General features: G+C 48.3%; 26 protein-coding genes across 26 annotated transcripts in view; 14 read left to right on the forward strand and 12 right to left on the reverse strand.

Annotated features, from left to right (window-relative positions):
- Nucleotides 1–2961: 2961 nt before the first annotated feature.
- On the forward strand, nucleotides 2962–4723 carry EJ05DRAFT_485199 (uncharacterized protein; the record flags this gene model as incomplete). The annotated part of the gene is made up of 3 exons (XM_033745422.1): nucleotides 2962–3069; nucleotides 3125–3471; nucleotides 3520–4723. 3 exons carry the CDS (start codon nucleotides 2962–2964, stop codon nucleotides 4721–4723), a joined length of 1659 nt encoding a protein of 552 aa, XP_033601582.1.
- Nucleotides 4724–7149: 2426 nt separating this feature from the next.
- EJ05DRAFT_485200 (uncharacterized protein) lies at nucleotides 7150–8224 on the reverse strand (the record flags this gene model as incomplete). The annotated part of the gene is made up of 3 exons (XM_033745423.1): nucleotides 7150–7208; nucleotides 7259–7965; nucleotides 8019–8224. The coding sequence occupies 3 exons, from the start codon at nucleotides 8222–8224 to the stop codon at nucleotides 7150–7152; spliced, it is 972 nt and encodes a 323-aa protein (XP_033601583.1).
- A 1416-nt stretch (nucleotides 8225–9640) lies between these two features.
- On the forward strand, nucleotides 9641–10294 carry EJ05DRAFT_499561 (uncharacterized protein; the record flags this gene model as incomplete). Its single annotated transcript, XM_033746861.1, has 4 exons — nucleotides 9641–9783; nucleotides 9883–9988; nucleotides 10086–10211; nucleotides 10259–10294. 4 exons carry the CDS (start codon nucleotides 9641–9643, stop codon nucleotides 10292–10294), a joined length of 411 nt encoding a protein of 136 aa, XP_033601584.1.
- Nucleotides 10295–10331: 37 nt separating this feature from the next.
- On the reverse strand, nucleotides 10332–12656 carry EJ05DRAFT_475364 (uncharacterized protein). The gene is made up of 2 exons (XM_033743783.1): nucleotides 11485–12656; nucleotides 10332–11428 (listed from the first exon to the last, which is right to left on the reverse strand). The coding sequence occupies exons 1-2, from the start codon at nucleotides 12326–12328 to the stop codon at nucleotides 10485–10487; spliced, it is 1788 nt and encodes a 595-aa protein (XP_033601585.1). The 5' UTR covers nucleotides 12329–12656; the 3' UTR covers nucleotides 10332–10484.
- A 169-nt stretch (nucleotides 12657–12825) lies between these two features.
- EJ05DRAFT_509995 (uncharacterized protein) lies at nucleotides 12826–14359 on the forward strand. The gene is made up of 2 exons (XM_033748144.1): nucleotides 12826–13795; nucleotides 13852–14359. The coding sequence occupies exons 1-2, from the start codon at nucleotides 13194–13196 to the stop codon at nucleotides 14291–14293; spliced, it is 1044 nt and encodes a 347-aa protein (XP_033601586.1). The 5' UTR covers nucleotides 12826–13193; the 3' UTR covers nucleotides 14294–14359.
- Nucleotides 14096–16128, reverse strand: EJ05DRAFT_333933 (uncharacterized protein). Its single transcript, XM_033740866.1, has 3 exons — nucleotides 16045–16128; nucleotides 14695–15991; nucleotides 14096–14475 (listed from the first exon to the last, which is right to left on the reverse strand). Exons 2-3 carry the CDS (start codon nucleotides 15706–15708, stop codon nucleotides 14392–14394), a joined length of 1098 nt encoding a protein of 365 aa, XP_033601587.1. The 5' UTR covers nucleotides 15709–15991; nucleotides 16045–16128; the 3' UTR covers nucleotides 14096–14391.
- Nucleotides 16129–16137: 9 nt separating this feature from the next.
- On the reverse strand, nucleotides 16138–17542 carry EJ05DRAFT_475366 (uncharacterized protein). The gene is made up of 2 exons (XM_033743784.1): nucleotides 17215–17542; nucleotides 16138–17165 (listed from the first exon to the last, which is right to left on the reverse strand). Exons 1-2 carry the CDS (start codon nucleotides 17369–17371, stop codon nucleotides 16384–16386), a joined length of 939 nt encoding a protein of 312 aa, XP_033601588.1. The 5' UTR covers nucleotides 17372–17542; the 3' UTR covers nucleotides 16138–16383.
- A 3923-nt stretch (nucleotides 17543–21465) lies between these two features.
- EJ05DRAFT_334021 (uncharacterized protein) lies at nucleotides 21466–21784 on the forward strand. Its single transcript, XM_033740868.1, has one exon. The coding sequence runs from the start codon at nucleotides 21506–21508 to the stop codon at nucleotides 21719–21721; it is 216 nt and encodes a 71-aa protein (XP_033601589.1). The 5' UTR covers nucleotides 21466–21505; the 3' UTR covers nucleotides 21722–21784.
- Nucleotides 21785–22288: 504 nt separating this feature from the next.
- Nucleotides 22289–23728, reverse strand: EJ05DRAFT_492596 (NAD kinase; the record flags this gene model as incomplete). Its single annotated transcript, XM_033746043.1, has 1 exon — nucleotides 22289–23728. The coding sequence occupies one exon, from the start codon at nucleotides 23726–23728 to the stop codon at nucleotides 22289–22291; it is 1440 nt and encodes a 479-aa protein (XP_033601590.1).
- Nucleotides 23729–25752: 2024 nt separating this feature from the next.
- On the forward strand, nucleotides 25753–26368 carry EJ05DRAFT_334573 (uncharacterized protein). Its single transcript, XM_033740871.1, has 2 exons — nucleotides 25753–25807; nucleotides 25903–26368. The coding sequence occupies exon 2, from the start codon at nucleotides 26021–26023 to the stop codon at nucleotides 26285–26287; it is 267 nt and encodes an 88-aa protein (XP_033601591.1). The 5' UTR covers nucleotides 25753–25807; nucleotides 25903–26020; the 3' UTR covers nucleotides 26288–26368.
- EJ05DRAFT_531433 (NAD dependent epimerase/dehydratase) lies at nucleotides 26192–27228 on the forward strand (the record flags this gene model as incomplete). The annotated part of the gene is made up of 1 exon (XM_033749027.1): nucleotides 26192–27228. The coding sequence occupies exon 1, from the start codon at nucleotides 26449–26451 to the stop codon at nucleotides 27226–27228; it is 780 nt and encodes a 259-aa protein (XP_033601592.1). The 5' UTR covers nucleotides 26192–26448.
- Nucleotides 27229–27328: 100 nt separating this feature from the next.
- On the reverse strand, nucleotides 27329–28267 carry EJ05DRAFT_334350 (uncharacterized protein). Its single transcript, XM_033740870.1, has 2 exons — nucleotides 27914–28267; nucleotides 27329–27864 (listed from the first exon to the last, which is right to left on the reverse strand). Exons 1-2 carry the CDS (start codon nucleotides 28013–28015, stop codon nucleotides 27430–27432), a joined length of 537 nt encoding a protein of 178 aa, XP_033601593.1. The 5' UTR covers nucleotides 28016–28267; the 3' UTR covers nucleotides 27329–27429.
- EJ05DRAFT_334334 (uncharacterized protein) lies at nucleotides 28209–29857 on the reverse strand. The gene is made up of 2 exons (XM_033740869.1): nucleotides 29517–29857; nucleotides 28209–29460 (listed from the first exon to the last, which is right to left on the reverse strand). Exons 1-2 carry the CDS (start codon nucleotides 29722–29724, stop codon nucleotides 28520–28522), a joined length of 1149 nt encoding a protein of 382 aa, XP_033601594.1. The 5' UTR covers nucleotides 29725–29857; the 3' UTR covers nucleotides 28209–28519.
- Nucleotides 29858–30372: 515 nt separating this feature from the next.
- On the reverse strand, nucleotides 30373–30655 carry EJ05DRAFT_499570 (UPF0057-domain-containing protein; the record flags this gene model as incomplete). The annotated part of the gene is made up of 3 exons (XM_033746862.1): nucleotides 30373–30394; nucleotides 30443–30577; nucleotides 30639–30655. 3 exons carry the CDS (start codon nucleotides 30653–30655, stop codon nucleotides 30373–30375), a joined length of 174 nt encoding a protein of 57 aa, XP_033601595.1.
- Nucleotides 30656–32520: 1865 nt separating this feature from the next.
- On the forward strand, nucleotides 32521–33529 carry EJ05DRAFT_499571 (succinate/fumarate mitochondrial transporter-like protein; the record flags this gene model as incomplete). Its single annotated transcript, XM_033746863.1, has 3 exons — nucleotides 32521–32557; nucleotides 32605–32702; nucleotides 32753–33529. The coding sequence occupies 3 exons, from the start codon at nucleotides 32521–32523 to the stop codon at nucleotides 33527–33529; spliced, it is 912 nt and encodes a 303-aa protein (XP_033601596.1).
- Nucleotides 33530–33926: 397 nt separating this feature from the next.
- On the reverse strand, nucleotides 33927–35534 carry EJ05DRAFT_334010 (uncharacterized protein). Its single transcript, XM_033740867.1, has one exon. The coding sequence runs from the start codon at nucleotides 35425–35427 to the stop codon at nucleotides 34324–34326; it is 1104 nt and encodes a 367-aa protein (XP_033601597.1). The 5' UTR covers nucleotides 35428–35534; the 3' UTR covers nucleotides 33927–34323.
- A 671-nt stretch (nucleotides 35535–36205) lies between these two features.
- Nucleotides 36206–38386, forward strand: EJ05DRAFT_334641 (uncharacterized protein). Its single transcript, XM_033740872.1, has 2 exons — nucleotides 36206–36536; nucleotides 36585–38386. The coding sequence occupies exons 1-2, from the start codon at nucleotides 36359–36361 to the stop codon at nucleotides 38228–38230; spliced, it is 1824 nt and encodes a 607-aa protein (XP_033601598.1). The 5' UTR covers nucleotides 36206–36358; the 3' UTR covers nucleotides 38231–38386.
- Nucleotides 38387–39279: 893 nt separating this feature from the next.
- Nucleotides 39280–40486, forward strand: EJ05DRAFT_463769 (glycoside hydrolase family 6 protein; the record flags this gene model as incomplete). Its single annotated transcript, XM_033742726.1, has 2 exons — nucleotides 39280–39931; nucleotides 40023–40486. The coding sequence occupies 2 exons, from the start codon at nucleotides 39280–39282 to the stop codon at nucleotides 40484–40486; spliced, it is 1116 nt and encodes a 371-aa protein (XP_033601599.1).
- A 1282-nt stretch (nucleotides 40487–41768) lies between these two features.
- Nucleotides 41769–42551, forward strand: EJ05DRAFT_334649 (uncharacterized protein). The gene has a single exon (XM_033740873.1). It carries the CDS (start codon nucleotides 41806–41808, stop codon nucleotides 42349–42351), a length of 546 nt encoding a protein of 181 aa, XP_033601600.1. The 5' UTR covers nucleotides 41769–41805; the 3' UTR covers nucleotides 42352–42551.
- Nucleotides 42552–42614: 63 nt separating this feature from the next.
- Nucleotides 42615–45129, reverse strand: EJ05DRAFT_451428 (anthranilate synthase-like protein component 2). The gene is made up of 2 exons (XM_033742390.1): nucleotides 44716–45129; nucleotides 42615–44664 (listed from the first exon to the last, which is right to left on the reverse strand). Exons 1-2 carry the CDS (start codon nucleotides 45033–45035, stop codon nucleotides 42669–42671), a joined length of 2316 nt encoding a protein of 771 aa, XP_033601601.1. The 5' UTR covers nucleotides 45036–45129; the 3' UTR covers nucleotides 42615–42668.
- Nucleotides 45130–45252: 123 nt separating this feature from the next.
- EJ05DRAFT_463776 (uncharacterized protein) lies at nucleotides 45253–51125 on the forward strand. Its single transcript, XM_033742727.1, has 3 exons — nucleotides 45253–45462; nucleotides 45510–46470; nucleotides 46523–51125. Exons 1-3 carry the CDS (start codon nucleotides 45389–45391, stop codon nucleotides 50999–51001), a joined length of 5514 nt encoding a protein of 1837 aa, XP_033601602.1. The 5' UTR covers nucleotides 45253–45388; the 3' UTR covers nucleotides 51002–51125.
- Nucleotides 51126–51349: 224 nt separating this feature from the next.
- On the forward strand, nucleotides 51350–53235 carry EJ05DRAFT_463779 (t-SNARE). Its single transcript, XM_033742728.1, has 3 exons — nucleotides 51350–51851; nucleotides 51904–52473; nucleotides 52527–53235. The coding sequence occupies exons 1-3, from the start codon at nucleotides 51702–51704 to the stop codon at nucleotides 52911–52913; spliced, it is 1107 nt and encodes a 368-aa protein (XP_033601603.1). The 5' UTR covers nucleotides 51350–51701; the 3' UTR covers nucleotides 52914–53235.
- Nucleotides 53236–54613: 1378 nt separating this feature from the next.
- Nucleotides 54614–54940, forward strand: EJ05DRAFT_475377 (uncharacterized protein). Its single transcript, XM_033743785.1, has one exon. The coding sequence runs from the start codon at nucleotides 54648–54650 to the stop codon at nucleotides 54837–54839; it is 192 nt and encodes a 63-aa protein (XP_033601604.1). The 5' UTR covers nucleotides 54614–54647; the 3' UTR covers nucleotides 54840–54940.
- A 1174-nt stretch (nucleotides 54941–56114) lies between these two features.
- Nucleotides 56115–57309, reverse strand: EJ05DRAFT_485216 (uncharacterized protein; the record flags this gene model as incomplete). Its single annotated transcript, XM_033745424.1, has 3 exons — nucleotides 56115–56993; nucleotides 57045–57179; nucleotides 57229–57309. 3 exons carry the CDS (start codon nucleotides 57307–57309, stop codon nucleotides 56115–56117), a joined length of 1095 nt encoding a protein of 364 aa, XP_033601605.1.
- Nucleotides 57310–58638: 1329 nt separating this feature from the next.
- EJ05DRAFT_437644 (uncharacterized protein) lies at nucleotides 58639–60324 on the forward strand (the record flags this gene model as incomplete). The annotated part of the gene is made up of 5 exons (XM_033741797.1): nucleotides 58639–59013; nucleotides 59059–59169; nucleotides 59221–59868; nucleotides 59921–60062; nucleotides 60119–60324. The coding sequence occupies 5 exons, from the start codon at nucleotides 58639–58641 to the stop codon at nucleotides 60322–60324; spliced, it is 1482 nt and encodes a 493-aa protein (XP_033601606.1).
- Nucleotides 60325–61954: 1630 nt separating this feature from the next.
- Nucleotides 61955–64011, reverse strand: part of EJ05DRAFT_334782 (uncharacterized protein) — a 2467-nt gene continuing 410 nt past the window's right edge. The window contains exons 2-10 of the mRNA XM_033740874.1: nucleotides 63979–64011; nucleotides 63833–63909; nucleotides 63458–63773; nucleotides 63322–63398; nucleotides 62988–63276; nucleotides 62832–62896; nucleotides 62404–62779; nucleotides 62238–62308; nucleotides 61955–62187 (exon numbers count right to left, since the gene is read on the reverse strand). The exon at nucleotides 63979–64011 is cut by the window's right edge and continues 212 nt beyond it. Of these exons, the coding sequence (XP_033601607.1) occupies nucleotides 62018–62187; nucleotides 62238–62308; nucleotides 62404–62779; nucleotides 62832–62896; nucleotides 62988–63276; nucleotides 63322–63398; nucleotides 63458–63773; nucleotides 63833–63909; nucleotides 63979–64011 (1474 nt within the window). The 3' untranslated portion in view covers nucleotides 61955–62017. The remainder of the gene's footprint in view (nucleotides 62188–62237; nucleotides 62309–62403; nucleotides 62780–62831; nucleotides 62897–62987; nucleotides 63277–63321; nucleotides 63399–63457; nucleotides 63774–63832; nucleotides 63910–63978) is intronic.

Here is a 64011-nt window from a genome sequence, read left to right on the forward strand (position 1 = left end):
GGTCTTTACTCGCCGGAAGGCGCTACGGCTTCTCCTAAGTATATATAATTTAGCTAAGAACACGGTTAGATCTCGTGTACTAGCCTATTCTTTTTTTAGATTCTTATAGTTAGGCGAAATATATCCTATTTCTCTATACTTATAGTAACGAAGTGCGCTATAATCCTACTATTTTACGATAGGCGTTATATTTAAGCCTATACCTTATTCTTTTCCGTGTTAAGAAGCACCGCCTCGATTATTTTAGTATCCTCTTAACGCGTTTCTACCCCGATTTATACTCTTCTAGCGCTAATCGCGGTAAGGTTACTCTTAATCGAACGTATTCGATCGACCTCGTTTCTAACCCGTATAGGGTTCGTCGGTTTTACCTAGAGAGCCGCGTTCCTTAAGGATATAGTAGTATTTATTAGCTTTCTCCTCTAATTCGTATAGATAGTTAAAACTTAATAATACTATTCCTAGTCTTTCGTGGATTAACAGAAGTAGTACTTCGCGAAACTAGAATATACAAATATTTTCCTATAGCATAGGGATATTATCCTATAGGTTTTAGAGGTATTATAGTAGTTAAGTAGGTGTCTAGTTCGGTCGTTATACCACGCTTCTTAACTTAGATAGTGCCTTTCTTTCACGTTCTCTATCCGTTCCGAGGGTGTTTAGTATAAATATAGCTAAATATTCCTAGGTTATCGTAGATAGTGGCTACACTTCCTTCTATCTATTCTATTAATCGCGGGATTATAAGCCTAGGTATCGTTCTCCGAACGAAATGTGTTATACTTTAGTAGAAAAGAGTAGAGGGTTATTAAGGAAGTACTTTTCGTAGTCTCTCTTCTAGTCTTTCTACTCCTTTTAGTTCTTCCCTATAAATATAGTTGGGTCTTTAGATTTTAGTATACCTAGGGAAGAAGTAGAGTAAATCGGTAACGAAGCGGCTGGGTATACGGTAGATTATCGTAACTCTAATAGTAGGTGAACTAATTCCGCCTGAATTAGTATAGGAAGTCGTTCACCTACTATCGTTTGGCGTAGTTCTTTAAGAGACTTCTTAAGTTCTCGTCTCTTTACGAGGAGTTTCGCGCGTTCTATCTATTCTTTAAGGGTTTAAATCTCTCGAGTCTAATTCGCGACGTATTCCTAAAGTTTAGCGATAGTTTATTATAATACCTCGCGTGGCTCCGCCACGACTCGTTATCCGGCTTTATATTATTAGAAGTTACTTAGTATATCTACTATTTCTTCGTCTAAAAGCTCCGTGATTTAGTCTAATATTTCTACTTCTTAGTTAGAAACGGCTAGGATTAATACTAATTATAGAGGATCCCTATTATTTAATATAGTATTACTTATCCCTATAGTAGATCGTGTTAACCTTCTCGGTTCTAGTTAGACTATCTTAACTATAGTACTATATAGGGAGTAATTCGAATATAAGAATAGGGTTATTAGATAGTAGTATAGTTAGATAGAATAATAGGGTATATTCTATTATAGAACGAATTACTACCGAACCCTTTTGGTAGGAATCCGAGAGTATATATATAAAGAGACGCCGATCTATCTAGCACGTGACTATTTACCGCCCTTTACGTTACCTCCTAACCCTGTTAGCTAAGGTACGTGTAGGTCGGGTCCTACCTAAGGCTAAGTCCTAATAGAGAAAGCTAGAGTCTACTTGGCTTCCTTAAGATAAGGGACGGAGTACGCTATTAAAAAGGGGCTTACTTAGCTTTATTAAGTAAGGAGAGAGTAGTAGTATAGACATAGTACGCTAGCGTTAAGTATATCTAGGGTCTACCCTTAATAAGTAGATATTCTTCTATAACTCTATTATAGCTAATAAGCTATTAGAGATCTTTATCTTTAGTATTTATACTAGCTATTCTAACTATAGATCTTTAATACTAACTTTAGTATAGAATCTAATTATTATATAAGCTACTAATTAGCCTATTTAAATATAGAAGAATCGCGCTATATATAATAGTACTCTTACTCTAGTTATTATACGCCGTAGTACCCTTAAGGCTAAGACTCTCTTATTATAGCGGGCTTTATATTTAAAGGCCTTTATTATCTACTCTTATAGTTAGTAATATCTTCTTTAGAATTAGTTATTATATATATACTAATATTAAATCTAGGGTTTAAGAATACTATACTATATAATAGGTATATTTATATCTATAATAGTATAAATAAATTTAAGATATATATAGGCTATATTAGTCTATATAGCTACTTTAATAATATCTACTCTAACTATATATATACTAAAGTAATTACCCGCTATAATAAGAATTATAAGATTAAGAATATAAAGAATCTCTTATATAATAAGTTTATATACTATTTCTCTAATAGTCTACTATAGCTCTATCTATCTTTAGTTAGTAAGTATATAGTAGATAGCCTTAGTAGCTCTCCTAGTATAAAATATATTATATAATCTTAGAAAAAAACTAGTTAATATAGATTTCTAGGGAGATAGGTATTATATAATATATAAAGGTTATATTATAAATATATAGTAGTAGAAATTAAAGAAATCTATACTTAAATCCTATAGAAATCTTAAGCTAATAACTTTATCTAATTAATACTATTAGGTCTAGAAGGGACTTCTATAGAAAATAGCTATAGAGACTTCTAACTTCTAACTTTAACTTCTGACTTTTAAGTTTTAGAAGTGTGGCCCGCTAACACATACCGTCCACAATATGATACTCGCGTATCGACCCGTACTGCAAGATCAGCCGAAGAGGGCTCGTGCTTTTGCGGATTTCGACCGTTCCGGTATTGTCGGAGCGATTGCCATTGTGTCCGCCCGACAAATCGTCACTCTCACAGCTTCACCTTTAGGCTGCAAAACTGCGCCAGGGTCTGGTGCCATGCGCCAGCCAGCATTTATACCTCGTCTTCGAATCTCATAACTGCCAGCGCTTCGGTAAACGTCTTATGGCCAACAACTTAATGATACCGCCAAATCTGGCGGTCGCGACTCCGCAACCATCTTTGACGCCGCGAGACCTCCCGTTGAATTTGATTGCGCTCATCATACAACATGTGCGTCTGCAGCATAATTGTATAGATCTGATATGTACTTACGATGTTGCACTAGATGGACGACCTAGGCGATATAGCACGGCTTACCTGTACATGTCGCCTTCTATATTACATGGCTCTTCCGAAGCTTTGGGAACGCGTTACGCTTCGGTCATATACAGAGGTTAGATATATGGATGGGGTACCAGAAGGCTTCGGAAGTGGCTCGCCGTTTGCTATGGGTATCAACTCGCTGGTCACAGGCAATGTAGCTGCGTACGTCAAGAGCTTTGCTTTGACCGGAGAATGGACAGAGCTGAACATGGACGAATATACGAAAGGCAGAGTTCCAGACAACGCTATGATGTTGAACATCTCGCTTCGAGCAGCATTGGACAAGATGCCGGAATTAGAGACTTTCAAGTAGGCACTAGCACAAATCGTTACTCGGCATTACTGATATAGACGCAGGTGGGAGTTGAATCCTAAACTTTCGCTCAACGTGTATCAAGGCCTAGCCCAAAGACCGAAGCTGAGCTCCCTTACACTGCGTTTCCCTTCTACTCGAATGGCGAGACCAACTACTACGATCCCACCGATGCCTCAGCTCCGTAAATTCGTCGCCTACGAATTAGACCCTCTCTCCTACCCCGATGATATATCTATCCTCATAGCCCAATCGAAGAAGTTACAGGACTTGACATTGCATTGGAATCCAAGAATTCGAAGAGATGCCGAACAGAGCGTGAATGTTGGCTCATATTTTGGACCTCTTGTAGCTTCACAACGAAAGCTTCCTCTAAAACGTCTTGGGTTCCACAATTTCTTTGCAGCTGCTACAGGCCCTGAATTTCACGAAATTGTGGATTTCCTTTTCTTAGAATGCATCAATATCCTTAACGTGAAGAGCACTAGAGACCACAGCACAGTTTTTACCGACGATACTTGGCGCAAGAAATCAATGAAAGGCACTCCATCGAATCTGAAATCATACCGGGGAGATGTACTAGACAAGCCGCATGCCCTTATGCTTGCAAAATGCTATAAGATGGAAGAGCTGATTTTCGTCAACACATCCAGATACTACGGGACGGACGGTACATCATCGTCCAATGGCACTCCTTCGACACCTAATTCGGCGGACCCTGAAACTCCTAGATTACTCCGTCCCTCACCTTTCGAGCTCGTGCATGTAGCGTCGGACTATTTAGCCGCTATCCATACGGCTCATACACATTCCCTGAAGCGGCTGTTACTCTCAGATCAGTGGCTTCTAGAACCGACTGTCGTTCGAAAGCTTGTCAAGGCGTGCCCGAACCTTGAGCAGCTAGGTGTAGCTTTGGCGGATAATAGCCCTGAATCGGCCCGTATTTTCATTCCTGATGCTCCTAAAGTCTGGGCCTATCGAGCGCTAATAAAACCGAATTCAGAGCTGCAAGAGAAGATGCACGGCATGGATCCTCAAGACCTGGAGATTCTGGTAAGCTACGAATTCTGGAGACCGGAGTACCGCAACCTGAAATTCCTCGGTATGGGATGCACGCCGTATAAGTTAGGATCTGTGGGCAAACATCCGAACGGATCTGGAAAATTTCTTCGACATTGCGAGTCACTGACTTGGGCTCAAGTGTCACATATTGAAATATGGGGAATGGACAACACCGGCTTCTTATGAGAGAATGATCGCGCTTTGTGTACCAACCTACTACTCTGGTCTGAAATCTCCAGCTCGAGCTTGAAATGAGAAATCGACGGCCAATATGAGATATAACGACAAGCAGTGGGTGTCCTACGCCTTGGAGTGCTTACTCTCTCCGGTCTTGGTCGTCGAGAGGATCTTGAACCGCGGGAATCGCGCTACGCCAACCACCGTCTCGTCAATTAAGAACTCAATACCGCACTACTGGAGCATGCCAGACATCCTAGTAGGTCCAGTACACAAGACGTGTTACTGTGATTTATTTGATTGATACCACGGGCAGCCGATGAAGGTCATAATAGGCACATGTCGATGGATATAGATCTCGGAAAAATACATAATATCACCATTGACACTCACGAACCTTGACGTCACGAGTGAACTAACGTCAGGTATTGAAACCCAACATCGCCTTCCAACGCGTCTACTATATGCCGAGCATGGCGCTATGGCAATCGCCAACTCAAGATATAGCCCAAGTGTATCTGCTGCCAATTGTCAAATTGATATGCAGCCAAATATATGTCCGGCCCGCTGGCCTTACATACTAGTGACGCGATGATCTTCTATCAATATCGATCGTGCACATCATCCCAGCCAAAACATATTTGTGCCGGAATCCACGACTGTCCATGACCGACTTCGATCACGGAACCTGCCGATCTTACAGACGACATTCGGCTCCGTTACATAGTGCATCGTAAACGCCGAGATCTTGCGAGCTTTCGCGAGGTGACGCAGGCCGCGATCGAAATTCTCTTAAGGCCTCTATTCATTTTCGTAATTGCGAACAACATAGCGTATCCCTAGGAATCTCAACCGACCAGTATGCGTCCTAGAGTTAGGAGAGGTGCACATTAGAAACCTGCATAACATCACAAACGAAAAATACGAACACGCGAGTAAGACTAGCTAGTAAGGACTTCTTAAGCGAGTGTGAAGACCGTGGAAAGGCTGCACCTGGCGCCGGAGTTGGCTGGTGGCGCCCCGCCAGGATAGCCAGGTCACAGCCCTGTGGGATGAGGAGTCGTGCGGGTCATTCCGTCCGGTGTCTGATGGAAATCTCAGGACACGAAAATTCCCTTCTTGGGAGGTAGGCGGCCAATGAGCACGCCACAGTCTTTGTGGAAGAGGGCGCTGACGGTGCGGCAGGGAAAACAAGAACGACGATGGATGGGCGTATGATCGTAGTCGTCTTATAACGGATGGCTCTATCTCGAATTGAATGAACATCACACTACTATCAGAGGTATGTGTATGACTTTCTTTTTGTGATATCTATACGCGTACATTACTTTTACATATTTGCTTTTCAGGTTTCGTCTATTGTGGCATGTCGCACTACACGGGATTTGAGGGCGATAGACCTCACTTCGTAAGTCAGTAACCTAAGCAGTGCTAGGAAATTTTATTTTCCGTTAGAGTCTGTTTGATAGGGTTTCAGGCGTTTCAAAGACCTTTCCTTTGTGATTTCTGCTTCAACACTTCTTTCTGACCTCACATGCACGCATCTGAGGTACGATGTAATAGTCTTGATTACCAAGGCATAGTCTCGGCTTACACCTTCATCTTTCTGCTCCGAAGAGCTATTCATCACAGTACCGATTGTTGGGCGAAATCAGTATCTATAGACCGTCAGTTGTAGGCGGTAAGGAGACCACCACAACTCCAGAGCAGGGCATTTGTCCACCATCAAAAGACAAACATCATATTCAGAGCCATGAACGTCGGCGGATCGACTTGCAGATAGATAACTACTCGTCTTTTAGACAAGTCAAACTAAACACCAGAACTTCAAAATCGAGGACATCAGACGTGCCCAACGTACTTTCGCAAGAAGCCGACACGCAAAGTGAAGGCGAAAGTCAGACTGCACCCAGGTAATGGTGCATGATCCTATAACATAGTCGGAAGAGCTGAGTTCCCAAGCCGAGGGCAGACTCTGGAGGATGTAGTGTAGACATACAGTCACGGTTGTATTCAAATGCTAGATCTTCTTCGAATTTAACACCGGCCTTCTATCTACACAACGCCCGGTCCACGCAAGGCCGTGAAACCAGTCGCTGCAGATTATGAGCATAGTGAAGCAGATTATAATGCACAGAAGTAGTGCTGGCAGGCGGATTCGTGATATCAAGAGTCAATGCATCACTGCACAGTGAGTCAAGTAGCGTTCTTTTTCACCGCTTTGTATACATTGTTTTATCTCTCGACATATTCGGTAATGCCTAACACAAAGCCTGGTTGCGATATATGGCAGATCTCCGATTCGCGGCTACGATACAACGGGCTTGTTTCGAACAGAGTGCGCAGCCGTAGAAACAAAGAAAATTTATCTCGCAATTCTATCAATGGGAGACTGGTACGAGCGATCTACCTCTGAGCAGATGTGTGCTATGCGCCTAGGAACTGGCAATAACGCGATAAGTGCCAACGATATCATCACCGTTCTTGATAGGCCCTAAGAAATGTCAGAGCGGGTATCAACAACAGGTACTCCTATTAACTTACAGCAGACCTCTCCTTCAACCTCGCCATCATCGCACTGGCCCTTTCCTGTGCTACAGTTCATGGTAGCCGTCCAGCCGACCTTACCAGATTGACCTGCAGGTACTGAGAACATCACTTGTTTAGATGTGCTTTCGGACTCAGTAAACTCTGTGCTGACACCAAGACTAAGAATATCGGCAATGCCTAAACTCATCGAGGTGGACCACTGTTGCGTACGTTCTTTAGTGATCGCGACTGAAGTTCCTCCACTGCCGCCTTGGACTTCCTGGTCATAGACAATCTGCACGTTGTCTGCAGGCTTTGTGAGAACCTCGCCTCCTTGCCAGCTGTTCTTGGTGCAGTCACGCTTGGACAGGATACTACGTGTCTGATGCTTCGCTCCCTGGAGCTCTGGTGGAGGGCCAACCTCAGCAGGCTCAATAATCGTACCGTTGGCATGCTTCAGGTATACACCACCGCGAGCACCGACAGTTACAGAGCGAGCACCACCGAGTCCGCGGATCATCTTTGCTCCAGCACTGTCACAGTCGGTACCACAGCAAGTCTGAACCATAAAAGATGACTCCATCGCCAAGGCGACACATGCCGGCTGCTTGAAAGCACCAATGGCAACACCACAGCCTGCGAGATCTGTACCGGCAGGTGTCTTGATGATTGTAGCACAGCCTGGCTCATGTGCTTGCACATCGAAGAAGACTGAGTAGCCACTTTGCTACGATTAGCATTCCAATCTGAACGTTGAATATTACTTGAGACTCACCCTCCCTCCGTACCCTGGTACCCTTGATTGGCGAAAACATCTTCCGAGTTGTAGACGACGCATTCTGGGTAACCGGTTCCAGCACTGGCGACAGCAGATGGACACTGCTCACAGGTGTTTTCGGTACACATGTAGAATGGATCTTGCGCAGCCACAGATGAGGCAAGAGCGGCTATAAGCACGCTGACTGAGATTCTGGAAGGCATCATAGAGACTGGTTTGGAAGCAAAGATTGTGTGAGTTTGAAGGTTTAAACTGTGATGAGGACGAGTCTCTGGGGGAGGCAAAGTAAGTTTATATATTCTTTGAACCCTCCTTCCACAGAGATTAGATTTTTGCAATTGCTCCAAGGAGCCTAATCAAGTTGATATCCTCGTCTCAGATCTCCTGAGCAGCCCTCCTGAACAAAACAATACATGTCATCAAATTTTACGACCATCGTCATCACCGACCTGATTTCTCGTTTACATCAGTACAATGATGTAATAAGGTTACCCCAGGATTGACGCTTGCTCCCACAAAATAACGCTTCATCCTACGTGTTGAGCGATTAGGTACAAGAATCGTTCCGCGGCCTTTTAAGCACTGTAAACAGTAGTAGTTTCGCCTAACAGCGCTAATTTTACCAACGAACGTAAGTTCGCCGCTAAAGCTTCCAATCCTACTCCACGCCGTCGTGGCTATCACCACCAAATCGTGGGTCCAGATCTTGGCATTCACAGCCTTGGTGCTTTTTCATTTGGAATGTGGTGCTAGATCTACGATTCGACTCGCCTCCTGATGTTACTAACGACTTTAACTTAGATCCTTGATACAATCTCCACGAATGGCAAGTCTCAAATACGTAAAATTTGACCATGCTCCTCGTGATACTGTCAGGAACGTGCCGAATGGCCACGATGGAGCCAGGAGCTCGCTCAACGGTCAATGTGCTGCCTCTTGCCGGTCCGCGAGGCTGGATATGCGATTGTAGTATTCAAGGATCAGTCTAGCCTGTCTTGAGAGCATCCTCCGTCAACGAATGCTATCATTCGAGACGCTATCGCTAATATCTACCCATACACATGCGAGTATCCCGACCTCGTTCGTCGTCACGTGGCGTCTTTTCACTTGGCATGCATGCAAATAAACATCCCCATGGGGCTGGGAATCCTATGGTCAATATCGTAGCGTACAAGTCGACGTCAGAAACCCAAACTCAGATGTTGGCCATCGAAGAATGCCTTTGCATTTGGCTTGACCCAACAGACCATGGAGTCCATGAGACAATAAACTATCTGTGATGAAGCTAGACCTGAGGGAAGAGGTGACATCGTGGGCAAGAGAACGGATCCATGAGGATTTGGAATTGAGCAGTTCCCATCAGGAGCAATGTTACACTAAAGATTTGTACCATTAGAATATCACGAACTTGTGAGGACTGATGGCAATCCCCGTAAGACTAGCGTAACATAATCTACAATCTGAACTCCACACTCATTGAGCCTGAATTCTGGTATAAAAAGATGAGGCGTGCCTCTTCTCCACCTATTCCATCATATTCCTCTTAGACGATATACTGCGCCTACTGAATCCCCTTCTTTTCAGGTCAACGAAAAAGCTTTTTGCCTCAAGTTTTCACGATGCTCTTCCAACACTCTCTTGCCACCCTCATCTCTCTCTTCGCCCTCACCTCCGCCATACCTCTCTCAGAGTACAAAGCCCAATACACTGCCTCTGAAATTGAGGCCCTGCAAGCTCGTCAAGATCAAGAGTATAACTTCTGGTCTGTCCACACCTCCTTTTTCTTACACAAGGCATCGTCACCCCAGCAAATATTTCATCAGTCGCCCTTTGAGATATATTGATATATTAACGTCCGCAGGCGCGTTGACTTCTACACTTCCGGCTGTGATGATGAGCCCGCTAGTGGCTTCAGCGGCATGAACGACCAGATTTTCGAATGCACTGGTGGAGCTGAGGGTGGATTTGTATGTGCCTCATATTCCCTTCTCCCATTAATTATGTGTCATACCTACCTCTAGAGCCTCGTGTTGAGGAACGCCGCACTGACGTCTTCAATCACAGCACAACGCCAAGATGACTGATATGGCGAAGAACGGCCGTAAGGTCGTGCTGTACTCTGATCTTGCCTGTAGGAATGAGATTGGACAGGTTCTCAGGGATGGGACTTGTGTTGCTGCGGCTAGTGATGTAAGTTCTCATTTGACTCGTGATGTGAGAGTGCTAATCTATGGTAGTCGGTCATCGAGGGTTACGCTATCGTGCCGTTTTAGACAAGTGACACAAGAGTTTGAACGCTGTTTGTGACTTCGAGCATACTGCACCAGTTGTTTAGATTCACTCCATAGTTATGTAAAAAGATCGTAATAAGACTTGAACCCCTCTGCGCTTCACTATGAACACCGACCATACCAGAAACGCCTCACATGCAATAGCCGCTCCGAACAAAGACTCACTCCCATCTCAGTGGGTATTGACAGCATAGAAGTTCCAAAGCACACACCCCTTGTCGCCGCTTTCCAGGAACGATCCCAGATCCAGCTTGCTCGGATCACTTCCCACACATTGCCCCTTTGGCTCTACTCCCATGACTTTCCTAAGGTACCTTTTGCACCGATCTCCGTGAATCTCGTACTTCTGTCGTGCCCCACAGCCCCAGTTTTGAGGTGTGCCAAAGTCCTGATACGCTGCTTCTGCTCGCACGACAAGGTCGCCAAGGCTTCCTTTGTCAGTGACTCTCTTGCCGTCATTGGTGTAGTAGTAGGCGCATGCCGCCATACCGTCCTGAGCGCACGTGTCCTGAATAAAGGCATTGGACGCCGGGATCTTGTCAGGGTCCAGCGTGTACGACTGGCCGTCGCCGGAGCGGTCGCAGAACTGACTGATGACGTCTTCGGCCATTTCAGGACTGATAGCGATGTGCTCGCCCTGGCTGATAAAGCCCTTGTCTTTGTTGTCTGGATAGCAGGAGAAGACGTCTACACCATTGGGGTGGAACTCGAAAGCGCCGCAATTGTCTGTGTCCGTGGTGATGCCGCCGTGCTTATAGTTGACGCTGCCCGTGTCGCAATTATCGACAGTTTCGCTGAGGTACTTGACACAGAGGTCTTTCTCGATTGTGTAGGATCCACTGCCTGTACATTTGTCTGAGTAACTGGCTGTGAAGGCGGACTCCTTGATGTAGCTGCCGTCATCCTTGGCCTTCAATACATGGCCATCCTGTGCCGTGCAGAAGTTATTGATCGCGTCTATTGCCGCGTCACGGTACATGTATTTAACAAAGATGTCACTAGAAGGGTTTTTGCAGCTAGATTCAGTCCTTGGATCGGCGTTGACCATGAAGTTGTAGGTGCCGCAGCCTTGTTCGAGGGAGCCACCACCGAACATCGAGTGAGAATCATACTGGCCTATGTCTATCATCAGTATGTTGAGATGCAATGCGGTCTTGTGATTCAGAACTTACACATGGAAAGAATTCTGCCAACAGCGTCGTTACAATTCTTGGCGCATCCATCATGTGTGCTAGAATACTTAAAGTCAAATTTCACTCGTACACTCTGAAGTTTGTCGTTCTTCCATGAGCTATCGTTTGGAAGGTCAGGCTGTCCAATCTCCTTGCTCTGATCCTTAGTAAGGTCCATCTTGCAAAACACTTCTGCAAGCGCCTTGATGTATCCCGGATCAGTTCCGCGTAGCAGTTGGTTATTGCTGCCATACTTCTCACACTTAGGCGCAATCTCTTCGGCGTTATCTGGGGGTGAGCCCGCAGTCCATTGTGGCTGGTTGTCAACTTTCTTGAAGTCCACTTTTGAGCCACCCGTGGGGAATGGACATGACGGTGGGTCACTTGTCTTTGGAGGGTCTGTCGTCTTTGGGGGCTCGTTATTCTGGCTTGATGTACTATACTCAGGAGGGTTCGTTGGAGCTGGAGGCTCGCCAGGTATAGGTTTGTATAACCATGCAGCAAGGGCACCAGCGGCGACTATACCAGCACCAGCAGCAACGGCGATGGCAACAGTCTCTACAGCGCCATTTTCCTCCGTGAGTGTAGTTGTGACGGTGGTTGCGGCCGTGATAGGGGGCACTAAGCCACTAATCGCCAAGGATGTTGGTGTAAATGTTTGGACAACCGTCGACCCATCGGCACCAGTATTTGTGAGTAACACTGGAGTGACTACAGGTGTCGTTACTTCAGGTGCCTCTTGCGGAAGTGGTTTGGCAGCCACGTCTGTGGAGTATGAGTTCCATAGTAGGAGATAGGTAGCAAGTCGTCTCTTAGAGAAGGGGGTTCGTCCAAAGAAACTCATAATGGATGCAATGCTGAGTTGTGCAGTGAAGATTGTTCGGATATACATTGTGACAAGGCCATGGCATCAGAGAGATATATAGAGATGCTTCGTAGACTTGTTCGTGACTTGCTCAGTGAATGTTCATAATTAGAACATCTCTTGCATCCGCTAAGGAGGATCTTCATCGTTGATAGAAGCTGAAAGTCTGACCAACATGCTGTTTCAAGATTCATGAATCCATACCATAGCCTCATAGAGGCTATTCTCATCATAAAATGTGGATACGACCGTACGGTGGGGTCGGTGTTGTAGTCTGGAGCATAGAGAGATCTTAGAGCTAGACAACTATAGTCGATTACCTTTTGTGTGAAGATCGGCAATCGCCGCAAAATGGCCGTTAATAGAAGCTTATAGTGGGGCGAGGGGTAATCCCTGTAGTAGCGTGGTAGGCGCAGGCTTACTCCCAGATGAACCCCCCTCAGCCTCTGCCCTATGGCATCTATACGCTTAAGCATCTCACGTTATCTAATCGTCGCTATAGCTCGTACACATCCACTGTTGTGTTTCATGTGTAGTCTAAAATCCCGAAGATCTAAATTTGTGCTATGTGCGATTCATCCGCTGCCCCTTCAGCATGCTATCGTGACCTTGTTAGATCACAACATCCCACATCCAACATGGAACCGACAATGAGCCACTCAAGCTCGACGCGAAAATCTAATTTTGACCTTCGGCGGATCATAGTCACCCCAAATGTCACCGCCGCAGTCGCAAGATCCCGTAAGCAGAATGGCCGAGTCTTGATATATAGAGAGAAAGTTATGAGCCGATTAAACAAGACATTCCAGAGCATATCCTATTTCCTTCTAAGTCGACGAGTACAATGAAGTCCTTACTATTCCTCCCATTCTGCTCTCTTTGTGCGGCACTGGTTGTTTCGACTCCAGACAATGTCAAAGCTACGCATATCGCACCTCGCGTTGGCCAGTCTTTCACAAATCCAGACAACGAGCCTCAATACGAAGACCCAGTGACCAAGGCAAAAGTGGATAAGGCTAAGATTCTGAGTGGTGTAGGCCCCAAGGAAGCAGACGATAGGTGGTTCGATTGGGACGAGACCTGCACTGATGCCGACCAACGCAAGATCATCTTTCAGACCTTCGAGCATACTATTCTGATGGCAGATTATGGGGCTAGTCATCTTGATAATCTCAAGAAGGGCCTTCCAGAACCAGTAACGGATGATGCTTCAAAGCCGAACGACAATAATCGCAAAGCTATCTTCCAGACCGATCCCGCCTATGCCCAGATGTTTAATGGACACGACAATCGTATAAAATATGTCCGAGACACTTTTGGACTTGTGTCAAGCGAGGCACAAAAGGCTCCTGGTGCTAGAAATGGACAGAAACAGGGAGCTCTACGTTTCATTTGCGATAAAACTGGCGCAATCAGGAGCGGAGATGGTACGAAAGGGGCTTGCGAGTAAGTTGTTACAGCATCTGACAACGACTTACTTACTGGCTGACAACATACTATAGTGGTGGCACTCAAGCCTTTACTCTTGGTCCCTATGATCCAAAGTATGAGCCAACTATTGACATCAAGTGGAGCTTCGAGACTTCGTCCAGCATCACGTTTTGCCCACCATTTTTCGATGACAGCAAGTTCCCCAACATAGCCGATAGAGTCGGCCTCCCACAGGATCAGCAGACGTTGGACAAAGTCGATAACCGGGAGCGGATCTTGCTACATGAGTACACTCATCTACCGTGGGTCCGAAATCTTAATCCTGGGGCGAATCTTGACTTCATCGGATACCAGAATGCGGCGCAGGTAATGGCGAAGTCGGGTTGGGGACAGGCTAAGAAGACTCCAGACAACTATGCTTGGCTCACTGTATATGCCTACTTTAACAATGACGCTGGAGGCTGCCTGGACGATGCATGGCCTAAAGGTGAAGATAAACCTTGCAAGCTATGATACATAGCGGGCATACAGTGGTGGGGTTGCTAGTCTCGTGTTACATTGAAGTTGCTGGAGTTTTTTTGCCTAGTCCTGAATATATATCCTGAATTATCTCAACTTGTCTTCAAAAGCTCCTCGTACTCTTCTTGCCCAGGTACACCATAGTCATACCCAGACGGTGGCGGGTGATGATCCACGTACGACTCCTCGGTCCAATTCACATTAGACACGGGACAGTCTTGTATCAACGCATGGATCTCCTCAAGATTAGCATAAGGACTGAACATGTCATTTCCCTCTAAGATATTGAATCCTCGTACTTCTATTCGAGCGAGACGAGGAAATGACTGTATGGTGAGTACTTTCAAGACTTGCCCAAGGAAAGAGGCGGCAAGAACGAGGACATTAGGCTGCATGTATGTTGAGAACGTGAGGCGATCTGTCCCACAACCTGAAGAGTTGGGCTCCTCGTAGTGAATTGAATCGTTGCCAAAGTACAGGACGAGTGATTCGAGTGATTTCCTGGTCTTGAGCATGATTCGAACCGTGTGTTGATACATGGTCTCGTAGTTCCGAAGATCAATCTCCATGTTGATTGGCGCTAACTTCACTTCCAAATGTGTAAGTGACAGGGAGTGGGAAGATAGTAAGCGTAACGGAAACCACATGGGACCAGGAAAGACGCATGCGCTCCCTGATTCCTGCCGCTGGAATAATGCTTCATCAATAGGGCCAGATATCTCCGCTCTGTTCTTTAAATTGGGAATGTAAGGATCCGCAAGATCCTCAAGCATAGGCAGACCTCCTGGCAATGAACCCTCGTCTCCTAGATGGTCTAAGCGCAAGCTACGAAGATCGCTCGGCTCGAGGGCTGTGATGATGGCTCTCACAAGTTTCCGATTCATAGATCCTACGAGCCGGAGATCAGTGACAGCAGGAAACAAACGTGGTGGAGGTTGGCGACTGTATTCGATCTCACGTTCGCCGAGTATTTGTGCTAGGTCCAATCGAGTGACACTATTGAGCCGATCAAAGACCACCCAAGTTTCGCGGTCAATATCCGTAAGATCTGAACAATCCGAGTACACGAGTGTCCAAGTGAAGGAGTGGACATGAGTAGCGAGCTCTGGTCGGTCTGTCATGAGCTGGAGGAATGCGCGCTGGCGAGGAACCAGATTGCCAGGTTTGAATTTGTCATTGAAACTGGCGTACACAACAGGCATGACTACGTCATCCTCAAACTCAGGCAGTCTACCTCGATTGTGGCAGCTCAAGTCGACATGATAAAGAAGATATGGAAGGGAGAAAGCGTGCCATGCGGTGCAAGTGAGACCAGCTGCGATCAAAGACTCGCTGTCTCCGACCAATGTTTCGAAAATGGACACTAGAATGTCAGATGGTATTTCTGGCATCTTCAAAGATGGCGCCATCCTCTTATAAGTGATGGAATTAGTGTCGTGTTGCGTAAGATGTTAAAGCGAAAAGGCGTAGTTGCCTTCTGTATCGGTATCGACAAGCGTTTCAAGTCGCTTTGGAGGAATGAAGTGACGACCCCATCGAGGAGGTATAAGTTGAGGTTTTGGCTTCATGCGATGATGATGGAGGGTGAAGACAGGTCGGGGACAGCTTGGCCACACTGTTGGAGAAGTGAGATAGTGGTGTTTTGGTGGTATTCTAGCGCTGACAGGATCCATTCAGCCTCAGAGGACCCCACTAAGACTCCTAAATTAGGACACGATTCCCTGAACCTTGCGAAATACACATACTTGTACTTGCGATCAATAGGTGAAAGCATATTCTATCAATCGATGACGACCGGTCTCCATCGACAAGCAGTGTTGAGAGATGAGGGCGAAGCATTGCAACCGCATATACCCTTCTATTTATGCCATACGAGGCTATGGAAACATGAAGAACTATCTCATCGACCAAGCGCATGCTTCTCCTCGTAAATGCCGCATCATGTCAAGCTGACCTGTCAACAGGCTCTCACATGGTTTGCCATCCCATCGCCAGCAATATGCAAAGGACATCTACCATATTAGACATTTAAGGCATCCCACAGCATCATATTGCCACGCGCATTCCCTTCCTGGGGTCGCTATTCAGTCGCGCTCGTGATGTCCGAAGACACACGTCGGATTACGACAAACCCCGTCTCTGCTCTCCGCAGCCCTGCACTCCTTCGTGCGCGTCACCAGCCACAGTGCATTCCACTCCTTGTCGTCTAGCGGCCGGCACGAATGCTGCTTCCGACACTTCGGCCCACCGACCTCTTTACATTCCCCTCGCAGGAATAGGTATGGGCATAGATTGCCCTTACGTACCCAGTCGAGCGCCTCTTTGTTGACCGATAACAAACGATCCACGCGCTTCCCACGTTTATTGTACAGAGGAGGGCCAAGGCGCTCGGGATGGGCCTGAGAGTTTCGGTAGGTCTGCGTGCCAGTGGCAGTCTTGATCCCGATGGTAGTAATAGCGGCCAAGGCCGCGCCAGCAGCCAGAGGCACAGGCTTGGGCTCCCGTGGAGCAGCAGCGGCAGTATTTGTAAAGACTTGTGGTAAGGACAAGGCATGAGATGCTGCTTCGGCATAAGAGGTTACTTCACCGGTCTTTACGGAGTATGAAGGTTCTTGCGTCTTGCCGTTCCTGAAATGAGTCGCAGGGTCGATAAAAACTGTGTTGAACTGAGTTGTGCGGAGCGGACCCAATTGCTCGATGTCGGCTTCACTGAGAGGCGCAGAGGTATTGCGCAGCATGGTCATGCGGTGGAGACAGTGCACGTTCATGTCAAATGTCGCGAAATGCTCCGTTGTGTCAGATCCGAGGCCGAGTCCGAGGATAATATGCTTGCAAGCGTGAACTTGGAGGTGGAAGTCCAAGACGCCTTGAAACGTTAGTATGAAGTCCGTTTGGATGAGATGAGAAACACTTACCGCGTATCTTTTCCGCAGCGCGGCCCTTGCTGGGCCCGACGTCCGAGAAGTCACATAGTGGAAAGCGACCAGAGAAACCACTAAAGAAAGGACGAAGCTCACTGACTGAAGCAGCGCTTGCGCCTCTACTGAGCATGCTCTGGCAGAGTCCTTCCATGTTGGCGTATGCCTTGACTACGACGTCGATCACGTCGTTGTCAGTGATATTCAGCTCGAGATATTGTCTGATAGCACTGTTCAGCTTCTCAGCTGCGATGGCTCCACTCTTACCGCTCTTGGGAGTTAAAGCGTCGCGGAACTGTACAATTAGCGCGCTGTAGGCTTTGACAGAGAGAGAGAGAGAGTGTGTGTGTGTGTGTGTGTGAGAGTGAGAGAGAGAGAGTGAGAGAGAGAGAGAGTGAGAGTGAGAGAGAGTGAGAGAGCAATTGTAACTTACCACGAACGCATCAGAGCTTGCGTCCAAGAGGACCAGAACATATGGCTTCACGCCATCGACAGCTCCAGAGCTACCAGTGCCCACGTTAGCCGTCGCCAACGAACCAAACTCTGTTGAAGTCGTCAGTCTCGAGACAGCTTGGTCTGACCGTGGATAGAGTTGCAAGCGGTTCATGATGTGCTCCAGGGCACCGCTATTGGAGTCGACGGGAGACAAGTCTCCATTCTGTACGATGGACAGCTTCCATTCCAACAGTATCTTCGCGTCTACGGCGCGTTGGCGCTCGATAAGAGCTTCATCGCGCTCCTTTGTGGCTGTAGTCAGGAGTTCAATAACGCGCTAAACTTTTGTCAGTAGCTACGAATATCGAGGTGCTAGTCTTCCTTACAGCAATGAAGCCCTGGCGCTTGCGATCGAAGTCACTGTACTCAGCCAAGAGTTCTGGGACAGTCTGAGAGCTCGACATGACGTCGAGCCGAATATTTCTTGTTGTCAGATAAAAGATGTTTCAGACATTGAAGTGTCACCTTGGTCGAAGTAGATTGTTGAAGATATAGAAAGAGAGTTGTCAGGCAACAGTGAGCCAGCAAAAATAATGTAGAGGTCCGAGGTGCGAGAAGCATTAAGCAAATTTCATTGTTTTATACCCTGTGTGGTCATTTGCCTACCGCAGCAAGCACCGGCGCTAATTGTCTGTGGCACAGAGCGATTGAATGGTTAAAGTGAGTCTCGTGAAATGTTTGTTCACCTGCACTAAGCGTGGCGGTGCTACGCTGAGCCTTAGGTCTTAGGCAACAACAACAACAGCAGCGGCAGGACCTGCTGATCCTGGACAACGGATGACCTACATTTCTTAAGGGTATCGAAGGATCTTCAAAAAAGACTTAACGACAAAGCAGCAGATCAAAACAACTTACTTAGTAAGCAGCGAGTGAGTCAAACAATGCATCCATGGAAAAGGTCCCAATGCTTCGCTATCTCATCAGAGTTTAGTATATTGTGCCATCTTAGTAGCCAGGTAGGTGAACTCGTCCCAATAGCATTGAACATTAAACAGAATTCGCAACTGTCCGCGAGCGATGCCAGTTTGAGTGCTGTAGACAGCAAATATTCACCATACGTGTCATTTGACGAAGAGGAATTCACAATATGAGGAAGCTTGTGCTTTACAAGCATCACATCTTGCCATACTTGCTTGACCACATCTAGGAACGCCTTTAAAGTCTTTGGATGATGCCGTAAGAGGTAATGTTGAACTACATATACTCCTGAGCTCGCACATGTCAATGATTCAATGGATGAACGACGCAGACCGAGTTGCACATGATCTATACCAAAATATTATGATCAAGAATCCCGTCTCCATACCTTTCTATTCATTATCGTAGAGGCCAGATTGACCGCCAACACAAAGGTATCAAATCACCTTGTCAAATGTTACCTTCCTCTGCCTACAGATTTACCTACATCTGCGTTTCATCGTTCCTTCCTTCACTGTGATGGTATGGTGCTAGTCGTCATGAAACGATCATGCTGTTATTCATCATCATAGCATATTATCATCGTAGAATAATATAAGAGAAACTTGCGAACAAAGGCATGCGTGAGCTTTGGAAGGGTAGTGAGGAACGCGAAGCATCTTAGGAAACTCCCATCATACACTTGTGTGCTATGCTAGAACGAAGGGCAATAGCAACAAGTAGAATGGGAAGTCCTGTAATAGTGTCAGTACTCTAGAGGGCAGACACCTTTAGCATATAAGCATACAATCGGTATGAGATAAGTAAGGAAAGGTATTAATATACTCGAAACTATTGGGCAAGTGTCACGAGTTATCTTTCCCACGTGCCTTTGTAACACAGTTAATATCGGAATGAGTCACAGCCTCTTTTCACAGTGTCACAATCTTACTGGGGTTCTCCGAGTCTTTTGAATATATGATTAACACGAGACTAAGACACTAATTGAACGACGAAATGCTTCACTACTACAGTGTGTCAACTTTCTTGTATCCGGCACAGTATGACCGAGGCACAAGCAATGACGGAGTCAAGCTCGAGCATAGCCACTTTTATATAGTTCTTCTCGATTGGAGAGAGCAAATATAGGTAAATATACATAACCCCAGCTCCTTATTGAATCGCCCATCGTAGGATGATGCAGTGAGTGGCTTTCCTCAATTTATGTACGAGTGATGAACAACGTTTTCTTGGATGGAACAAAGGAAATATATTCATCAGGCACTGCCTGCATAGTATAAGCGTATTGACGGCGGACCAAATGCACGCCTGTTAGCGGGGTGGAAGGTCAGATGAGTATAACGAAATGCTGATTCCGGGTAAGGTCAATGATCTCATTTCTTTGGAGGCTGCACTACGAGCTCTGTGAGAGGGCCGTAATGACAGAATCTTCGACATTCTATGGTTTGGCCGTGATTTCACCCTCCAATCAAGGCTCTTAAACTATTTGAGATAACATCATGTGGAATGAGAGGAACCCCTAGATATACTAATCGTCACTGTCATTCTGAATACCATAGGTTATTCGCACCACCCTTACGTGAAGAGTATAGAAGACTATATTCGTGTTAAGAATCCACTTTCTCATGAAGGACCTATGCAATTCGAGGTCATCTATCCACTAATTATTTCAATGCGGAAGTAGATGCATCTTCAGTCGTACTTTTAAGATCATGATACGTAGTATATGGATGATTGCCGATGGATGTATATACTTGTAATGGTTGTTGCGTGCTTAGAAACAGGCTGTAGAACTGACAGTATACATATATATATGAGACGCTGCATTAGAAATCTTTGAGGAAATAGCATAGTGTACGAGGGAAAAAAATGTGAACGAGGCACTCCATACTTCACTAACCGTGTACTTAACCGCGTCTATCTTCAATACTTACCCCTATCAAAACAGCATAGTTTTAACAATCATCATCACAACAGAAGGGGCACATCGCAGATTTTTCCGCCATGTATAGCATCCGTCCCTAGCCATTTTCCCATTTCAAAAATATTACTCAGTCTTACTCACTAATGCGAGACACATCTCCCACTGTGTCAACCAGCACAAGAAACGAAGGATACATCGAAATGTTTCCCCGAGTGCAAGATGGCAATTTTGCCAGTGTTGTGGATACTTACGACTTGAGAGGCGATGGCAAGCATATAAATATGTGCGGTTGCAATGAAGTATTATGCCGGGTTGGTACTGTTCAATTAGATGACTTGGTCACACCACCCTATAGTGAATGAGCTAGGGGTTTCAGCCTTTAGATAAAGTGTCAGCTACACTAAACGGCCGTGAATGTCGCAACAAACATCTACCTGGAACACATACAGATAACCATCAGCGCGACCTCACACCAATACACATCACCATAGAATAGGTGCCGGGTCGGCGCATCAGCTGGACATGTGATTAGACTCAGATCTCTAGATCATGCAGAAATGACAGTAAGAGAGGACTCGATGACCTAATGTGAGGTGGGTAGGACTCTCACACGGAACTACACTAAGACACAGTGCTCGTTATCAACGTTACCAAACCTCTAATACAGAATATCACCACGGAAATCCCGTGCCAAACATAATGATTGCATTGCATCCTTTACAGATACTCATAGCATGTAATAACGTCATGAGCTAAAACAAGATCACCAACGTGTTCTTTGTTGAGGTTGTAAAGGCGCCATCTCGCTGCTTCAACGGAAAATCTCTGGTGTGGTGGATCACGGTCCAGAAGTAGAAGAAATCATAGTATATTCTGCATGATTTCTACATCAAGGTGGACGCCAGGCATATTTTCCTGGCTCTTCCTGTTATCTACATCGCAGAATAGCGAATGAGCTTGTATGTTTTAGGCTCGGTTGACGATATAGCATACCTGCTGGGAAACGTGGAAGACTATTCGTTAGCGATTGCAATACTGATCGTTACTATCACACAATACTACACATTGTTATCACACCGCACTGTCATCAACGACATTGGGCCGCGAAGTTCTCCAAGCGAGCAGAAAGATGGAATCAGTTCCGGTTCGTGTACCGGGCGCTTCTAGCAAAACCGCAGAGTGGTTTATATCGAAGCGGCTTGTGATATCAGGACATGTATCAGAAATCAGTTCTACAGATATCAGGTTTATGGATGTGCTCTCGAAATTAGTATCTGACAAACATGTGACAAGTGTCGAGTAAAGAGGTGCATTCTCTTACGGTGACTGCCTGGCATCACTACCTAAATACTTGACAACGATAGACATTTGCCTGACTAGGCACTGTTAATGAAATAACGAGATTGTGGTACACTGAGGTACAACTGAGAATATCAAACTTTATCTACTGGCCATAATGGGAGTATTGTATAATCTAAATATGCACACAAAGAAGGAAAGCTTGAGGAATCTTAAGACGAGGGCTTGCAAATCTGCATCTATCGAACAAGTGGTATATTAATGCCCGTTCCCAGACGCCTTATTAATGCTTGTGGGAATGCCTTGAAGCCTCCTAAGTCCAGATTGGTACAAAGGCCGCCTAAATTGCGAAGGGGCCAGCCCGTACAAAAGCCTATTCAGCGCCAACCAATTCTTGCTATGTTCATGACACCGTCATCACATATCATATGTCGACTAGAACATACCGAAATTACGACGCAGAGGCGTTTCTGCGCCTGCACTGCTACTGGCCGCTGAATACCCCGAATCATGGTCGACATCATCGATGTCAATGTCGAATTCGAGTTCTTTGACGCTTTCACCGCTTGATTCGGTGGCTTGGCCATCCCAGCCCTTTTGTTGTGCACCACGAGTGTTCCAGCGCAAGGTGCGGGAGATGCTGTCAAACCATTCCGTGGGTTGGCTAAGAACTGTCGGAAAGGGGTACTGTGATGCTGCGATGGTAACGTGATCGCCAGGGCGGAGCTCGACACGACCTTTCCCATCGAAGGAACAATAGGCCGTGGCGCGAGAATTGCCAGGGACGGCGACTTTGAGGAGCATGGTGTCGTTGAGAAGCATAGGACGGAAAGAGAGGGTATGGGGGCAGATTGGAGTTAGCAGAATCGCAGGAATATCGGGGTGTACGAGAGATCCACCGGCTGAGAGAGAGTATGCGGTGCTACCGGTCGGAGTACTGAAAATACAGCCATCGGCTTGTACGACTGTCAAGAGATGATCATCGCCGTACAATTCCAGCTGTGAGACGTAGGGCGATGGGCCACGGTCAATGACGAGCTCGTTGAGTACTTCGTATTGTTCGGACTCAATATGATCTTCGCTGGAGACGCTTACTCTAGAAGTGTTCAATGCTGCTCGATACACGGTGCAAGTGAAGCGCATGCGAAGATTCACTCGCATACCAGCATCGCCCATAACCGTGTTGAGTTGCTCCTTGTAGTTCTGGAATTGGAAGTTCGTGAGAAAGCCTAAGCTGCCGAGGCTGAAGGACAAGATCGGAGGAACAATTCTCTGAAACAGCCAGCTAGTAAACAGGACGGTGCCATCACCGCCTAGAGTGCAAACTAAATCGAACTTCTCTGGCGAAGACCAGCAGAGATCCGGCGTCCAGTAGCGGAGCATATTTTGAAACCGTTTATCCTTGGCGAGCAGGCCAGCTTCGTCAAATCTCTTGGATCTGCGTAGTTTCGCATCAACGTAAACATTGACACCAACGTCGGAACCGTAGCGCGGTGTCGTGAGCAGCCATTCTGCGAGCTCTCGTGTAAGGTGCACCAGCTCATTGTCTCTGGCCTTCGTGATTATCATAATGTTTTTGAAGGTCATCTTAATCGGGCGACGTTGCAGCTGTTTCGAAACCTCTCGAACACCCGTGGCTGTCTGCATGAGTCTGGAATGCGACATGCTTGCGACATCTTGAATCTCTTCCAGAACCTTATCGATATTAACAGCATTATCGAATTTTTTGTGAAAAAAACATGGTGAGGCCAGTGCTGCAGCCTTGGTGGCGGTTAGGCAGTCCGGATCTAGTCGTAACGATGCCAGTGCTTCAGAGAGCCTGTTGCCCTGCGAATACTCTTGCCGCGACCCAGGCTTCTCCCACAGACCGTTCATCGAGTCTATTGATATGTTTGAGGTGGATGGAGGTCTTGATACTAATGCTTTGATAAGGGTTTGCTTCGGAACGTCGAGAGATTGGGCAGCTTTGTGGTGACGACGGTCCTTTATAGTCGTCCGAGGGGCAGCGCTGTGAAATTCAGAGCGCTCTCTTTCAGAGCGCAGGATGCCACAAGGACCGGATTCTCGGTAGTCGATCTGAAGCAGAGAATCGTGACAGGCGGTTCGTGGAGTGGAGAGAGCAGACCCGGAGGTGCTTATGAATGTGGAGCTGTTCACTACTGCATTGTGTTGATGAGGCTTATGTTCGCGAGGTGTGTCGACATACAATGTCGAGGCAATGGAGGTGGGCTCGAGAGGGCAGGGGGAACACGTAAGATGCGACTCTAGGGCCTGTAATGTTATGATGGAGGTGGCCGAAGCAGCGGAGGAGATGTCAGATCCGGCGATAGAATCATTTTGCGAGTGTAGGTTGGTGGGTGATGGCGTACTGTTGGGTGAGATCATACCAGTAGGTTCTTCTTGGATCGGCATTTCCATTTCGGCCGGGGCGGGGGTCCTCGGGGGATCGGGGAGATCAGGTCAGCTAATTTGCGGTGGCTGCGGGGTCGGGGTGCGCGGGCTTTTGGCTTGGGATTGCGCGTATGCACTTGTGTATGCGGCACACAACACAGACGATGTTTTCTTTTTTACCGGAACAATGCCCGAGAATGTATGCAGACGACCTCGTGAGCTGCAAGAGGGCCTTGAAGAACAGAGAAGCCGACAAAAAGACTGAAATGGTGAGCCGTGGTTGGACGGACGTACTTCCACTCAAGGTTGGCTCCAACTGTGACAGTGATGGCGGCTGCAGAACGACCAAGCCTCAGAAAGCTTCTAGGCACCGCACAGCGAAAGCGGTGAGGAGTAAGAATGATATGGATATATACAAGGAATAGGATACGAAGCCACAGGCTCAGTTGAAGATGCAAAAGACACGAAGAGCGAAAGCGGGGAGCTGCAGAGATACCTCACAAATTGTAGACGCCGCAGCGTTCCTATATTGCGTTCGCGCCTCGTAACATGAGCCCTCACTGTCGGAGTATATGTCTCAATTCTCTGCGAGTGAGACCATCAAACTTGCTGATGCGAAGCGTGTATCATCACCGTGGATCCTCAAGCCCGGTAGCTAACATACTCAAGTCTCACAAGTGCTAGTTCTTAACAACATGGATCGGATGCTTACTCGTGCTATCAGCTTCCATAAGGTACCTCCTCAATTTGTTCCTTCGAATTGACCGATGGTCGTTCTTTGATGAGAGCTCATGTCAACGGCAGCTGCTGTGTGACGGAATAGAGGACACTCTTTCGCAAACACGCCCATAAAAGACCGTGCCGAACAGTCCCGTCTGATCGGATTCATCACGTTGAGATGTCAAATAAATGCAGCAAAAACTTGTTCATCCCTGCTGACACGTGTATGCGACAGATAACAAATATATCACACATTGACATCTCCACCGCTCCGCACAGGTAAGCCTGACCGTCTCAAGCCTAATCCCAAAACATGTAATTATGCTTGTCTCAAAACATCTCGCTAAATACCACCCGGAGACCCGTTGCCAATATTCGGTAAGCTCTCCCAGAATTAGTGGTCGACCTTTCTTCACCATTCCGATACAAGTGTCAGAGCCCCACTATTTTTCGACTTCGGCTAGTCTCAAGAATCTGTTCAAGGGGGAGAGGGGCTGCACGGTCTCTATCACCGTGCTGGAACGGGAACTAATGCAACGATCGGAGGGCCCTTCCCTTTGTCCTTTGTCGTGTAACGTTATGTGAGGAACTTTCTCCCAGGCGCTACAATGCATACTCTCAACATAATTATCGTACCCATCTCAAGCCGCATCATCTATCTCACTGATCCTGCACGCGGATAATCGCAAGAACACGCCGACAACTGAATCCAAATAACATTTTTATTAGACTCTAGAGCCGTATCTTGATACAATGCCATGCGACCATCTCATGCCAATACATGATTTTGCGACGTCCCCGCAATACTGCAACACCGCTAGGCGTTAGCATCTTGAATGATTCGTGGGTATATGTTCATATTCTTCAACTCTCATAGCTACTTATGCATTACTCGTCCTTTTTTCAGATTTATTTGCGTCGGTAGCTCACGGAGGAAGTCAAAGGTTCTTTCCTTCTTGCCTCCCTTCCGGATACTATGGATCACATCGTCGATAATCTAAGCACCCGCAACTTGACTCGTTTCGTCGACCTGGAACCCGGACTTAGGAGAAAAGCATGGCATTGACCTGGATACCGCGTACAACTGGGTATGGCGCGACCTTATCACTCTCTTTTGCCGCAACATGCTCTATAGACGTCGGTTTGCCGCGAATGACGATTCAACTACTACCTAGGTGTATAGATACAAGCACCGTCGCGTCCGATAATCTGCATGCACCAAACATGACGTATGCGGGGAAGCTTTCTCGCTGTCGGCCAGCACCAATCAGGACGTGGAGCTATGGTGTGATATTCAACACTTATAACAACGCCTCTGCATAACAAACATCGTCCGATCCTGAGTCTTCGATACAACGCAATCTCGCTCTGCCACCATCCTTCCTGCTTTGCTCACCAAACCTACCAACGACTACACCACCTCCTATAATCCCACGACACACGCCAATCTTTAACCTCACAACCTCTTCTTTCAAACTCCCAAAATGACCTCCCAACGCGTCCTCCTTCTCGGAGGCCACGGCGCGATCGCCCAATTGATGACCCCGCTCTTCCTCCGACGATCATGGAGCGTAACATCAGTGATCCGCAGCGCCGACCAAATCCCCACGATCCGTGCCCTCGGCAACGGCCAACCAGGCACCATCGACGTGCTGATTGAAAGCCTCGACGACGTCAAGACCCAGGCCGCGGCGCAGAGCGTCATCGACAAAGTGCAGCCGAACTACATCGTATGGGCAGCGGGTGCGGGCGGTAAAGGCGGGGCAGAGCGCACGTTTGCTGTGGATCGCGATGCTGCGACACACTATATACGGGCTGCGGCTGCATCGCCGGGGGTGTCCAAGTTTTTGATGATTAGCTATATTGGAAGTCGGCGTGGTCGTGCGGCGTGGTGGAGTGATGAGAGCTATAAGGCGGTGCAGGAGGTTAATGATGGGGCGCTGGCGAATTATCATGTCGCAAAGCTGGCTGCCGATGAGGTGCTTGTAGCTGCTGCAAAGGAAAGGGGTAGTGAGTTTGCGGGGATCTGTCTGAGACCGGGCACGTTGAAGGAGGGTAGTGCAACGGGCAAAATTTTGCTTGGTAAGACACCGGGTCGGGGTGAGGTGCGGAGGAGTGATGTTGCGGAGGTTGCGGTGCGGCTACTGGAGCAAGATGGGGTGGGGACTAGATGGTTAGATTTGGTGGCAGGTGATGAGGGGATTGATCAGGCTATTGCGAGAGTTGTGAAGGAGGGACTTGATTGCTACGATGGAGAGGGCTGAACGTTCGAGTTGGAAAGACAAAACTTCCGGATTGTGGATGTTACAACCCACGACAAAATGTAGGATAAGCAATTAACGAAGTGTTCGTTTATATAGTGTGCTATGCGCTACTTGGTACTTGGTAGCCTTTGGGATATCTTTGAAATACGACTTTGATGAAACAATTGCCTAACGCGAGGACTTGTCAAATGGGTAGGGAATTTACTTCCGCTCAGCATCTGCCTGTTTCTGCAGATCAGCCTCGACACCGCGCTGAAGGGTTTTGCCACGGTCGTGTTGCTCTTGAGCGGCAGCTTTGGCTTGCTCATCCCCAGTAAGACCCGCAACAGCTCCAGTTAACACACCTCCAGCGCGCTCTTTTAGGCCCTGACCAAGATCACTCAGTTGTCCTTGTGCCTCTTGTACCTTTCCCTCTTCATTCTGACGTTGGCCTGCTTGCTTGAGCTGCTCAGAGCCCGTAATGCCTCCAATAAATTCTTTGCCGGAGCCTATGGTTTGATTCCAAGAGCCATCTGTACGGTCTTTGTTATCTGTAGCCACGCCATCAGCGGTCGCAGTGACAGGGCCAGCCTTGACAGTAGCATGGGAGAGATCTGAACGAGCTTCGGCTTCGGCCTGTTTGCGGTCGGCAGCAGCCTGGTTATCGTGAGTAGAACGATTTGTAAGCATACATCGCCGAACATACTTTATCACCTGGATTGCCAGTAACGGCGTGAATGCCACTCTGGATGGTGCTTGAGACAGAGTCTAGAGCGGATTGAAGAGTGGATGTTTCCTTGTTCGACATGCTGGAGGTTGGTATGAGTATTTGAGGATGATGTATTGACTTTGTTTGACGAGATCGAAGTTGAATATAAGTAAAGAGCAAACAAGGAAGAAGATGTCAGTGACAGATTTAAATATCCAAGGTCTGAACGCGCCTTGCATAAGGCCGCGACGTCTTCACGGATAGGTGCATGTGAAACATGACGTCAGTCAGCCACACGTCCCCACCACTTCCACAACGTTGGGCCATTCAGACCAACCTTGACAAGTGAAGCATCCTGGTTGTGTCCAGTGTTTGAGCGAGTCTGCTGATACTTGCAGCGCCATCCCGTATTGTATCTGCTCTTGGAGCATCCACATGGAACGGGTAATGACGCAAGATGTTGCGACTCGACGGTGATGCTACCCCCGATGGAGAGTCTAGGCTGTGATCTCGCAATGCTTTAAACTTCAGCAGTGGTCTATTTGTTGTGGTTGTCATAGAGTGTTCCACTTTTCTCGGAAATGTCAAACGGTGTTGCTGGTATCAGCCCATGCCCTCCATGAACGCCCTAAAGTCTCGAACTTCCCTGATCCACATATAACGAACGCATATCTCTTGGATCTCGTAGTAGAGCTCTTCAGGGGGTATCAGGGCCTTTCGTACCAAGTTACGCATGAACAAAACCAAAAGCTTCACAGATCTTCTTTGCGCTTCCCGTCCGACTTCTCCTTGCTCTTGAATGGAATCGTTGCTTTCGTATAGTGATGTATCGGGTATGACAGTCTGTCTCTGGCCCATCTTCTCGATGTGACGCAAGCCGTGTTGTATGTAATTTCTGATAGGGTTCAGTGAGTCAACACGTAGGGACTCTAGTGTACCATTCTGTAACAAGCCCGTCAAGAGTTCGAGGGTATTTAGATCCACTGGTAGGCGCGCAATAATCTTGTCCGCAGTCTCAACTGGATGTGAGCTTTCTTTTATACGTCGAAGAATTCCTTCCTTAGTATTGTCTATCGGGATATCAATCTGCGAATTTGACTGTGATCCAGTTGATATTTTATAGGAACTCTGTGCAGTTGATCCTGTAGTAGATTGTGCTTCTGGTGATTGTGAACGCTCGTATATGTCTTCGTCCTCCAGGATCCTGACGAAATCATCCAGCACGAAGTGCATAAGCTCTAACTCAGAGAGCGTCTCGAGGAGATCTCTAGGCGATTGATGCGAGATACGCATGAGTGTATCCGCATGCAATATTTGTTGTACGAGTAATACTCGAACTCTGTGAATCAGTGGCCAGCTCATGCTTTTGCTCGTAATTTTGCTTATTTCCATACTTTCAGGTTTCCGGTCCAGTCGCTGAATCACTTCAACCCAGTGCGAGAGGAAGGGATTATATCGCATAGGGGTCTCGGCATAGATCGAGTAAAGGAGGTATTCGCAATGCAGAATACGCGCGAGAATAGGTAGGGACGGTTCGCACGAGCCTTGATCAGAAGAGTCAGCATAAATCTTGGTTGGCTTTGTAGTAGAGTTTGTGTACCAGTAACAGCACCTGCTTCGAGCAAGTCAAGTTTCTGTTTGAGCAGAAGTGCATCTTGAAAATTCTCCGTCACGTCTGGAGCGTCTGTGCTACCTCCCCGCGCTGCATTGCGAATGTCTTTGAACTTGCTGCTTGTGTCTGCGAAACTCGAGCAAACGTCGGAGAGCAAGGACTCCAGCCTTTCGGCTATTGTTTCGGATATCTCCATAGGGACCGAGAAGTATATATGATATGGAGATCGAGGAAATGAATCATGGGGAACTTGTACACGTAATTGTGGTACTGCTGCAACGTTGCTGGTAAGCTATGGTCCACGGGCTGGAGTTAGAACCTGCTTCTGCTGGAAGCTTTGGGTGGGCTTGGCAAGCTAATCTATTATTGATGTGGGCTATCCCGACATACAAGTCCCAATCCTCATCTGGGGACATTGAAAGTACAACTTTGATCACTGCATAAGTGCACAGGATGCGGCATGTTACTTTCAACACGCCCTGGTTAATTATAGGCGTAACACATTCGATAAGTCCGACCTCATGAAAAACCCGAAGGCTTTGAACCAAAAAGAAAAGTGGTATATTACTATTCAAATCCCCAGTATTAGTGCGACTACGGAGAGACCGATTTCACATATACAGAACGACGCGCAGCAGCTCAAGCACTTGCTATGTTGGGCTAATGACGGCCATTAACAGGTGATGCACCGCAGTCGTATTCGGAAGCGCCGGATATGCATAGTCACTAGAACTGACCCATGCGTCGACCATGGATGCGAAGTTGCGAGGGTTTTGTGAGACTATCCACCAGAAGAAAACCATCTGCCATCATGAAGGGTATCGCTTTCGTTATCGGTAGGTTATCAGAATTTCAATATGATATACCTACAGCCCGTCAGTGACTGTTAGAGGACCATGCGCAGGTGTACTTACAAGGCGTGAATGATGCCGGGAATGTAACCCAGGATAGTCAACAGGATGTTGATGCAGAAGTCCGCATTACAGCCGCGCTCGAGGAATACGCCCAATGGGGGAATGAAGATGGCGAAGATGATCTTGATGATATCGCTGAGGAGAGTGTAAGCGGTTTCTCTCTCTACTATACACACGATAGCACGGAAAGACTTACGAAGCGGTGAAAGGCATGGTGACGGGTTGGTGTCGTTGACTTGGGTAGCTGAGTCAAACTAAAGTAAGAGATTGGAGATGGATGTTCAAGTCTTGAATGTATGGAAGTAACAGTAAGAGTGTGGAGAGGCAGGTCCACGTCTTTATGAATGTCGGAGAAGTGTAGCGGTGGCCGGACAGCAAATAACTGTGACGTAACTTAAGAGGCCATAGCTCCTACCATTCACTCAGCAGGCTTTAACTATTATTGCTAGTCATGCCTACCTGAGACACCCCCGCCACGCACACGCTTGCCTGCCCTTTCATTTACTGCCGGTCCCCCAATTATTGACCGGCTATCCTGCACCACCTGCACAAGCAAGAATGAAAATGCCTAAGCCACAAACGCGCAAGTCCCCGCCATCGCTGTTTGGTTTGTTTGTTTCTGGCTGAGATGTATAAAAGGTAGTTAATTACAACCGTTCTGGATTGCTATAAAAGTGGTGGCACCGACTTCCCATACTCTTTGTGACACAGCAGTCATAATCTACTCGTCCAACTAACATCAGGAAAGTCCGCTTAGTAGTACCCGCAAGCTTGAACGACGGCCGTGTAAAGTACAATATTAGTATCAAGTATCGACTCTATCGAGTATCAATATTAGTATGGCATGATCGACGTCTGCAACTGGGACTGGGTCTGGGCTTTCACCCTTGTTGTGACGGCTGGCGGTGGCTGGTACCCACAACTTACGTCACCCGCGACAGCGCCACATACATCAGCCACAGATCGAACATGTCAATCGTTCGTCAGCTGGCGATCAGTGTAGCGGATGCGCGTCCATACTGCTACATAGGGCGTGCATCGTCAGGAAAAATGTGCCGAGCGGCTCGTACGTTCGAAAGTCATGTTGCGTCGCAGGCTTGCAGCATTGAAAAGGCCTCGTAAGCTTTCGTCCGCCTTTGAACCGCTATGCGCTTATGCCGAGACCCCCAGAAGCATCACGTCACACGCGCAAGACATGGCAGGGATTTAGACTGGATCGAGACCGGGTATCGGCATGAACTTGAAGATAGAAGCGCTCTGTGCCCGTGGTGACAGAACGACACCAACATCGACAATTTTCCAAGTCCAGCTCCCTCATCACCTACCGATTCCACCAAAAGCCAACTCGCTGGGTCGTCGTAGATTGACGTGGTAATAATTGGAGATGATCGGGGGATGGAACGCTAAGCTTTGCGCCTTTAAGACAGGAGTAGCCGAATTGGTATTGCGTCGATCGCACCCGACCAAACACTCATCCACATGGCCGATGTAATCAACATATCACTCCGTAATCTGATGCAGTATTTATCGGCTCAACGTTCTAGCGTTTACTGGTGATCGTTTTTGTCGCCATTTTCTCCATCTCACCTGATGGACAGGACCCTTGTAACAAGCCCTAGACGGCCAAGGTCCATTTTCAGCACTACACACACAAGCTGGAACTTACGCTTTCAAAACAAAATAAAGTAGGTACCGTCTCAAATTTCTCCTATGTAGCAGAAGTATACAAATCATAACCACGATGCAAATTGTATTCCCATGTCGTACGAGATTTCGTACATAGATATGGCGCACATTTCTCATCTCAACATCAATGTTTCGCAGAGGACGCTTAAAGGAAGCGAAGATCATCTTCACCCAGCGGAGCCCCATGCCAAGGAAACTTGGCAGAACTTCATATGAAGACATTTCACGCCAATCTGATTGGAGTTTGTTATACATTGATAGGATCTACTGTAAGCGCTCATATCTGCTATCCCCATGGACCCACTGCGGTACGGTCCTATTCGGGTGCCCCCTTGATAAATGGACGATTTCCGCAATCCTAGGTCGATGATTCACCCCCTCACATCTGTGGAATGGCTGACCGACAGCAGATAGTGATCAATTTCGCTGGTATGTACACATGTCACGGATATGAGATACTGGTTGACCTTGGGTAGCTGGCGGCGGGGCCGGGACCGTTGAGGCATTCGCATGCCATCCACTCGACACTATCAAGACACGTATGCAGTTGTGTCGCGTTGTCGCGAATGCTGGCGTACGTCTACATTGATATCATATTTACGAAATATCCTATAACATGTCTAGCCGAGCCTAAGTTTCATTGGAACGACTACCTCAATTGTCACCCACGAAGGAGTCTTCGCCTTATATAATGGTCTCTCCGCAGTCCTTCTGGGCATGGGACCAAAGATCGCAATCCGTTTCTCCAGCTTCGAATTCTATAAATCCTTGTTCCAAAAACCCGACCGCGCGCCCCAAAGCCACGTACTCTTCTTGAGTGGTCTTGCTGCTGGTGTCACGGAGGCTATAACCGTCCTCAACCCCATGGACGTGCTCAAGATTCGGCTGCAGGCACAGAAAGCTGCCTCTGCACAGATCTCACCCAATGCTACAGCCCCGGTGTCGGCACGCCCAAGCCTCAGTGTGGTCTTGAAGAACATGATCGAGAAAGAAGGTGTCTTCGCACTCTACCGCGGTGTCGGCCTCACAGCAGTCCGCCAAGGCACGACGCAAGCCGTGAACTTCACCGTTTATAACATCCTCAAGGATTTGCTTCGCAAGTACCAGCCCGACAAGGATGTCCTGCCCAGCTGGCAGACCATGGGAATTGGATTGTTTGCAGGCGCATCGGGCCCGATATGCAATGCACCGCTGGACACTGTGAAGACGCGTGTGCAGAGCACGACGGGTAAGTTCAGCGTGTCGCAGGTGCCGGGCATGATCGCGGTCGTAGCGAGAGAGGAGGGTGTTCGAGCGCTGTGGAGGGGGATCACACCGCGGCTATTGCGTGTTGCGCCAGGACAAGCAGTGTCCTTTACGGTATATGAGTTCTTAAAGGGCCTGCTGCAGAAGTCCGGATGAGGAAGGGCTGTGTATGGCGTACCCGCGGGTAAGCAACGCTTTGACAGGAGACGACTTAGTGTCTTACAACTTTGAAGAGCTGACGACTTGCAACGGGAGAGTAAGCATCCTAGACAGTAGCATGATAGACTGCTTCCTGAACGCCAGCTCAACCAGCGACACATTCGCATTTGAGATGCGACCTCTGCTTCAGCTCTCGGCATGGCTATTTACGATAGACCGAATACAGATTTATAGGATCATCTGCGCCACTACATTTTAGAACAAAGCTTGTCATATTTTTCAGCTGCATAGATACTCCGACCCTAGAATCTCCACTTCGATATAGACATCGTTAGACTGGGAGCGTAGTGGAAGTGCAATATCCTTTCATAGTGACTTCGGCGTAAGCACGCACCCATCCTGAAGAATCGACAGTATTCCGAGTAGTGTAGGATCAGCGGATAGCTGCAAACAAAATTTTTGTGATAATAATTTAGGTATGACCTTCCACGAATCTGAAAGCAGTCTCTGGCATTGACGAAGCTCGATTACCAAGATATTCAGTGTCCCACCAGACTTTCTCGCGCCAAAAAAACCGAGACTGGACAAACGTTTTCTTCTCCGAAAGACTCCGCGCCAAAATTCAAAGGATGTCAGAGAAGACACCATAGTATATAGAGATGGCAAGTCTCCATTCATGCACCCAAGAAAGGGACATCTTGGTCCAATACACTCCGCCACAGGTATGCGCCACAACTCATAAGAAAAGCCAAAAAATCGAAGTATGTAGCTTCCAATTATACCACATATACCTACCTTATTCCATATGTCCCCATAGCCATGACATCAAAAGAGTGTCTCCCTTCACAGCCTTCCTCAAGTACCCTGGGACTAGCAGGCGATCCTTGTGATGCATGACTCTCCTTCCTGTAACCCGAACTTAGCGGCGAAATAGATGAGCTACTCAAACTACACTTCCACTGTCTGACGAAACTCGGCGTGCTCAGACCGACACTAGACTGCCTCTCGCCGACTTTTGCGCTGGCCCACATAGCACTCAGCGGCAAGCACAGCAGTGCAGACGTCTGCACCAAGCTGTACAGCTGCGCAACATCACTGGTAAACTGCACGAGTGCGAACAGACTGGGGATCAGGAAGGTTTGCAGGCTCATGACGAGAAGGACCTGCAGTGGGCCGAATGCCCGGAGGCCGATGGTGCGGCGCTGGTAAATCGCACAGACGAGTTTGCCGCAGAAGATGAGGGACGTGGTGCAGATGGTGATGGTCAGCAAGATGTTGCATGCTTGTGGTAGCCATTGCCAGCCGGACGTGATTTCGTTGTCGACGATGGCCTTTGCGTTGATCGCGCAGAGGCAGAAACGGAATGTCAGAGTGACAAGCGCGAGCGCGAGGGATATGCATTGGATGACTATACGTTGCCAGCGATACGTTGCGATTGTAAGCATGACGCGGATCTGCAGATTGAGACTTGCGAGAATGCATGTGTACACGATGAAAGGGAGAATGGCGGCGGTGACAGATTGCGCGGTGATGGAGGTGGTGATCCGGGAGGTGTCGCCGGTGAAGTAGACGTAGGGATTCCAGTATTCGGTAGTAAAATATACTGCTTGGAGCAGATTGCGGATTGCGTTGGCAGTGAGGCCAATGCAGTTTGTGATGAAGATTATGGATCGTCGCCTATCAGATTTGGTGAGGGTGAGGAGGAGGATGAGCAGCGTGATGCTGGCACCGAATTGGCTGCCGTAGTTAATGCAGGCTCTGGTGGCATACAGCTGCCATCTCGAGAAGTCTTCGAGGGTGATAGACATAGTTTCGTACTCCGGGACGACGGTGATGTTGATGGTCTGGCTGAAGGGATCGAAGCTGCCATTAGTCGTGTCGTTCGTAACGTCCATCGTGAGTAATTCGCTCAGCGAATTGACTCGTATTAGACGGTTGAGTAGTGTGCATATGTCGAGTCGTGGATCTTCGATTTGAGTTTGGGGATGTCGCTGATGAACAATGACAAAGGGGCGAGCTTTATGACTTGAAAAGATAGTTGGCGATGGAAATAAAGAAAGCTAAGGTTATAGAAGATAGAAGAGCTTATACTGAGGTACCCGTAACTGTTCAATACAATATAGAGATGACAATACCTACTTTGGACGGCTCGTGTATCTTGACCAGGGGAACAATACGAAGCCCAATAAGGTAACTCAAGGATCCACGGGCGGGACAGGGATGTTTTTGGCGAGCGCCGTACACGAAATAATCTGATCCGCGCAGAGGACAATACTAACATATTCATCCCCCAGCCAGACCACTTTATCTTCTTCGTAACCTTGCATGAGAATATCTCAAATGGCTCCCTTTTAGGGTGTAAGCAAACATTGTGCCTATCGCGCCTGGGCTCGCATCTCGCTTGTTGGGGATGCCAAAGTCGTGATTGCTTCCCCCGTCAATCATTATTCGGCCCTTCGCCACGTGTGCCGATTGGATATTTGGTAGACTGATAGTTTCCCGACTCGCCAATAGGATCATAGAACATGGGCGTTTCTCCGATCCAAGAATGAGATATCTTCTTGCTCTAACGCCGAACTCTAGTCGTCAGAGCCAGTATCACGAATGGGCACGGCAGAAACACTGGAACTCCGACATAACTCTGTTGACCGGGGGTGTTTGGCCCACGCACGTGATCACGCGTCACGGCGCGTTTCCCTATCAGGTCGCTGAGACGCGTCTCGGCAGGTTGAGGTGCCTTCACAGAAGACGTTGACATCTCTGCACTCACATTAACGCTGGCCTCACCATTTTCATTCAGATGCTGGATAGTACCTTACTCCAGCTATGATATCTCCACGATTCGTGATCGAGAATCTGTCCACAAAGAACGTCACCGTGCTCGCAGCGCACTTGAATAGTAGATATGAAATTATCGGCCATTCTGACGATGTGCTCTCCGTTCGATTGGAAGAGGATCGAGACAGAAATATTGAAGATAGAGACGGTTTGCTTGGCATACTTGGTAAGTCGACTAAGGCAGCACATTTTGCAATATTGATATATCCCAAAGACTTCTGCCCCAACTTCGTGCTTTGCCACGCCAGAACCACCCTGATGTTGAAGCCTGCACCAACTGCTGGACACCCCAATGAGTATTCGGCTATCGTAGACCCCCAGAAGGGCGGTCCAGCAGCAGTCGCACTCAGAGATGGCGATACTTTCTACTTCTCAGAAAAAGAGTTCGCCATGCAACTAAGGATCATGCCAGAGCATAGTGTCGAGGAAATTCAAGTCACATCATCTCCCCATGGAGAGCAGGATTCAGCAAGACATACAAGTGGGAACGTTCGCGCAAACTCAAGCCGAGCGCAAGCACTTGACGGTTCTTCTCGCGTCACACCCCATGCATCTTTCATCAAGATTGATACCGTTGCTGAGACACCCACCATGATTGAAGGCCGGCACAGACACGCATCGAAGTCACCATTCCTGAACGGGGCTAATGACGAGCGTCCTCCTGCCACGATCTCAACTGAAGCTTCCGATGTCGGCAAAGCTACCCGAATACCTTTCAATCAGCGGGTTCGATCTGTCGCCGCATCTGATGGAGAGACAACAGACGAGGATTCCGAGTCTGAAAATATTGAAAACTTTGTGGATCAGAGCAAACCTGCCGTTGCAATAAATGGCGAACCGACACCGTCGGAAGATGTATTCTCGACTCCCATGGACCGCAATGGACCGACCCGAGCAGATCAAAATAAAGATCAAACAAAAGCAGTCATTGTTGAGATATCTCAAAATGTACAGTCGCAATCAAAACGGCGCGCAACAGGGGAAATCGAGAACGAGAGCAAGGGACCACCCAAGAAGAGGCGACAGAGTCAAACCTCAACTGATGACACGCCTCAGCGTGCTTTCAAACCAACAAAGAGAGGAGTTGGAAGGCCGAAGAAGGGCGCTGCTTCAGTATCATCTGTCACACCGACGAAGCCAGCAGGCTCGTCAAAGCAGTCGCCACCTGGAGCAGCAGGTTCACTAGAGGCTACTAGTCCACGTCCCCGGGTCGCTTTCAGCAGTAGTAGCAAGATACTTCGAACATCAGCCCATAGGAAGTTCTTGACAAGCGTAAAGTGTAAGGTGATCGACAACGCCTTAGATGAGGATTTCGACATCTTTTGTGTAGGCAACGATGGACTCAAAAAAACAGGCCAATTACTCATGAGCGTTGCTCTTGGACGGCACCTTGTGACTGATCATTGGGTCACGGAGAGCAGTAAGACTGGCTACCTCCTTGCAGCGGAACATTTCCTTCCAAGTGACCCAGAACATGAAGATGAATGGGGCATGCGTATAGCGGATATAGCTGGAGACTGTCGCACCGAGCTCTTCGCCGACATCATCGTCTATATCACACCCGCGGCGAAAAAGGCTTACGGCGCTGGCTTTAAAGAGATCGAGAAGGTTTTAAGGACAGCTGGTGCTAAGGAAGTGGTATCTGGCTCACATCGAGATCTCGATGAGGAGACTAAATATTGCGTCATTGTCAACGAGAAGTCGGACTATGATGCTTCCGCATTACAGCAGGCCGGACACAATCTCTATTCCAAGGACATCATCTCGCTCAGCATACTCCGAGGACACTTAGATCTGACCAGCGCCGAGTTCCGAATTGAAGTTGAATCAGCAAAGAAAGGTGGAAAGAAAGGTCGCTGAATATACTGCTTAACGCAGCCCTCATTCTAGCTTTATGACACCCCAAGTAACAGAGAGTATGATTGCATGACATGATATACAGCATTACAATAACATACGACCTCAGACGCGATACTGTTTCCGAAAGTGACAACGCCGAAACCCAGCCCCGCGTGCTCAGATCGAGACTAGGTGCGTCCAGTCAATTTACCAGGATTTCAATCGGGAGCGGCCACATAGAATAGACCGCCTTGGCGTGCTTCAAATCGTCGGTCTTGCATCAGTACACAGACAGTACCAACGCTGCGAACTGCAATAACCATATATTGAGACATGGAATACGAGACCGCTCTGATTACTATATTGGGAGCGAAGGATTTCACTTCCGCTGTCCCGACATCGTCACGCCTTTACTCCACCAACAGAACTTGTACATCGAATAATAAGGGTATTCATACCGCTCGACATAGATACCAAGATCAAATGCAGCTAAGTAACATGTGGAGAGTGAGGTCAAAGAGCGTTTGCTGTCTCCCTCTTGAACGGGTGAAGTCAAATTTGCCAATGGTACCAGCAATGGTGTAGCTGTTCACCCGTCAATCAGGGCCAATCACTTGTAAGATCACACCTTAAATCTAAGTATGTACTATTCCAATGAAAACAAGATGTCATGCGTTATAGAAGTGTCAGTCCAGGGGCCCGTCTATATATGAGATCGCCTTTGCTGCCTTCTGCGGATATGACATGGATAGTATCATCCGGCCCGTGACGCCGACTCGTTTATGCATTCTCATCTATCGGCCATGTCAACTCTCCTGTCGATGTTCTTCGCGTCTTCTACGTAGCTTACTATGCATCTGTGGCCCGCTCATTTGTGTTTCATCTATTTCCTTGCCAAGGACTCGGTTTCAAGAGAGCAACTGAGGACCGCAAAATACAAATCTTGGTACAAGTGATAAGGACATTCCTGGGCTTTAAGAGTGCGCAAACATCCTTTCTACAAATTTTCTTTCTCGATATCAAGCACACATCTCCTCACGTGGGTCACCGTTTGACCTCCAACGGTCACAATGTTGTCCCTCGCCCTGACTGTGACTGCTCTAGCAGCGTTTATCTCCGCATCTCCAGCAGACTTGTACCCCAATCCATTCATTAACAAGGCCCAATTTGTGAACCCGGCCTACGCTGCCAAGCTGAACACCACAATCGCCTCCTTCGAAGCCAAGCACGATACGCTCAACGCGGATCGGACACGCACGGCGCAAAACATCAGCACCTTCGTCTGGGTCACAAGGGCAGTAGACATTGCCGCCATTCCTGTTGCTGTCACCGCGGCTCGCACCGCGCGATGGAAGACTGGTAAAGACCAGATCATCGGGCTTGTCCACTACAATTTACCAGACCGTGACTGTAGCGCCGGCGAGAGCGCGGGTGAGTTCAGCTCGGCTAAGAATGGACTTGAGCTATACAAGAGGACCTTTGTCGACAAATTCGCCATGGAACTAGAGAAGGCGCGTGATTTGACGTTCGCGGTCGTTCTGGAGCCGGATAGTCTGGGGAATGTGGTTACGAACCAGGGGATTGAGTTCTGCAAAAATGCAACGAAGGTGTATGAGGATGGCCTCGCGTATGCGATTCAGAAGTTGCAGTATTCGCATGTTCATCTGTACGTTGATGCTGCGCATGGGGGATGGCTTGGGTGGGATGATAACCTTCCTCTTGGTGAGTACATCTTCGGCCATGATGCTCTTCCGTCCCGCTGATGGACATCTTTTTTCTATGAACCTGAATTCATGACTAACTTGGTTTGTAGCCGCTGCCGAATTCTCCAAAGTCATCAAAATGGCCGGTCCACACTCCCGCATTCGCGGCTTCTCCACCAACGTCTCGAACTTCAACCCCTATATCGCCAACCCCCGTGCCAACTACACACAGTACTCAAACTCATACGACGAGCTCCACTACGCACAATCCCTAACGCCCCATCTACTCAACAACTCGCTCCCTGCACACTTCATCATCGACCAGGGCCGTGCCGGGCTGCAGAATCAACGGGCGGAGTGGGGCGAGTGGTGTAATGTCAAGGCTGGGTACGGGCTAAGGCCGAGCGCGAAGACTGGGAGCGAACTTGTGGATGCTATTGTGTGGGTTAAGCCTGGGGGCGAGAGTGATGGTAAGTGTGGGCTCGAAGGAGCGCCGGGATCTGGGCAGTGGTTTAATGCGTATGTGGAGGGACTGGTGAAAGATGCGAATCCAGTGTTGGATCCTTTGAAGTAGCGTTGGCGATCAGTTTCCTAGCTCATATACAGGAAATTTCGTACGGGTTGGATGACGGCGCACATAATTGTCACCACACATAGAACTCTATTATATATAGATCGTCGCTCCGTGTAGCCCATTTAGACTGTTGCCATGAATAGACTGTTGCTAGGTTGGAGATCCCCTAACGGAAGACATAACGCGGCGTGAATCGCTGTAACTTTCTTCGTGTATGTTCCTGTCAGAAAGTTCTACCTACTTACTCAAACCATGAAGGCTCATGTACAAGTGAACAGTTATAACAACAACTCACTGTGTCGCCCTCGCTAGCAATCGGACCCCCCCCCATTTCACTTGATCTACAGCAATAGCTTCATTATGGATCAGTTGACCACTCATGTTATGCACTGCCTTTCGCTCACGCTCAAGTGAACAGTTGACTGTCTCGTACTTCTACGTCAGCCTTTCGCTCTTCTCTCGTTCTTGCACCATCGTCACTTCCTCATTGACCTGATCTGTATCTCTACAGACCCAATGAAGAATCCTTTGAAAGACTATAAAATTGCCGTTACTGGCGTCCTTCGAGGTAATAAGCCCGAGGACATGAAGAAATGGATTGAAGCAAATGGCGGCAAATGGCACCCAAATGTCACAAGCGAGACCACTCATCTCCTCTGTTCGGATAAAGCATTCGAAACGCGAGCCACCTCAGGTAGAGTGCCTTCTCTCTCCTCTCTCGTGTCCGCAATGTCTAACAGAGCCTGCCAGTTCTCACGGCAGTGAAGTTCAACAAAGCCAAGATCGTAACATACGACTGGCTCGAAGATTGCCTCATCAACAACGCTCGTAAACGGGAAGGCCCATACTTGCTGCAGAAGCAAAAACAGGTCACCGAGAAGCTCAAGCATGAATCCAAAGCCGCTGCGAGAGCAAAAGAGAAGCGTGCAGTACAGGAAGATGGTTCGCGCTTCCCTTCCTTCACTCGGCCCCCTTTCCCGTCTTCTTTCCGTGTAGATTTCGCTGACATTGCAACAGCAGCTGTATTCGAAGCAGGCTGCGTATCGGCAAAAAACGAATTGATGTCCGGTACGTTGTCCCACCTCGAGGAGATCAAGGCCACAAAGGCAGCAAATGCCGCCATCGTCAAAGCCGCACGAAAGGCGTTTCTGAAGAGCAAGAAAGACGCCGTCCAGCGCAAGGCCAAGGACTCGCTGTCCGCATCCTCTATATCTGTAGAGCCTGCAAGCGCGCTTCAGCTCAGTGCGTCTGCCGGTCCCGGTGCGTCTTAAATTCTTGTTCATACTCTGTGTCCTCCCCCGAACTTGGAGATCTATTACATGCTAGCATCTAAGCTGTGTAGCGAACATGCCGCTAATGTCTCGCTTTGCCTAGATAATCACCACGTTTACCGCGATGCCACAGGCTTCGACCTCGACATCATGCTCACGCGCATCTCATTCGCCTCAAACACAAACGAGCGCTACGCCCTGCGTGTCTACGAGTCGCATACCCACCCACACACCTACGCGCTGACCGTGCGCTACACCCGCTCGCACACCCTGCCTGTCACTCGCACTCTCGTGCCTATAAGTTCGTCCTTCGCTGACGTCTTCGGCACATTCTGTGCGTTCTTCAGGGCGAAGACGAGGCTGCATTGGGAGAATAGGTTCGAGAAGAATTTGAGGGACACAGTGACTAAGGAATATGTGGACGGGTATGGCGGCGAGGAACAGGCCGTGAGGATGGGGATCTTGAGTGTTGCGAAGGGCGATACGAGGTTGTGGCCATTCGAATATTATCCGCCTATGGAGGGGCCACAAGGAGTGCTCGTGGAGGGACTGTCCGTGGACATGAAGGAGAAGTATATGAAATTCGACATTTGAGCCGTAGACATGGACTATGCGCGTTTCACGGTTGTGGTTGAGTCAGAGTTGAGTGATTTGGGGGGCTAGGATAGACTATATGCGGACGATATTTGGGGAGAAGGAATGTTTTTTTTCGCAGGTTGCGCTTGGGTGTCACATCATTTATCAATAAAGAACCCGATCTCGACGGGTGTCATGCAAAATTTGGATCTGAAATGGGTCATGAGCGTTCATCTAAATTGGAAAGAATTAGCACAGCTCAGAAAGCACGCACAAAGAAACGCTTAAGATATAGTTTGCATTTCGTGTCATTAATGTTCAACTTGTTTATCCGTCTATGCTGCATGCACAGCAGATATGAAAGCCTGGATCTTGGTCAGGTCTTGCTTGCCGTCGGTCTCCACCCCACTGCTCACATCAACGCACAAAACTCTGTTGCTTAGTTTACCAAGACTCTTAAGTACAGTCTGGATGTTGTTCGGATGTAGTCCACCTGCCAGGCTGATCTTTATATCTGGATCCGCCTCCAGCACCTCGGTGACTTTTGTTGTGTCTAGTAGCTCACCCGTCCCGCCAATACCAGAGTCCAGTAGCGCAAGTGCGTGGTAGCCCCTGAGCCCCAAACCTACATCCTCAGGTCGAAAGCTTTTAATGACAGGTACGGGAATCAACCGTGCCCATTCCAGCGGCTCTGAACCATGAAGTTGGACGACATCTAAATTCAGTGCTTTCGTTTGCTCGATAACGTGCTCCAGAGGTTGATTTCGGAAGACACCGACAAGCAGTGCGCGATTTGGGTGCAAGAGGTGCTCGGCGGCAGTAAAGTCGAACCATTCGCGCGCACCCGAAGCGTCAGTCTGGGTTGGCGGTAGACGGACGTTTGGACGGGGTGTGGCATGCACAGCCGCCGAGATCGCGATTGCGTCTTTTGTGCTGACAGTGCGTGTGCGGTTCTCGGCGAGGATCATACCGATAAAATCTGCACCGGCCCGAATGGCCGTTTTGGCGGCGTCGACAGTCCTAGTGCCGCATATTTTGACCATAGGAACTCCGGAGCCTTGTATTGAGGGTGCAGCAGCTGCGGGGGAGGCCTCGAGGAGCTCACGGATGAAGACGGAAGTGTCGGCAGCGCGCATAAGGGCCTCACCTATGAGAACGGCGCCGACACCAGATTCAGCATAAGACTGTACGTCTCTTGGACCATTGATACCGCTGAGAGCGCAGAGCGTGGTGTCCGAAGGCACGAATGAGAGAAGGCGGTTCGTGGTTTCCATATCAACTTCGAAGTTGACAAGGTTGCGATTGTTGACACCAATGACCTTAGAACCAAGCGTGACCGCGACTTTCATTTCGGCTTCATTCTGTACCTCCACGAGGGGCTCCATGCCGAGAGACTGAGAGTAAAGATAGAGACGCTTGAGGACAGGCTCATCAAGCATCTTAACAATAAGTAGGACCGTGTCAGCACCAGCGAGACGGGCCTCTAGGATTTGATATTCGTCAAATATGAACTCCTTACGAAGAACTGCAGGGCGATTGGGCATGCCTTCGAGACTTTGTCGTACAGCGCGAAGGTCTTCGATACTGCCCTTAAACCAATGTGGTTCAGTGAGGACTGATATCACACTGGCCCCTGCTAAAGCATATTTGCGGGCTTGCTCAGGGGCACAAGCTGAAAGAGAGATTATACCTTTAGATGGTGACGCTCTTTTGATTTCCGCCATTAGTGAACAGCGGTATGCAGATTGCTTCAGCCGCTTTGGAAATGAGATCTGAGGTGGTGCGAGATTGAGTCGGTATGATGCTTCAAGGTCAGCAGACCGTTGAGATGGTATTTCTTTTTGCGTAGCCACATCTTGCCTTCGTTGATCATAGATTCTTTCTAGTATAGAAACTTTCTTTGTGCCATTGGTTTCTTGACTTTCTGTAGCTGCTGTTGCACACTTCGTGGCAGCCAAGCTTGTCATGTGTGCGTTCTCTGCCCAAGTTCCACCTTGCATTTTTAGAAAATTCCTCAACATGACCCGGCCTTCTGCGGTCAGGATACTCTCCGGATGAAACTGAACACCTTCGACCACGAATTCTTTATGGCGAACACCCATGATTACGCCTTTGCCACCGTCCGGGCCAGCGGCAATCCACGAAGTAACTTCCAAACATTCTGGTAGTGTTGGGTGTGTTCCAGCAAGAGAGTGATACCGAGTCACTGGTATATCTTGTGGTATGTCTACGTAGAGGCCCTTAGTATCATGGCGCAAGGGTGAAGTCTTGCCGTGCAAGATCTCGCCAGTGACATCGACGCGGCCGCCGAAGGCAGAGTAGATGCACTGTCTATAGCACTCTTAGCAGATACAGAGAGTATAGAGATCATCCTGTGCTCACTCTCCCATGCATACTCCCAGGATCGGTATTTTGCCGCTGAAATGGCTTATAGCAGCTTTGCTGATGCCAGAATCTGTCTCTGGGTGACCAGGACCAGGGCTGACCACCAGTTGGGTTGGTTTCTTCTCAATAAGCTCTTGAAGACTGATTTCATCATTACGATACACTGTCACGGCGGCGCCTTCAAGGACAAGATACTGGTACACATTCCAAGTGAATGAGTCGTAGTTGTCGATCAAGACCAAGTTGGAGGCAGTCGCAATTCGCGGCGCTGGTTCTGGATGACTAGGCGAATGATCAATCAAGTCCTGTCCAGTCATTTTGGAAATATTTTGGCAGTCTACAGTGTTGCAGCGTAGCAGCGTTGCAGTGCTCTAATAAAGATCAGTCGACCCGCAGACACCGACCTCACAGTCATAACTCGCAATAATAATTCAGGGCACGGGCCCACTAGGTGGAATATGACCAGCCCTGCCAAGACATCGAAGCTACCTAAGCGCTATCAGAGCTCTTGGGATGTTTTGGTTTGCGCGCTCTACAACTTTTGCGACGCGACATCTCTAGATCCAAGAACCCAAACCGCGACTTCGATATAATGCTTCCACAGTGGAGAAGCTCCTGATTCCATGGCAGCTGCTCTGCGATTTGATCTGGAATCTCTGCTCGCCGCAACATGGCGTCACAGAATCGAGCTCCGGATTATCTGCCGCCGCTGAACGACTGCTTCAGCGGCGAAGCAATCATCCTGTGTGTACTGCTCGACCCCATTCGATTTGGAAGCTAACGTAGCTTAGCTCCTGGGTGGAGGCCTTTCTGGCTTTGTGCGATCTCGATATTCTGAGTCGAAAGTATCGGAGGAGTGCCGACAAGGCGGCCGCGCAAGTCAAGTACCCAAGTGGCATAGAACATTTCCTCACCCAGGGGCCTAGCAGAGAGATCCTGCGCCGAAATCTATATCCTTTTCAAAAATGCAGTCCGGACACGAAGAAGGCGTTTGATGCGACGACTGCGCCGATCAATGTAACGCCTTCAGACACATCTAAAACGCTCATCGAGGACAGCTTATGGCTTTCCAAACAGACTGGGATCGACGAATCTGCAAGCTTGAGAGTTGCCCTAATAGAGTACCAGGATAGATCACGGATCCAATTGGCATCTGGGTTGACCGAAGAAGAAGCTGTGGGCATACAAGAAGCATGGAAGAACTCTAGTCTGAGAGGGCCTAGTTTCAGCATGAGCACTTCTGTATTAGGAATACCTACGAAGACTGAAAGGCAAACATTCTTATCTACAGAAAGGAGAAAAAGAAGGCTATTAGAAATTTACATGGCCGAAAAGAATGCAATACTTGCTGTTGGTAAGCTTCTCCTTCAGCATGCCTTGTCAGATGGGCTAGACTGCCTTCCCTGGGTCAGTTCACTGTCAAAAGATATTGCCGATAGCCAAGGATTGGAGATACCGCCCACGCAAGATGGCCCTGTAAGGATAAATGGCACAGTCACGAAATTCATACCTACCGGCATAGCAGCCTTGCGCGCAGCAGTCTCCAATGCCGCCATCTGTCCGTGGGAAATGGTATCTGACGAAGGAGATTTCATTGTTCTGTGGGGTTCACAGCAAATGACAGAAATGATACAAATTTTGCAGTATCTCTTCATTCATGTGTCGGCGTCCACAGTCCCTCAAGAGGCACAAGATGTCGCTTCCTGGTATTCCTACATGGCGGAGTCCGAGTTTTTCGCACGATACGAACCTGTAAGTCAATCGCGTTGTGCCCAATCACACCGGTGCTCTAACGCATATACAGCCCGCGAGTCAGCAGAGCATTTCGCATTTTCAACTGCTCATTTCTAGTATCTCTTTGTCTATTCTGAGCACGCAAGCTACTATCGTTAATGCCGAAGACTATGCGGCAGCATTGGTCGAGTCCGCCGACAATAGGAACATCGCGAAACACCTATATTTTTCGGATATTGAGTGTCTCCACATCATACACGAGGCTTTATCAAAGGCTTCAGGGTCTGGTCCTAGCCCAGCGACACCGGCTATCTTGGCTTGGAGTCTTATATCACGAGCTTTACTGTTTCAAAAGGAGAATATCGAATCTACCACGTCACTTGGTATCGATGATAGCCCTGAAGAACGACGTCAATCTACCTCTATTCCCACGGTCTTCGATGAATTCTCAAATTTTATGAATCAGCACCGTAGCGACGACGACCCACACCCAACGATGCTCATTGCGATGTCAAGTATTCAGGACGGCAGGGTTTTTCAGCTCATCGTGGGTTTCATGTCTTTGCTCGCATCTGCTTGCGGATCTCATAATGAGCTCGTTATTGAATCTCATATACGAAAAGTTTTCCTGGAACTTATCGGCGAAGCCGTTGGCATCGTTCAATATTCTCAAGAGATCGTTCTTGCCACTCTAGCTATCCTGAATGCGGCTTTTACTCATGATTCCGACAGCGTAGCCTTAGCCACAATTAACGCAGTGCAGTACCTCCAGAAGAACGACCTCCTGCGCGAGGAGATTCTTGGCAAAGCATTACTGCGCTTCCCTTTCGAGATCATACCAGCACTCAAACTTGGTCGGGCAGCAATGCTAGTGCGGAAAGACGACGAATCACCTGAGTCTTTCACAGAGCTACGCAACATGAAAGCGTTCACTTTATCTGTTCCAACACGTCAATATCAAGTCCTTTTCCAGACAAGAGAGGACGAGCACGGAAATCCACGGGCTCGTCTGGACGATGAATTACGACTCTTCGCTCCATTGACCAGCTCCAAGACCAGCTGGCGCAGTCGACGTGAGGGTTCGCCCGCTGACACACTCTTGATAGTTCCTGCTGGCTCCGAAGGCTACTTGAGTCAAGGTGAAGGGGCCCATGTCGTCTCACTGGAATACGAATACAGTGCGATCGACTATTTAGCCAAGCTGCTCTCTACAGCTACTGCGAACGCCGATTCCGTGGCGACCATGTCAGAAAGTGCACCAGACCTCGAAGTTATATGTGAATCGGTCGCTTTCTTCACATCTATACTCAGTACTCAAGCAAAGACAGAAAGTGCAGAAGGTAGCGCACTAAAGATACTCGAGCAAGCCCAAGTGACTATCGACTCTGATGGTGATCTGATATCAGTAGTACTCGACATTTTCGAAAAGAATCTGAGGAGCGACAAACTGCGCACTGATAGCGATCTGACAGTTGAGCTTTATAGCAACTGCGTTGCGTTTCTGGACGTCTTGCTGCTCATCCAACCAAGCAGAGTGTGGTCTTTCCTAGCCCGCACGCAGTTCCTCGAGCTGCATCGCAGTAACGTCAATCTAGCATCTATCATTCTGGCTGTTGAGACTGTGCTCGGGCAGTATGATTTGCTGTTGAGCTGTATTCGACTGACGAGCTCTTTGGTCGAGAATGCAATTTCTACCACGATAAAGCCTGCCGTATCCACCAAAGCATTGTCACGATTTGGCTCTGTGCGGTCACGAGCCGCCCCCAGCCCGGCCAAGTCGCAATCGTCAGTGATAGCTACCTTCCTGAAGGTCTTCACAGGCGCGTTAGAGTCACTTCCTAACTGGCGATTCAACGACCCGACGGATCAGCTTAAAATCAACACGTCTCTTATGCTTCTCTTCGACAAAATACTCACTTATACTTACGGCTTCGATGATCCGACCAAGGAAAAAGGACATGTTGGTGAAGTCATGTTTCCTTCCGCAAAATACCTTTTGGATATATATCTATCGGTTTCGTCGAATGAGATGGCTGTATTACCAACATTGAATCTGCTGGCTACGGGGTTGAAAATGAGTCCTTCGCCTGTTCACATGCAAACCTACGAGCTTGTCGTCACTCAAACGAAGGCTACGCTATCGTTCAGCACAACACTGCTTCGTGTTGGTACTTTGATGAATCACCCTACGTCAAGATTTGAACAGCTACTGTTCAGATCAGCGCCTATAATCATCCGACTGTTTGCACGTCTGGGCTCGTGTCAATCCAATGTCCTCAAGCTTCTCACGGCCATGATCGAAAGCGGAGGTAGGATGTCGGACGACCCGCCCTCGTTACTTGGTCACCTTGGAACAGATACCGCGAAATGTTTCTTGCAACTCATCTCATCGTATCCTCGGCGACTTCACCAAGATAACACGGGCGTCAGCCTTTGGACTTTCCTGACCACCATTATCACTGCCCGGCAACAGTGGCTTACCGTCTATTTACTGACCGGTAAATCTCCTCGAGAATCTTTCAAATCTACCACTACGGCGTCGTCCGCCGAACAAACTAAACCTGTCTTGCAGGTAGCGTTAGAGAAGGTGAAAAACCTGAGCAATATACCTGAGCAGGAGGCTCTCGCAGTTTTGAGGTTCTTGTCCGCCGTGCAGAGCTACGTGCCATGGGCGCTTGTCAAGCACGAAACAGAATATAGGACATCGAAAGATAGCATGGTCAGCACTCTCAGCAACATGCAATGGGATAGCAAGAGCAGTAAACAAGAAGAGAAAGCGTATCAGCTCTCTATAGCGGCCATCATCACTGAAATTCTAGCCATGGAGATTCACGATGCCAGGAACCGAGGAGCAAAGGTAGATACACGATCTTTGTACCCACACTTACATCTTCTCCGTAATAATGGTGTGGAACCCCCGGCATTCAACAACTCCCTTCACGCAAGTCTACAGAAGAATCTGGAAACCAAATTCCCGGGCAGTAAATTGGAGCGCTTCAAACATACGTCAGTTACTGCAACATATCTTGGGACCAATTATTGCTACGATCTCGATCTAGCAACAAAATTACTTGGTGGCGACCAAGCGTGGAAGCAGAATAGTGAAGACGGATATTGGCACGAGTTCTGTCGGGCCAATATCAACCTATCATTCGTTGAGTCCCAGATCATGCTTCTCAACAGCTGGAAGCTACTGACTATCGAACTAAGTCACGCCATCTCAGATGATGATCAATGGACACAAGCATTGGTACAAACAGCTAGGGACTGTCTGAAAGCTAATGCCGAATCACAGCTTCCAGAGGCACTCTTCGAAAGACTGTCATCCGTTCGCGTTGACTTTGCTTTCGCGTTGATTCAGAAATTGGTCAACATGAAATGCGGGGATCCGAGTGCTCTCGAGTTGGTCAAAACGGTATGGGACACCATGACTGCGAGCGTGCCAGACTTCAACAATGTGTTTGCCAGTCCCACCGCGGAGTACTATCGCTCACTCCTAAGAGTCCTATTCCTGACATTGCAATTTCACGTCTGGAGCCCAGGGGATAGGGGCAATACGAAAGGCCCCAAACAAAAAGCCTCGGAGCTGCGAATGACTATCGATGTAACACCGATTCTGCTCGAGATTCTCAATACAGTCATTGCGACTGGTTTCCGTTGTCTTGCGAATATGTTACATGAAGACTCATCACTCTGCTCACCGACTGATTTTGTGCTCCTGACGGCAATACTTCAAAAGCTTCTGCTGGTCCCAAGCATAAGAACGATCCAGCACGATATTGCGTCTGACATTGCAAAGAGTGAGACTTCACGATATGCCACTACGTTATTCTCATGGTCAGATCGTCTTTCTGCGAATGATGGGGACCCTCTGTACGGAGAGCTGAGTATACTATTCCTTCTCGAGCTCTCGATCATCACGCCTGTAGCAGAACATCTTGCTATAGAAGGAGTCTTGTCTCAGTTGAATGATGCAGCTATCATGGAATACTTGCGCCGTCCCAACGGAACTGGTCCTTTCGATCATCCGCCACGCATGTTTTCCATCTGGACTCGAGGAATCCTTCCGCTTTGTCTGAATCTCCTCCATGCTGTAGGACCGCCTATCGCTGCTGAGGTCGCCACTTTCCTTAACCAGTTTCCTGGACAACTCGAACGTGCTGGTACGTCGCTCAGCGGCCGGATCGCACCGTCAGTCTCCAATCCCAATGTTGGCAGGATCACGTTAGGCATGGCATCCGAGGCACATTCGCTTTCCCTGATCTCGTTGCTGCTCGATCAATACCGCCTGAGAGGTACATCGGAAGGAATTGTGGCGGGCGAGGTGCCATCCTTAGACTGGGACAGGATGGGGGTGAAGGAGGATATTGACGGTTGGCTACAAGGCAAACGGGGCTTGCGCGACAGGATAGTGCCTGCCAATGAGAAAGAGCTCGAGTTTCTTGGGGTGAGAGCATCAGATGCAGCATCCGAGAGTAAGCTTGAAGAACGTATCATTGCCGAATTTGCCGGAGCATTGGAATGTTTGAATATGAACATACAGAATTGAGCGAAAAGTTAATAATGTTGTAAGTTGAATGCATTTGCGCGGCGCTGGACGAATTGAAATAGAGGCTCGCTCATGGAGTTCGAATCAGACCTGTACCATGCCTATCCTTAAGCTACATACGTGCTGAACATTACAATGTGTACTGTGCACTGGTTATAGTTGTTTACTCCATGTCGAATAATGCGTCCGTGGTATATGCCCACGAATCACCGGCAGATGCTGATGCAAAGAAGACTATAAATTGCTTTGATGGGCTATTGTACTTCCGAATCAGGCCTAGATCCCGCAGTTCTGCTGAGCCCAGCTCAGGTCTGCAGCGACCTGCGCCTCCGCTTCCACGCACTCTTTGCCCGCTTCCGGGTTATGTCCGTCCCGTTCTTTTCACGACGTTAGTATCATTGCACATCTACAAATATCTGCTCCAGTCCGCAGTTTTGACACTGGGGAATACACTCCGTCGACAGCCCGCTACCGTAGCGTTGATTGAACTGGTTCAGGCATCCAATTTCCAGAAGTTCTTGGCGGCGCGCTTAGAATCTCCTTGGATCTTCGTTTGCTACCAAGCTTACCCTTGCCTTCTTTCACCTTGCAGCATTTCGCGCGAGCGCTTCTCCATCATCATCAATTGCGCAACTTCTGCCGCGACCCGCATCTCATCCCTTCTACTTCCAGGCGATCATCTATTCATAGTCTCGTCGCCATGTCATATAATCAATACAGCGGCAATCCTTATGGCCAGACGGGCGAGAGTGGTTACGATGCAGGCAATCGCATGGAAGGTGGCTACGGATCTTCCAACCCATACGGTGGCCAGGGTGGATATGGATCATCAAACCCATATGGTGGTCAAGTACGTGCACCGTATACCAGGACTTGCAATTGTATCACTGACAACTACGTAGCAGCAACAAGGGCGCGTAAACCAACCACCGCTTCAGCACGAAACTTCAAACTATTCGCAACAAGACCACTACGTGGCAGCAGGCACGCAGCCAGGACTGAACTCGGTGCCTGAACAAATGGGACCGCAGCCATTGTCCCGCGAGGAATACTTGGAGAGGATCGACATGGTCAAACAGCAGATTAACGAGCTCACACACAACATCTCTGAAATCGGCAACCTTCACCAGCGCATGATTGCCAGCCCTGACAATTCGTCTAGTGCGAGACTCGAAAACCTGGTGTCTCAAACACAAATTCTAAATACGAATATCAAGGACCAGATTAAATATCTCGAAAAAGATGCTTTGCGGAGTGAAGGCAACAAAGTCAAGGATAGCCAGATCAGGAACCTGAAAAAAACATTCCATGCGCAACTATTGGACTACCAGAAACAAGAAAACTCATACGAGCAAAGATACAGAGAAACAATCGCGCGACAATACCGCATAGTGAATCCTGACGCGACTGATGCTGAAGTCGAGGAGGCTACAAATGCGAATTGGGGTGACGAGGGTATCTTCCAGACCGCCGTAAGTTTCCAGACCACCAGGTTGTGCGCACTGATCATGAATCTACGACACAGCTCAAAACCAATCGCGTCGGCCAGGCCAACTCGGTCCTTGGCGCCGTTCGCGCCCGCCACAACGACATAGTTAATATTGAGAAGGCCATGACCGAGCTTGCGACTCTCTTCATGCAGCTAGATGAACAGGTCACCTATCAAGAGCCGCTCATTCAGAATATCGAGCAACAAGCAGATGCCGTTCACGAAGACACTAAGAAGACCAACGTGGAGCTCAAGAAGGCGACCGAACACGCGCTTCGCACCCGTAGGATGAAGTGGTGGTGTGTCGGTATTGTTCTAGTCATCCTTGCTATCATTGGTATTGTGCTCGGTGTGTATTTTGGCGCCGTCAATCCTCCAGGCAACAACAACAACAACAACAACAACAACAACAATGGCAATTAGCGGCCATCGAAGACGGTAAATACATGTCACTCAAGATCAAAAGCGCCAATAGTATATTTGCGTCAGCAGTATGACCACACAGTGAGGGCCAATGCGTGGGCAGTAAGAAAAGGCATGTCATGGCAGATTGGGCAAATGACTTTTCATAGTTGGGCGTTTTGTGTCTTCAGTGTACACCAGAGGTCTGTACTGGTTTCTGGCTACGTACTGGTTAATAATTAATACCCCTATCTCTTCGCATCGCTTTTCCCAATGCAGTTCTGTATTGATGAAGCATGTCAGACGTCTAATTCGTAACACCCACGTTCAATGTGTTGATAGGTCTCTTGAACAATTTGATGTGACTGCTGTCTTTTCACAAGCTGTCAGGCCTGTCATAAGAGTCCTGTTGAGCCGCTTCACATGTCTGCCACATGCGGAGCTGATATGTCCAAATGTAGTTTCGTACGCTCTGTGTATCATACTCCGTTCGTTGTTCTCTATTTACACTGCCATGCTGCAGTTAGTTTTCCACCAAAAATGGCCATTTCAGACGTCGTATGATCATCTGTAACAGCACCAACAGCACCTCTCAGTCCACAGACAGCTCTGAGAATAGGGCAGGGGAGACGTTGCAGTGTATGCTCTGAGCCGCTAGGTAGGCCCTAAGAACATACCTCTAGTAGTATATATATATACCACCCTCACTAGTACCAAAGCCTTTCGTGCTCGACATAAAGGATATCATATTCATCTATATAGATGCAGCTCACATGCTCACTTCGTACCTCTGTCGTGGAAGCATCTATATCAGATACCGGTCTCGAAGTATCCTTGTTCTATTGAATCAAGAGCTTCTCGCAGACCCTCAAAGAGACTGTTCATGTCCTGTGCGTTGGACTGGAGTCATGTTAGGGATGGTGTTGATCGTTATCATATATGTGTGATGGGGATCGTGGGCGGCAAGTGTTGTCGGGGCATAAGGATGTGATGCCCATGTGAGTCCACTGGCTTTGTGAATGGCTTTGGTCCCTGGCTTGGCAGCTACTTCACTATCTATATCTAAACGTAGGTTTCGTGGCCTCTGCAACACTCATACCTGCTGCGTCCTTGTGGGACATGTGGGCAGGGGATAGATGTGTGGTGTGTCGAGGACATGATGGTCCGACCACCTATTCCATGACTTTACTCGCGTCGGCAAGGCCGAAGTTTGACGCGAAGCGCAGGTAGCGTTGGTGATGATTTGCAGCATATGAATACGATACCGCTCAGCACCAGCCGAGTTTAGTGCTCGTATCACACGTCATCTCCAAGGAGATGCAGGCGTGGACGGCATCACTATCGAACGGAGATAGGTCCGAGTCATTTCACAGCGAGGACGGAAGCCCATCAACCTATCTCAGCAGGGTAAGCGTCGATATCACAGTCATTGCCAGACGACGGAGGATAGCGACATTCAAATTGTGCTTTCTCAAGGAGTGAATACTACTTATGAATTGGAAGGGGTAGTACTCGAAATACCAAACCTCAAATAGAAAGTGAAATTCTAGGCTACAATTACAAGCTCTGTTACGCGATCAAGCACTGTCCTATTTACACAATTACCACTTGCATTAACTAACCACTGCTGGGTAAGACGTGTCTTATCCACCCTCTAGGTATGTGTACGTATCCTATAAAAATCCTATATAACCCATCAACAACACCCTGTTCCACACCATCCCAGAACCACTACCCAAGCGCCCCTTTACTATCATGGCGTCCTATGATCTCCACCATCCAAAGCCTGAATTCTCGGATTCATGCTCCCCTGTTCCTCTTTCGCATCAAGGCAAACAGATCTTGTATCTGTTCCCCACGGACGCAGTCCTGTTCATGGGGTTGTCATACTTGTATCCGTGGACATCGCCTGCCATGCTCTTCTTCGGTGCTTTATCGTTGTGTTGATGATCGTCATAGACGTGTGGTGGTGGTGGTGGTGGTGGTAGTGGTGATGATGATCATGATCTGATAACGACGCTCGCCGGCACGCTTTCCGTGACAATGAGAATAGTGTATATATGATGCATGAACCCGGGCCCGCACACACTCGTCGCTGTATCTTGCATGAAGGCATGTGCATAGTGTTTCAGGATGGTTCAGAATGCAGGCAGCGACCGACGAGGAAGCGTGTCTTCCTCTGCTAGTAGGATGAACTATCAACATCAATATGATATATCATCACACGAAAATACACCACGGAAACTTCAAGGAGGATATTATATATTGTGAGAATGATTGAGAGGAATGTGACGTAACCATGTTATATGCCGGGTAGATGCAGAGCGGGGGGTTTATGATGGTTGGTCTATCTTATGACATATATATATATTATGCGGATATCTGCACCACAGGTTCTTCGTAACGACGTTCAGGGGCGACTGATACATATCCTGCCTGGGCTTTTTGCCAACCGATGTTCCATGCTTCTAACGATGTTGTTGTGGTATGTGACTTTATTAGTCTCTGTCACGTTTACGATTCCGTTAGAGACGGTAGAATAGCTCTGCGCGTGCGTGCGATTGTGCGATTATTAGGGTTTTAGCGTATGTCTCATTTACGGAACCCATTGTTACGTGATGATGAACGGGATGGGATGGTCATGGTGTTATGGTGGTGAACACTATCGTTCAGATGCCCTTCATCTAAAATGCTTGTTCTGTGGTGTATGAGATTCTGTTTGGCTAGTTACTGAGCAAGATTAATCGAATAGTGTACACTCGCGACCCAATGTCCGTATTCTGTCTCCAGCGCCATTCGTTGATCACCATCATATACATATAACTACGATAAGCAAGCATCTACAGTCTAGATCTTGAAAACTTCCGGTAAGTATTAGCGTCGACCTGACTGGAGCGTCAACACTAGATCACCTGTCGAGAGATGAATAGTCATATGCTCCGGTAAGGAGAGGAATCTTGTGGTGATGCTGTGGTGATGCTGATTTATGTGCCAGGCTGCAGTGCGGTGATGATGTTGTTCATCATCTCATGGTGGCAATGATGACAGATGTCGTTGGACGCGATATGATCAGTGAGCATCATCTGTCGTCAGTCGACATTGCGTATCGACACTGTGTACGCCTTAACGCTGGTCGCTGACCACCGGAATCACATGTCGGCTATATCTTCGATATTAGCCTGCCTGTTGGCAAGCGGCGAGTATATTCGATGATAGCATTCATCATTCGCCAGGATCGAGGAACGCGTCGTCGAATGCAGTTCCGTCACCACCGGTCGGACCATTCATCCAGTCTTCACTGTCGTCTTGGTCAAAGCTGAACAGATCATTGAAGTCATTCTGGTCGTTCGTGTTTATAGCATCTGTCGTCGTTGTAGCAGCTTGCTGTGCGGCGGCTGAGGTTGTTTGCAATGTCGTAGTGGCAGGAGCCGACGTAGTTGGGTTGGGATTGGAGACCTCTACTTGCAAGTCTGTTATGGTGAAATCGTCTATACCGTTACTGGAGTCTAGGTTCATGTCTCCTCCGCTGTTTGCATAGTCCTCAAGGCCCGCGAGAAGAGAATTGGACGCGTTATCGCCTATGGCAAAGCCAAGGTCGTTGTCATTATCGTTGGTATCCATGTCTTGATCGTTGCTCAGATCCTCGAACATCTTGTCGATGTCGACGTTGCCGATCCCAGCAGTCGTAGGGGTCTTACCAAAGAGATCATCAGTAGCTGTGAGAGGGTTGTTAGTAGCCTCATGCTCAATCTCAGGGTCAGATTTCTTGCTCTGCTCGTTCGTTTGTGTCTGAATTGGTGGCGGCTTTACAGGCTGTGGGACCCTTGTGTCAGAAATGGATGTTGCATTCTTCTCCTCCTCGGGCATAATTGAAGGCTTCGCGTCGTCATTGGGTGCATCTCCCACATCTTCCATGTCCACGTCCTGCGTAGCTGTCGACTTCTTCTCTTCGTCAAGAGTTTCGGTCAGATCAGGCTTCTGCGGAGATGCAACGGCAGGGGCTGGCGCAGTCTTTTGCTTCTCTGCAGCCTCTGCCTCTCTCTTCTCTCGTTCCTTTTGCTTGACAGCTAGGTCTCTACGTATCACCCGTTGCGCAAACTTCTGTCTGGGTGATCAGCAGGTAGTAACAAAGCAACCAACTAGACTGCTTACAATTTTAGTTGAAAGCTCATCCAGATGATTATGGTAGCTAGACAATGCAGCTGGAATGACTTTCTTCAAGCCACTCTGTGCACGTTTTGAATCACGCAACGCAGGATCAGCAAAGAATCGACCGGTTTGCAACAACTACGTGCGTCAGCAAGGATCATGGCTCTATCAGTGCGAACGCCCTCACCACTAGGTTCAACATGGCTTGAGCAGCATCAATCGGATGGTGTGGAGGCGGAGTCGCTACCTGCTGCTTCTGGGCATCCATGATGGTGAAGAAGAGGCAGGAGCGAAGCTTGAAAGCCAAAGAAAAATCTAAGCTTAGTGGATTCGCGCCGATCGGCAGTAATGGAGCATGCGAAGCAATTAGGATCGCTGTGGGCGAACGGTCACGTTAATGAGCTACTACTCCGCAGCTGCAGATGCAAGATGCAAGATGCAAGATGCAAAGGCAGCGCAAGCCAGAGCAGGGTACAAGCGCGGTCGATAGATTGATAGGCAGGGGAGAGTGGAGACAATGGGTGTGTGTCTCGTTCGATTAAAGAACCACCATGGGCAGGCCAGCAAGGCGGCCTGGTCTTCGTGGCGGTTGGAACACGGATACGCTCGCTAGCCAAAACTATCGGGGGGGGGGCTAGGCTAAGTGACGGCCCGTCTCGATGGTGTGAGAGAGTATGTGTGGACGAGGCTTAAGATATTATATCATCATATAGAAATAATTGCATGTAGAGAGAGATGGTGATTACAGTGAATACAATCCATGGTGTAGCAGTTCCTCTAGTCGATACTAGCGCTAAGCCTGGAGCAGGCTGGCGAGTAATGTATTATAATTAATGACATGTATTTAACGTTATCTGATATCAGTCAAGAATGATGCCTGACAGCAGCGACTCGGGAGCGACACAACCCCGTTGCAGCCTTAGAACGGGGGCCTCAATCTCCTACTGGCGAGCGAGTCACCTCCACCCCACAAATCGATTCTTGTTCAGTGAAAGGTGTTTGGTGTGGCCGCTAAGTAATGTTGAGCTAGCGGGAGAGTGGAGGGAAGCTCAGGCACAGCACACCCTCACTACCTTACCTTACCTACTAATTACTGCACTGATTCTGCTTTCCTCTCCTACTCTTCACACCTCATCTTCCCCTCTCAAGCATCGTCTTCCTGCACTCTCAGAAACGGCGTAACGAGTCTCATACTCTGTCGTCTCCTTTCTCTCCTCTTTCCTTCGTCCTTGTTTCCTTGTCGGCATTTTCCTCCAGCAGCTCATTAAGCGCCTTTCGTCAGCTTTCCACAAAAATCTCGCCAATCATCTGGACCGAAGCTTGAGCGCGCGTTATATTCACGACTCGACGTGTCTACAGCTCCGCCATCATTTCCCCTCGGTATACGTACGGATATCATCTGCTTTTCGTCGCGGCACATTGGCGCACGGCTCGCTGTATAGCACATCAGTTCTGGAAAGGATCTCAAAGCTCTTCTGCTGCCTTCCACCCTTAACCCCTACCCTGCACATCACCTGTGCCAGACTGTTTGAGTAACACACGAAGCAAAATCCTCCTCTCGCTAAGCGAAGCATCAATCTAGACATACTGAATCAACATGTCTGACTCTACCCACTCCGGAGCATCTCTTCCTCCGAATCCAGCTTCTGCTGGAGCCCCAGGCTTCGATGGCCAGGGAAATCCCCAAGGCAACACCTCCCACATGCCGCCTCCAGCACTCGCCCCTGTCATTATCCCTCAAAACAACAACCCTATTCCAACTGCCATCGGCTCGCCCATGTCCGGCGGACTTACATCGCCTACCAGCGCTGGTGGCTTTGTTCGTCGCGCCGCTCCTGAGCCAAACAAGAGGGCTTTGTATATTGGTGGATTGGACTTACGTGTAACGGAAGATGTCTTGCGTCAGATTTTCGAGACCACTGGACATGTCCAAAGTGTTAAGATCATTCCCGACAAGAACGTAAGTGAGACTGTAATCACGCCTCTATCTTCCATCATTTAGCCACAGCTGACACAGCCTGCTTCGTATCAGGCCAAAGGTTTCAATTACGGTTTTGTCGAGTATGACGACCCCGGTGCCGCCGACCGCGCTATGAACACGCTCAATGGACGACGGGTTCTCAATAACGTAAGGGTCTACACTGTGCATAGTTCGAGGCAAGAAGGCTGAACGTAACAGGAAATTCGTGTGAACTGGGCATACCAGACCAACAATGCACCCAAGGAGGATACATCGAACCACTTCCATATCTTTGTTGGAGACCTCTCTAACGAGGTCAATGATGAAGTTCTCCAGCAAGCATTCGGAAATTTTGGGAACGTCTCAGAGGCGCGTGTCATGTGGGACATGAAGACCGGACGCTCCCGTGGATATGGTTTCGTTGCATTCCGTGATCGCTCCGATGCTGAGCGTGCACTCTCGTCTATGGACGGAGAATGGCTTGGGTCTCGTGCTATTCGATGCAACTGGGCGAATCAGAAGGGCCAGCCTTCTATTTCTCAGCAGCAGGCTATGGCGCAGATGGGCATGACACCCACGACCCCGTATGGCCACCACCAGTACCCCACCCATGGCATCCAAAGCTACGACATGATTGTCGCCCAGACTCCCGGATGGCAGACTACGTGCTACGTCGGTAATCTGACACCCTACACCTCGCAGTCTGATTTGGTGCCTTTGTTCCAAAACTTTGGCTATGTCGTCGAGACCCGCTTTCAGTCCGACCGCGGCTTCGCATTCATCAAGATGGACAACCACGAGAATGCCGCCATGGCAATCTGCAACTTGAGTGGCTACAATGTCAACGGCCGTCCTCTTAAGTGCAGCGTATGTTGCTCAGCTCATTTACAATAATCAGTGCTAATTTGGTTCAATTTAGTGGGGAAAAGATCGTCCACCGACAGGGCAATTCGATGGGGGTGCCTATTCTCCGGCGCAGGGTCCCAGCTCCGCATATCCTCCTACCCCTAATGCATATTTTCCTCAATACGGTGGTCCAGGTGGCCCAATGTCTCCTCAATGTATGTACTATGCGTCAACTTCCACTGTACAGAAGCTAATCTATATTCCCTTTTAGCTGGACCTAGTCCAGGTGGACAACCAAACTATCAGGCCCAACAAGGCTTCGGAGGCCCAGGTATGGCCCAACCCTATCAGCAAATGCCACAGAATCAACCTGGATACGGGCGCGGAGGTGGTGGCCAACCCCAGGGTCAATGGCCTCAACAAAGCCCCGGAGGTTACGGCCAGGTGAACAATGGCTTTGGTGGCTACCAAGGCTAAATCCATCCTACATGCATCGCTTGTCTGGGATTTTTGACTCTTCATAGACTCGGTCTGGCGCACTTCGTCTCCTATGTTTGGATATACCCGCCCGGCCCTGCTCCGTATTGAACGTTTCATGTGATCTCAGGATCAAGAATCTTAGCGCGTAATGTACGAGGCAAGCTAAAAGTATGTGGCTTGACCCATCATTGTTTTGGAACCTATCGGACGAGACATATCTACTTTTCCTTACTTCCTCACTACATTACTGCAATATTCAGTCGACCTATCCTTGTCAGTTACCATTTTCTCCTTCATCTTCATGACTTTTTGGCTTCATGTCTTGGCCAAGCCTCCTCTCAAAAATGTGTGTATGTGTTGTTTCTGACTTCATATATTTGGGTTGGATTAATGAATTTCCTTGATCTTCCCATGGACCATCTACATGCTATGTTTCCTGCTGCCAAAGCGCATGTGAGCTTGTATTTATCTCCTTGAGGCTGTCCTCGCTCCCAAAAGTATGACGAATTTTTCGATGCACTTCCCTTCGGCTGCTTGCTGCTCTTGCTTTCGCATGATACACGCACCATACATACCCTTATTCAGATAACAAACGGCTTTCTCTGTAACACACTTTGCTTCTTTCTACAGCATGCGCAAACATTGAATACCTAACGAAGCTTCACGCATCTCCTTGAGTTCTGCTGTTGCTGCTATGGCAGCACAGCGCTTCTCTTCGTTTCTTCGTTCCTTTTGAAACGGTTTCAAGAAAAACAAAATGAAAAGCGAGAATAGGGGTCCATACACATACCGTCATGTTTTGTCTTGTGTCGGTGTTGTGGGACAGTTTTGCTCGGGAACAAAAGGAGGTTTGGCTGGAATGGCTGGAATGGAGAGTAGCGGGTTGGGAAGAGTTTCTTGTTCAGAGCGGCAGAGGAAGATGATTTTTTTCTACTTTTATTCTTCTTCATGTCCTTGTTTTGCATTGTTTGGGATGTTTGGGCCAGGGATTGGCTAGACTAGCTAGCTAGCTAGCTATAGTTGCGAGTTTGGCTGGATGATGCTGGAGTCGAGGGCATCTATGTTCGAACGAACGGTCGTACGTCAGCTGAAAATATACACTCTCCATTCTTCCCGATACTGCGTCTTCTTGGATTGTTGGCGTGCTTCCCCTAGCCACGTGTTGACGGATACATACATGGCCTGCTGATTGGCTCTGTTTTGGATTTGCACCCCTCGTTATTGACTTTAAGAAGTCATGACATCACAGATCTCTCTGTCGTTGAAAGACACCCTACAGCTGTGACAGATGCTCGCCCAGTCAACATGTAGAATCCAGGGGTCATACTGTAAGTCTCCGGCGTCATATACTTCCAATGCCTGCAGCGTTCGAAAACGTGTTGGCAATAAATATATCACCCGGTTCACCAACACAGTTTTATCGTGTGAAAGCGCCCACATACAGCGTAAAGAGCTAATCGAAGGCTTATTTATGAAAGAGGTGACCCACTTCAATACATTGATTCTTTCAGTGTTGGCCTACTTTTGCGCAACGAGAAAGCAATCCGAAGAGACAACAATTTGAAAGACTCCGATGACAAGTCCTTAGCCATTTGATCCTCCGTATCGTGCTACCTTGGCTGTCTGTACTCGGTCCGAAGTTGTACACTGTGCTCTCCAGTAGAGTTGTGACAGACACACAACATGCAACTTAGTTCAAAACGATCATACAGAGCCAGCCCCCGGCTCCAACGATGAGACTGAGCGCAACGACACTCCTGAGAATTCGCGTAGTTGCTAATAGACCTACCTTGGTAGCACTGGAGGAAGTGTCCGGCTCGTGCATCGATGAAGTTGTGCATTCCTGTAGGTTGTCCAAAGCTATACGAGCGTTCGTTAGCATAGCTCATACCAATCATGCAATCTCATACCGTCATCTTCCTCACAAGCAATCTTAGTGATATCAACAAAGCAGAGTCGCTGCGCGTGCAAAACCCAAGTCCTTGTACATAGAGTTAGTTAAATAACACCATATTTGTCTCAGCGCGAATCGTAAAGAATCTTTCCGAGACCAGACAGATTGTGCTTTCCACTCACCCAAGGTTCTGCGATATCCATTTGCAACTTATAGGAACCACTTCACCACTGGCGATGGGAGAATTAGAGTCTTGTGTAAAAATTACGTTGTCCACGCAGTATTGGTCTTCGGTGCTTTGGCATTCTAAAGGTTCGTCAAGCTTACTCAAGGCCGGAGTAGCAAGCGCCCCGATAGCTAACCACAGGCTAAGGAATGCTGTGAAGAGAAAAGTGGATGTGAAATCCGAGCGGCGAGTGCTGCTGCCACTCGTGGCGCCGCAGCAGTCAGACTCCTGTTCTTGGGTGTCAGATGGCAACATTGGTATTCCGTTAAGATTGTCTAGAGGATAGCCAAGATTGGTCTCGTTGTATAGACACCTGACGTCGTTGCCATGAACTTGAGAATGTTCAGCCAAACATGAACACATGATCGACGAGCAATGACTCACTGTTCTTCGGGCAACCTGACCATCCAGCTCGCACATAGCACTCATCATACGTGTAGATCCAATCCCTGGCCATGGTCAATAAAATGTTACACCATAGTAGGTCTTTCAGCAGTCTTAGGCCTGCCGATAACCTGTGGATGCCACTGGTATACTTACGTGCCTGTGCCTAACAACGTCCCTGTGCTGCATTTTTTCTCGAAATGGTCACCAGGCATGTAGCGTATAATGGTCTTCCCGGAAATGATACATTCAGTCTCCTCATCAGGCCAGCAAGTTTCCCGATTTTGGTCTTTTGCCGACGCAAATGTAGCGAAGGCCGTGACGCCAAACCATAGACTGAGAACTAGGCTGAAGAATGGAAACGAGTAGATTACCGAGCGGCTACTGCCAGACGGAGAGTCTGATGTTTGGCTCGAGGCTTGGCCGCTGCAGAAGGCATCGAGACCTACAAGCGTCAGTTATCTCTTGATGAAACTGAGTTAAGGCTTACTTTCGCCGCCGTTAGCCTCGCAATAGAGTAAGGCTGCGGGTACATAGCATTGATCATGTTCGGAAAACCACCATTGCCTGCAACTAGTCAGCTGTGCGGGCCGTAGCAAAACATTGGAATGAATGGTGTTACTTACCCGACAGCAGGATCAACACAGCTGACCGTCAGGACAGCACCTAGAGGATACTGGATGAAGTGGTTGTTGAGGTCGTTTGTATTAGGGGTCTTGAAGCACTTGGCTATACCAGATATGGTAGTACAGTCCTGGATTTCCTTCTCCGTCGATGATGATGAGGCATAAACCGAGCTAGCGAACCAAAACCCAAGTAAAACAGTCAACAGAAGGGATGAAATCTTTCTGGAGCGGCTACTGCCTGAAGATTCATCCGAAGTTGACTGTGATGTCGGTTTTGGTGCTGGGCCGGAGGCCACGTCGCAGAAGGCGTTGATGTCTGAGCGCGAGGTAGTTAGCTTTGCCAAAGATGAATAGAAGTATAACCTCGAATCCTACCTTCGCCCCCAGTAACCATACAATCGACATGGTCTGCAAAGACATAGCATTGATCACTAACGGAAAACCAGATTTGTCTATGACCAATGTCAGCTGTCTGAATTGTATTGTATCAAACTGATCTGTTCATGATTGAGACCCCTTACCCAGGAACAGGTATTGCGGATTTGGTGCAGGCG

Source organism: Pseudovirgaria hyperparasitica (assembly GCF_010093815.1).
Source record: "Pseudovirgaria hyperparasitica strain CBS 121739 unplaced genomic scaffold EJ05scaffold_6, whole genome shotgun sequence".
Lineage (NCBI taxonomy): Eukaryota > Fungi > Ascomycota > Dothideomycetes > Acrospermales > Acrospermaceae > Pseudovirgaria > Pseudovirgaria hyperparasitica.

Coding starts and splice junctions, on each gene's coding strand:
- EJ05DRAFT_451428 (XM_033742390.1), bottom strand. CDS start 45,035: ATGACTGGACAGGACTTGATTGATCATTCGCCTAGTCATCCAGAACCA. Junction 44,665..44,715: donor CTGGGAGTATGCATGGGAGA/GTGAGCACAGGA, acceptor AGAGTGCTATAG/ACAGTGCATCTACTCTGCCT.
- EJ05DRAFT_334021 (XM_033740868.1), top strand. CDS start 21,506: ATGAGCTTGTATGTTTTAGGCTCGGTTGACGATATAGCATACCTGCTG.
- EJ05DRAFT_334350 (XM_033740870.1), bottom strand. CDS start 28,015: ATGTCGAACAAGGAAACATCCACTCTTCAATCCGCTCTAGACTCTGTC. Junction 27,865..27,913: donor CTGGCAATCCAGGTGATAAA/GTATGTTCGGCG, acceptor CACGATAACCAG/GCTGCTGCCGACCGCAAACA.
- EJ05DRAFT_509995 (XM_033748144.1), top strand. CDS start 13,194: ATGAAGTCCTTACTATTCCTCCCATTCTGCTCTCTTTGTGCGGCACTG. Junction 13,796..13,851: donor GGTACGAAAGGGGCTTGCGA/GTAAGTTGTTAC, acceptor AACATACTATAG/TGGTGGCACTCAAGCCTTTA.
- EJ05DRAFT_463779 (XM_033742728.1), top strand. CDS start 51,702: ATGTCATATAATCAATACAGCGGCAATCCTTATGGCCAGACGGGCGAG. Junction 51,852..51,903: donor CAAACCCATATGGTGGTCAA/GTACGTGCACCG, acceptor ACAACTACGTAG/CAGCAACAAGGGCGCGTAAA. Junction 52,474..52,526: donor AGGGTATCTTCCAGACCGCC/GTAAGTTTCCAG, acceptor TCTACGACACAG/CTCAAAACCAATCGCGTCGG.
- EJ05DRAFT_475377 (XM_033743785.1), top strand. CDS start 54,648: ATGGCGTCCTATGATCTCCACCATCCAAAGCCTGAATTCTCGGATTCA.
- EJ05DRAFT_334010 (XM_033740867.1), bottom strand. CDS start 35,427: ATGGACGTTACGAACGACACGACTAATGGCAGCTTCGATCCCTTCAGC.
- EJ05DRAFT_334573 (XM_033740871.1), top strand. CDS start 26,021: ATGGCATTGACCTGGATACCGCGTACAACTGGGTATGGCGCGACCTTA.
- EJ05DRAFT_475364 (XM_033743783.1), bottom strand. CDS start 12,328: ATGAGTTTCTTTGGACGAACCCCCTTCTCTAAGAGACGACTTGCTACC. Junction 11,429..11,484: donor TGGCAGAATTCTTTCCATGT/GTAAGTTCTGAA, acceptor TGATAGACATAG/GCCAGTATGATTCTCACTCG.
- EJ05DRAFT_475366 (XM_033743784.1), bottom strand. CDS start 17,371: ATGGAAGGACTCTGCCAGAGCATGCTCAGTAGAGGCGCAAGCGCTGCT. Junction 17,166..17,214: donor CGCTGCGGAAAAGATACGCG/GTAAGTGTTTCT, acceptor TAACGTTTCAAG/GCGTCTTGGACTTCCACCTC.
- EJ05DRAFT_334649 (XM_033740873.1), top strand. CDS start 41,806: ATGCTAGCATCTAAGCTGTGTAGCGAACATGCCGCTAATGTCTCGCTT.
- EJ05DRAFT_333933 (XM_033740866.1), bottom strand. CDS start 15,708: ATGGCGCCATCTTTGAAGATGCCAGAAATACCATCTGACATTCTAGTG. Junction 14,476..14,694: donor GCCTCACGTTCTCAACATAC/ATGCAGCCTAAT, acceptor GAGGAGTCGTAC/GTGGATCATCACCCGCCACC.
- EJ05DRAFT_334334 (XM_033740869.1), bottom strand. CDS start 29,724: ATGGAGATATCCGAAACAATAGCCGAAAGGCTGGAGTCCTTGCTCTCC. Junction 29,461..29,516: donor CGAAGCAGGTGCTGTTACTG/GTACACAAACTC, acceptor CTTCTGATCAAG/GCTCGTGCGAACCGTCCCTA.
- EJ05DRAFT_334641 (XM_033740872.1), top strand. CDS start 36,359: ATGATATCTCCACGATTCGTGATCGAGAATCTGTCCACAAAGAACGTC. Junction 36,537..36,584: donor CGGTTTGCTTGGCATACTTG/GTAAGTCGACTA, acceptor TATATCCCAAAG/ACTTCTGCCCCAACTTCGTG.
- EJ05DRAFT_463776 (XM_033742727.1), top strand. CDS start 45,389: ATGGCGTCACAGAATCGAGCTCCGGATTATCTGCCGCCGCTGAACGAC. Junction 45,463..45,509: donor AGCGGCGAAGCAATCATCCT/GTGTGTACTGCT, acceptor AACGTAGCTTAG/CTCCTGGGTGGAGGCCTTTC. Junction 46,471..46,522: donor TTTTCGCACGATACGAACCT/GTAAGTCAATCG, acceptor ACGCATATACAG/CCCGCGAGTCAGCAGAGCAT.